Source organism: Artibeus jamaicensis, unplaced genomic scaffold, assembly GCF_021234435.1.
Source record: "Artibeus jamaicensis isolate MK-2021 breed Jamaican fruit bat unplaced genomic scaffold, CSHL_Jam_final scaffold_1689, whole genome shotgun sequence".
NCBI classification, from domain to species: domain Eukaryota; kingdom Metazoa; phylum Chordata; class Mammalia; order Chiroptera; family Phyllostomidae; genus Artibeus; species Artibeus jamaicensis.
In genome coordinates this window covers 3,765,081-3,828,627 of record NW_026522029.1, presented here as the reverse complement: position 1 = coordinate 3,828,627, position 63,547 = coordinate 3,765,081, and the positions used below count along the sequence as shown (strand labels likewise).

The window sequence follows — 63,547 nt, the reverse complement described above, 5'->3', positions numbered from 1 at the left end:
TACAGTTGAGTGGTTTCGTACGTGCTTCTACCTATCTGAGCTTCCCGGGGGGGACGTGAGCTTGTGTTCCGAAGGAGTTTGTCACGGAGGAGAGTTCGAACCCCCTCAGGCCCAGAGCCGGGGGAGTCTCGCCTCTGAGGACCAGAGACTGTCACTCAGGGAATTGGTCAGGGAAGGGACCTGGGCGTCTATCCCCTTATTTTACCTGCCCTCACTCCCAGTAAAATCTGGTCTGTGGCTGATAAGTCTAGTTCAGCTCACATGGTGCTGCATTTAGACAGCTTGGCATCATCGCCTCTCCAGAGCCCGAGTGGGAAGAGGTAAGACTTGATTTTTCCTCGCTGGTGCTCCTGAGTTGTAGCAGTAATGGACTATTTCTGTATTTCACTTGATGTTGAGCATCTCTCGCGATATTTTTTTTAAAGGAGACAAAACCCAAACACTGGCGATCATCCTTTATTTTTATGATAGATTCACTGCAGGCTTCAGTTAAATCAGATTCCCATGGGCCCTGGTGTATGACGTGACGAACCAAAGTCGATTTCCAAGCAGCTGTTTCCAACTCCTGTGTGGTGTGTCTAGCCAGGCTGGCGGTTGGGTGGGTCCCGGCCCCGTGCGGGGTGAGCGTCGTTGGCTGCTGGAGGGCCGCTTTCTCAGCAAGCCTGCTGGGGGCCGGGCCGGGCCTCCTTCGGGGTGTATTTGACAATCACATTTTCGTTGAAAGAATGACACACTTCTAGATTTAGAATCCAGCATCCACCCGAAAAGCTCAGTGACAAAATCTGTGTACTCGGTGGAGCTTTAACTGTGTGCATCAGTGTGGCCGGGGTCTTTCGTGTTCTCGCTTATTCATTGACGTGGCACTTTGTAACCAGGAGGGCCGATTTCACACGCCAGCCTGCTTGTATGACAAAGCGTGATTTCCTGTGCGAACTGCGGGATGGGCTCTGCTCAGACGTTCCCAACGTGCCAACGAATGAAGCCCCACCAGCAGCCATCTGCACGGGCGCGCTGACGTGTTCACAGGCTGCGCTGCGAACCCTCCCACTGTGGCGTCGGTAACTATGGCAGCGCGTCCGAGGGGCGTGCACCTGGCATCCGGGTCATTTTCTGTTGGAGCCCCCCCATCCCAATGAGCTGTAAAACACTTCACGTGTTACACTTTTTAATACTGTAAAACTTGGAAAATAAACAGAAAACCCAAGTGGTAATTTGTTTCTCTTTCTGATCAACAGTTTTACATGGTAGGAAACGTTTTTCACTCTTGCTCACTTGGATCCCCTCTTGAAGACAACTTGTCCTCAGACTAGATGAGGAAGTAGAATCGCCAGTGTAACAAAAACTACTGCTTGCAATCATTTCATGGTCAAGAGCATATTTTTAAATGGCTAGACTACCGAAAATTAAAATCTTGGGTTCTAACACCTGGAGGTGAAATGGGCCTTTTTGAGTAAATCAACAAGTGGAAAAAGATCTTAGAATCAAGAATGAGAGATGTGACCCTGGATTTGAGGGTTGAGGGGTTTGGGGAGTGTCTATATTAGATCGTCTGTGTGAGAGGCTAGGGAATTCAATTTAAATTAGTGACTTATTTTTAGATAGGTCTATTTAAAGGGAACTTGATTGTTTGACAAGGAAATGTTAGAGCTGGCCTTCTCCACCCAGTTGTCTTTTTACCTGAGCAGCTTGCTGCCTGCATCCTTATCTAAGCATCCTTATCTATCCAGTCCATGGACCGGAAGTAGACAAAGCAATTGACGTGAAGATATTCCCTGTGCAGATTATTGATAAGCTGTTTTCTCTGAGCCACCAGCCGTAGTGGGCAGAATTTATAGCCCTGAGAGCAAACTCTGCTACAGAAAAGACGGAAGCTCTGTGCAGGAATAAACAAGGATTCTTTTCTTTTTCATTTGTTGCCCGCAGTACAGCAGTAGAACTTTGGAAAGAGCTTTGATGTCAGATGATAAACTGTCAGATTATGGAAGTGAAGTGAGGGAATGAGGTTGGCGTCAGATTCAGCCGGGCCGAGACCAGGCCTACCAGCAGCGGCGTGGGAACGGCAGGGTCTCTCCTCCAGGGGAATCTTGGTGATTCCCTAGGGGCGTCAGAATGTCATGCAAGCATCTTCTAATTATACAGCCTCATGTTGACACGGACAGCCACCAGTTCCGTTTGACCTCTGGGTGTGTTGTCTGTATTTCCATCTCAATGTATTCCTGTGGTTCTGAATAGAATAGAATATGAATAGAATTCATACTACTTATCAGACAAAAGGAGGATGCATTTGTAGAAATGACATGAGGTGCTTTAAACCTTCCTGTTCCAGCTCTTGCTCAGCGCCCTGAGAGTCTGGGGTGTCTCTTACCTTGCTCTTAAGGTAAGACAGCCAGGGATTTGCTGGGAGGCACAGCTGGGGAGGGACAGGCATCCCGGTGGACGGAATAGCCAAGCCTGGAGGTGTTAAGCTGTCAGGTGGCTCCCGCCAACTTCGGGCTCTAAGAGCAGAGGGGCAGGTGGTGGGGAGGCGTCCTGACAGATGAGGCTGACGAGGCCAACCAGGGGCAGCTCACGCAGGCCTTGTGAAGGAAATTGGCTTTGACCCCACGACAAAGCTGGACCTGACCCCCTGGCTGCTTGCCAGTGGGGCTGACCTGACTTCTGCTGAAATACCAACTGGCTGCCACCATTCCAAGATGGACGCCCCGTGCACGCCGCTGGGAGCCAGCCCGCCCTGTGCTCCCAGTCCCTGGGCCCAGAGGTCAGCCACCAGCGTCAGCACTGCTCCAGCATTGCTTTCCTCGTGTGGAGGGGACACACCTCAAGGACTTCTGGGTTCGCAGGCCCCACCCTGCACGCTCCCCTCGAGCCTCCTACCCCGCAGCCCTAGACTCTGTTTGCCAGTTGAAAACCTTTGGCTCACTCTGTTGGCCTCTCAGTCTTTAAAAATATTATTTTTAACACCTCCCGGGACTAGCGAGTCATTGAAGAGCCATAAGCCTGTTCATTTCAGAAAGATGGCTTGATGGCAGTGTGCAGGCTGGGCTGGGGATGGCAGAGCCGCGGCGTCCGCAGGTGCCTGGTGAGAGGCTGTAAAAGCCTCAGGTGCACAGGAAGAGTGGGTGAGGAGGGCAGCGGGACCTGATCCCCACTGTATGTGAGCTGGGGGGCACGGAAGTGGCAGGAGGGTTTCTGGCTCGAACACGGTCGAGGGAGGGGCCTGTTGCCTGCTCTTCTGCTTCTGGGGAGAAGGGCCTTCCCCTCCGTGCTGCTGGCCCTTTGCCCAGCCCTCAGTTCTGTCCAGAGGTGGAGTCACCTGGTTCTGGGAAACAGCCGCTGGTCCATGCTTCTTAGGGTGATGTCCTTCCGATGAAGTTTGTGTTGGCGGGCAGGGGCCCAGTGTTTTTCTCCCCTCTCTCTATCCTTGGCCACTGGCAGGCGATGGCCTTGGTCCTCTCCACACATCCGATTCCCTTGGGTGGACTGCACTTGGAGGTGGGGAACTGGGAAACACATTCTCCTAAGCTCTCATTTACAAACGACTGCTTTCCTGTAGAAATGGTGATTTTCCAGACTGCTGACTGTTTGACCCAATCTCTCAGTTGGTTCAGATCTCAGTCACGGAAAGAGGGTTACTTTTTAAGGGCACCTCTTTATGGCCCCAAAGCTGTGTTGCTCTCAGGTGCCGATGGGACATCCAGATGAGGCTGTACCAAGGAGACCATTGGAGCGGGGGCCTTAGGACCCAGGAGAGGCCTGGCTGGAGACAGAGGCGCAGGAAGCCACAGACTGGATGAGATGACCCAGGGGTGTGCGAAGAGTGATGGTTCCCCCTCCTGGCTCAGGTCAGTCCCCAGGGACTCTGTTTAAAATGTGGGTGGCCAGGCCCCAGCACGGACTGGTGTTCAGGGCTGGTGACAGGCATCTGTGTTTTTCTAAAACAAGCTTATGCTTCTGATGCTTGCTGATCAGGGCTGAGAAAACCCAGCAAAAGGAAGTTCAAGGGCAGAGCCCCAGAACCCACCACCACTTAAGAGGGAGTTGTGTCAGGACTGCCCAACTTAATGCCCTAAGACTGGTGGCGTCAGCAGCAGCACAGAGCTCCCGGGCAATACCCACCAGGGTCTGGACGGTACACAGCCTTGTTGTAAAAATGAAGTTCATTTCACATGAGAGAATATTTTGCAGAAGTAGATTGAAAGTGATTGTGCATTCTTTTAAAAAAATATTTTATTTATTTTTTAGAGAGAAGGCAAGGGAAGGAGAAAGAGTGGGAGAGAAACATCAGTGTGTGGTTGCCTTTCATGTGCCCCCTACTGGGGACCTGGCCTGCAACCCAGGCATGTGCCCTGACTGGGAATCGAACTGGTGACCCTTTGCTTCACAGGCCCGTGCTCAGCCCACTGAGCTACACCAGCCAGAGCTTGATCGTACATTCTTGATAACACAATAAGTTATTTTTTCCTAATAGGATGACCTTGCAGTTCTAATGATCTGACATTTTCCAATACTGTTCAAATTGCTTATGGCCTCCAAAATGAAATGAGAAGGGGCCTCTTGGCTTAATCAGTAAAAAGGATTATGGGGAATTCACTTGATTTCACCTTTGGGCACCATCTGAGAAAAAATGGAATCCTCTGATCCCTCAATTTGTGGAATTTAATGTACTTTAAATCATTGATTTAAGCGTTAAACAGGGATCACATTTACACTCTCTTAAAGTTCTGTGACCGTGGGAAAATTGGGTGAGCCCTCTGGGCCTCACTCAGTTTCTTTATCTGTAAAAGGGGGACAATAACCAGGCCCATCTTCTAGGAACTCCACCAGCATGAAGTGAGATCGGATCAGTCACGTAAAGCAATAGCAGGGGGCTCCCGGCCCAGAACAGTCAGTAAAAAACCAGCTTAAACGGCTCCTTTCAGATGGTGGCAGTGTGACCCTCAGAGCTCCGACAGGAACACCACGACGCAGTCTCCCTCTGAGAACAAGGAGATTTTCCGGGGCTGGGAAACAGACCACTTTTATGACCGACCACATTCCTTGACTATTTGAAAGATTAGCTTCAAAGATGGCTTGGAAAACTTACCTCCCCAAGAGGTTACTCGAGGTGGGTGTGCTTGGGCCTGGCTGGATGGCAACGCAGCCCAGCTGGGGACGGGCCTGCCTCGCACTGTGAGGGGGAGAAGGGAAAGAAAAGAGGCCCTCACCACTGGTATCAAGCAGTTCTGGGGAATTAGAGGTATTCTGGTTAATCAATTATTCAGCCACCAATTCAATAAAGGAATATCTCCTTGGTGCTGGTGATACAAAAATAAATAAATGAATTCCTTGCCTTATGGCAAGGAATCACTAACAGTGTAGTGAAAAGATAGATATAGAAAGATGTGTTGCAATTTAAATAAGTACAAAGTGCCATGGCAACCAAGGGGAAGGAAGCCCCTGCAGGTCCCCGAGGCGGTTGGATAGATGGTGATATCACTCATCCAAACCGGAGTGCCCCTGGAAAGAGGAGGAGAGACCTAGGGGAGAAGGTAGTGCTCTCGGGTTTGGTTACATTGTTCAAAGCGCTTATGCAACATCCAAACCCAGATGTCCAGAAGCAGCTGAATGAATGGGTCTGAGTCTGGATTAGAGACCCAGAGGTGAGGGTCATCAGCACACAGGTGACAGCTGCTGGGCAGGGCCGATGCCGCCCTAGAAGAATGTGGGAGTCGAGGGATACTGTGAAACACTCACATTTAAAGGACGGGCTGAGGAAGGGAGGACAAAATGGAAAACCAAAGAAGCCTGGAGAACAGGAGCAAGATCAGAGAAAGCAACAGAGGGTTTTTCAAGATAGTCTTAATATTTTCAAAATAGGACTTTAATGAGTTAGTTAGCTAGTATTCCATAAAAGGACTGCCCCATTTGCAAAGAATTGGCAGTGTCTTACGTATGTTAAAAGACTGAGAAAATAAATTAACACATTATAATTCACACTGAACGCTAAAACTACCGAGCACAATGTAATTTTCAGAGAGTTCAGAAGGCACTTGGGTTGTTTTCTTTAGTGCCTCGGGGCACCGCTGTGACATCTGTTTATTGCTGTCCTGGTCAGCGGTGGGCGTGCTGATGGGCGGAGAGTTGGTCGGCATGTGGGTAGACCAATCTCTGCATCCACTCCAGCCGGGAAGGCAGAGAAGGGGTGTCCGGATCGGAGCCCAGGCTGGGAAGCCAGCTGACCCAATCAGGGACACAAGCGCATCCAAATATCTGGAGCCCTTTCATTCATTCCGTTCTCCCCACTCCCAGGTGTGCAGGTGAGACTTGCACCCAAAGGCAAGTCCAGAGAGCAAAGCAAGCTTCTACCCCAGTATCCTAACATCTAGAAATGACGATGACGTCTATGGGCATCAAAGTCTCCCCACAGCCATCCGAAAGCTTGCATCTGCATTCATAATGGTCTGGCCTGCACTTCAAAGAATCAGTTTAATAGAGACAAGAGAAGCTGATGGATAAACTCAGTTCCAAGGCTGAACTTCGGTGAGAGGGCTCCTAACCGAGGTCCCAGGCATGGGGCTTTGTGGATCCGCCGTGTGTCTTCCCTGGGCTCTGATGGCAGTAAGGTCACTCCACACCTGCGAGTTAGCAAGCCGTCAATTCTGTGGCTGTCAGAGTCAAGGGCGACAAGTAAACTTCAGCAGGGGTGTTGGGCGGTATTCTCCCTGGACTGCCAGATTCCAGCACTGCACTGACCACTGATGGTCAGACAAGGCACAGGGGCTTCTCCATGAAGGTCAGACAGTCAACCTGGGGACAGTTCCCCACTTGTCCCTGCTGAGTGGGGTGACTGGGTTTGGAAGGGCATTGGCTGAGGTGTGCCACCCCCGTGCGGAGTGGGTGGGCGGGGAGGTGCTGGGGAAGAGGGGGAGGCTGGCTGGGCTGTCGGTATGGAACTGGGCAGCTGTGGTTTCGTTCCCATCAAAACCAGGTGGAGTCGGGACTACTCATCATCTTCGTCACTGTCATCGGTATCCTCCTCATCAGAATCATCATCGTCATCGTCGTCATCTTCATCATCATCTTCAATGTCATCATCCTCAGTGTTTATCTTCCCAGAAAGCACGTCTTCGATCCAGTCTTCTAGCTCCTCAGCCGTGGGCAGGTCATCATCGTCTGGAATGTCCATCCAGACACTGTCAGCCTGCGGGGACAGGACAAAGGAGTGAGTGGAGGCGGGATGAGCAAGCCAGACCAGGGGGTTTCGGGGGGCTCTGCTGGGTGGGCCCTGGGTCACTCACGCTTATCAGAGCGTGTGCACATTGTTCCACGGGAATGCCGGGCTGCAGAATGGCACATGCAGTCTCCCGTGTGTGTAATATCAAGGGGTGTGTGTGTGTGTGTGTGTGTGTGATGTGTGCAAAGGCTGGGGGAGGGGAGTAGACAGGGAGGCGGGGCCGTGGAGCAGAGACTGACAGGTCCTGCAACCCCTCCCTCCTCACGATGCCGGTTCCCCCCCCACACCCCTCATTTGCACCTTGCACCCCACCCTGCAGAGCCCCTCCGGGTCACCAGCACTGCCTTGGCAGAGCCCACTCCCTACCCAAACCTGCCCACCCTCCTTGAAAGAGGCTGATACTGAGAGGAAGAGCTGGGGGTTGGGAGAGAGCCCCAGAACAGTAGTCCCCAGGGACATCGAAAGTATTTTTATGAATTGTAATTGTACTTGCATTGGTTTTTTTCCCCTCAGACTCTATACAAGATACCTGTATAACAATGCACATATTCCATTTTTTAAACAGCTTTGAAAGAAAATCCAGTGCTATTCATAAGTTGATACTGCTCGTAACATTTGGTTCTCGGTCTTCCGTATTGTTTTAACAATGCTTTGCATTGGTTTCCATACACAGTGTTGTGATATAGTCATGCACTTGACCAAGGGGTCGCCTGGCGTCCCCGCCGGGCACTGCCCAGTCACGGCACTACCGTGAGCTGTATTCCCGGTGCCGCACTCTGAGTCCCTGGGGCTGCTCTGCCTGCCGATTTGTGCTTCCTACTTATACGTTCTACTTCATACGTGTTAGATTTCTGGGAGGACGGTCATCGAACCACCACAGTGGCTCCCTCGGGGATGAGACCAGGGATGGAGTCAGGGCCGTGCAGGGTCGCTCTTGCTTTTCACCTTATGTCCTACTGTTCTGCTGTGAAATGTTTTAATTTGAGCAATTTTTAAAAGTACCGCTGTTAATGTTATTATTAATATAACAATAGTTCACGAAATATTAAGTGAAGAATTCCCCAGATGACTGCGCAGCCACCTAGAGGGTGAAGGGGCGTGGCTAACTGGCCCATCACAAGAGGCTGCGCCACAATTGGTTGTGGCTCTAGTGGGTCCCCTGTGACTGTCCCTTCCTGGCCACTCTTTGCCTCTCGTGTCTGTCCCCTTTCTGCGTTGTTACGGTCGAGTTGCCTCAGGTGTCTGGACTGAGGTCTGAAGTTCCTCATGCTCAGCCGGTGCACCTCCCCGCCCTTCCCACCCTTGGTGCAGTGGTGCCAGGATGGCGAGGAGAAGCCCACCATCCGCGTTGCTCTCTCCCTGACTTTCTGAGACCCCTGTCCTCTGTCTGCGGTCCTCACTGCTGGGAGTCAGGCTATCACCCCTTGTACAATGGCAGCTTCCAACATGGGTTCCCTCATGCAGAGAGACCTTGTTTCAGGGCATTGGAAGAAAATACAGGAGAGTTTACTTGGGTGGAAATTTCCAAATACACAATGGGCCAGGCTGGCCCCATGAGCGGAGACATGCACCCGTGGAAGGGAACCATGGAGCTGTGAGTTGGGACCAGCTCAGAGACGAGGCGGGGGCTGCTCTGGCAGTTTCCTGGGCTTGGGCAGGGCCCCGGGTCCTGCCCACTGCAGGAGGGACTGGACTCCTTGCCTGACCTCACCGGCAGGCTGCGGGGGCCTGAGCCGGCTTTCATGGGGCGTACTCACATCCGTCACATTCACCACCCCAATCTGCGGCTTGAATAGGTCAATGTTGAAAGTCTTTTCCCAGTAGGCAACAAGCTGTGGCAACAAAAAATAAAATTAGACTGTGGGAAGAGGGCATTCCCCGCTAAAATCACTGTTTGTGGTGAACCCACCTGCCATCCCATCATAGAAACTAGGTCACCACTGTTTGACAGGCTCCCAGACAGCTGTGGGCACTTAGGAAATTGAAGATTTGCCCCAGCCCTCAAGCCCTTTAAATAAGCATGGGGGAAAAAAGGATGTCCTAACAAAAACTATGAAAACGTGGAATATGAAAGCTTCTACAGCTGTAAGGGCGAGTATTTCAGAGGTGGTCCAAAGTCGGTCCCCAAATTGCTTGGGGCTTTTGTAGTTTAGAGGTGGTGGCAGGGCCATTTCCCCCCACCCCTCTTTCAATGTCCCATTTAAAAATCCCTTACGTCACACCCCTCTGCTTCGGGATTTGGCTGGGCAAACAGGGGCGTGTCCTAAGTTAGCGTGTGAGCAAGAGTAGCGCTTCCTCATCGGGCCAGGCGTGGGTTCTTCGGGGCCTGATCTCTGCCTGTGGTGGGACTAAAGGAGTACGGGCCGGGGGCTGAAAAATGGAGGCATTCAGTGCGGAAAGTCCCCCAAGCACACACGCAGCCTGATGGGGCCTGGGGATAGTCAGGAACCTGGAAATCAGAATAGTCTGAAGATTCCTCCTTTGCCAAAGCAAGGCAAACACACAGAACAGGGCAGGAGAACTGCAGACCATCGGCCAGTTTAATAGTCCAGACAAACTTGAAACAAATCAGGCAGCGGTCGAATTTATAACATGTAGTTCCTTATGAGGCCGTGACTTTGTTGTGATAGCCTGACATTGACCTCAGATGTCACGCCAGTCTCCGCCTTGGACTCGCTCATCCTGCATATTGGACTGGATTTCAGGACCCTTGCAATCTCTAAAAGGCCTCACTTTTGTCTGTTTAACCACAGCATGGCCAGTCGTGACCTGTGTACCAAATGAGAATTCCTGGAAGAAGCTGGAGTTACTATTTATAACCTCATGATAATTAAACCTGTCCTGATTGCCAACAGTTAGCTCACGCTCAAGTCTATGGACCGGTAGACAAGTTTGGCACCACGTAGGCCTGGGCTGGAACGTTGCATCCGTGGCTGACTGCTCTGACCTCTCCAGCTGTCATTGCTTTCATCTGCAAGACAGGGACCGCCACAGTCCCCACTTCACGGGGCTGCTGGCAGGATAAAAAGAGATGACAGAGAAACTGCCACAGTTCCAGGCATCCAGACCAGTCTGCTGGCTCCACTTGTGACCGCCATCACCGGGCTTGTGTGTCGGACAAATGCTGCCGGTTCTCTTTAAGTGTAACCAAGGCTCTCTGATCCCTGATCGCTGACGCCAGTGAGAGTTTAAGACTCTTACACATTCCAGTCCCCTGCTGGACTTCACGCTAGGACCCGGGAGGACACAACGAGACAGGCAGGGTCTCTCCCTCCAAGGAGCTGCTGCTTCTCTCCATGAAGTTCTTAACTCTACACAACATATTTGTGTCTGGCTTTCATTACTTAGTAACTCCGGTGGCCTCAGAACTACAGCCCGAGCTCTGGAAGTGAAATAGGCTGTCGCCAGTGGGTGGTAATGGATGAGGGCAGCTATGGGATTCACCTGAGTGGGTCCCAGAGAGGGACTTCTGGTCTCCAGGGAGTGAGAACACGAGATCTAACCATGTCAAGGGCAGCACCAGGCCCCAAGTTCAATGTTGCCCCTGTGGCCAAGATCTCCCACGCTGGATGGGGGCGGCCCCGGGGTTTCTCTAAGTGTCCCTCCCAGTTCACATCCTCCTTCGCATGACAGGATCTCAGACCAGACGCAATCAGGAGGCTGCGAAGGTGACCAAGGATGGGCCCCGGTCGGAGCCACTCACCAGAGGAAAGTCGTCCGGGTCGATCCATACGATGCTCAGGTCAGGGTTGTCGGTGTTGTCGCGGGCCACCTGCTTCAGGATCTCCAGGAACTCGTAGCCGTCTGCAGCGGAATGGAGAAGGGTGAGTGACGCCCTCGCGTGCCTGGCTTCCAGCGTGGAGAGCCGAGGCTGCGGTCTTTCCACGGGGTTCTTAAGCCATCGGGTGCGCACCCTCAATTACAGGATTACTCTACAAAATGAGTCAGACGAGAACTCCAGCCGCAGAGCAGCTTACTCAAAGACACCAATAGAGTTTTTGAGGAAAGAAATGAGAAGTTCACAGGGAAGTGGCTGATTCCCAAGGCGAGGCCGAGCTCCGACGGCTGACCTGCTTGTGACAGGTGACCACCCGGAGTCAGAAAGTTCAGGAACAGAGCAGAGGAACCTGCGCCCGGTCCTCAGGACCAAGTGCTCAGTGCCCTGTCTGGGCACCAACACTGCTTTCCCTCTGTTGCCCACAGCATTTGCTCTGTGCCGTAAACGAACATTCTTCCCAGATGTTTAGCAAGAGAAAGTGTACACAAAACCCTCAGCAAATCCCCCTCCCTGGCTCCCAGCTGGAAACAGAGTTTAGATTCAGGAAAGTGCCTGTGTGTCTGTCTGTACACATCCGTGGGCACCGATGCAGACCCGTGCCGTCCCAGGAGTCCACACACAGCAGTGCCAGCATATCGGGCAGTCCTAGAATACAGGACACCCGTGCTTTGTTCTAGAATGAAACTAAGGAGGGTGGAAAGACCCGGAAGCCCTCGGAGAACCTCCGTGCAGAAGCACCGAGCAGAGAAGCTGGGAGGCCCCACCGTCTTCTCTGTGCTTCTGAGGATCCCAGAGGACGCTGACAGGCCACACAGATCCAGGGACAGGGTGGAGGGGACCACGGGTGGCTTGGGAACAAAGCTAGAGGCCAGATGGAATGACAGACTTCTCCACAGGTGCCACTCTGAGTTGGTGATGATGACGGTGACTGACCAGATGTACACTTTTCCTGCCTGGGAACCAGCAAGACCCCCGGGGAGGGTGGGCAGGGGTGGGGCATGGTTCATTGTCAGACCCAGTTTTTGTCCCTCTGTGTGACATTTAGGCTCAGCTCTAGATAATAAAGTTATCGTTCTTGAACAGCTGCATCTGTGGCCCGAAATGCACACCTTCTATACAAGCCACTCACCAGCTGCCCAGGAATTCAGTGTGGCCACTGCCCTTTCTTTGTAAAGCTTTTCTTCTTTCATGTGTGTGGCGTGGCCCAGCCAGTCTGAGCCCTTCTCTGCAGCCTCTGCTGAACAAGCCTCTCCTCTCCCCAGGCCCCCCAGCCTTTGCTTGGCTAGTCCAGGCCTCCTGCTAAAGGTGTTTCTCAGCACTTCCTCATTTTCTACTATATTCCAGGCAAAATGCTCACTGTTCTTAGCAGCTCTGCCTGAGTGGGCGTCATCACTTCAAGGTCATTAATCCATCAGAGTCAGACTGGGCCCCCTTAGGCCTTGTTACCTGGAAAGCAGAGCTCCCACTAGCAGAGACGAGGATTGTTGTAGCTTGCAGCCCCTCCCTGCAGAGATGAGGGTGGCCTGGGTGGCCTTTCCATCTATGACAGAGATGTGAGGTCCACAGGGCCCTGTGCTTTAGAGTGGACTGTCTACCACTCTGGGGACTGGGGCGGAGGTGGGACCGGGAGTTCTCCCTCCTGCAGCCTGCAGGTGTGGCTGAGAAGGTCCATAGAGTGCCACTGGCTGCCACCATCCAGACACAATGGGACCCGTTCTTCTGGGTACATTGCTGTATCACCAGTCAGGGAATATGGTGCCACGGGGGTGACCTGTGGATTTATGCATCAGAATACACGGGCCTCAAGGGGGACTCCTCCAAAACACTGTCAGTGACTGCTCTCGCCAGCCAAGAAGAAAGGGGTGATGATAAAGGGGGTGACTTTGACCATAGTCTGGGGGATGAGAATCAAATTTAAAAGAGACCTTGACAGGTCAGACATTCACAAAGAGGAGGAAATTCCACAACACGGACCCAAATTCCAGTGAGAAGCACACCTGAGGTGCAAAAGGCCCCCAGGGAGGGGCAGGGAGGAGCTGGGGAGGCACACCTGTCCCCCAGGAAAAGCTCTCGATCAGAACTAACACCGAACACCCACAGGATGGCGCTGTAGTTTCCTGCTGGGAAAATCCCAGAATGGTGGGATTAATCATTAAAAAAAATACTACATACAAGAACCTTTCCTATTCTGCATTCTAGAGCAGGTTTGTAGATTCCAAACAAGATTGAAGGAATAAAAATTGGTTTCTGCAAGAAAAATCAAGTGGATTGGAGTTTTGACATACACAAGAGAAGGCAGAGTTGGGGCTTCCTGCCTGGTTTTAAGACTGCAAATGGTTTGGGGTCCAGAGAGGAGCGTGGAAATCTCAAAACAAACAAACAAACAAACAAACAAACAAACAAAAAACCATGCAAAGAGTAAATTAACAAATGAGGTTGACATTACAGCCAGAGAGGCTTCATCCAGAGCCAAGGGCAGCCCTTTGACCTTCAGAATGATGAGCTCTGTGATGAGCACAGTCCCTCCACGTCCGCGGAGATGTCCCAGGACAGAGCAGGGCCTGTGCTCAGGGAGGGAGCCCAGCCCGGGGCTCAGACCCTCGGACGCTGGGGGCGAACCACCTTGGTCGGCATACTGGTTCTGCCACTGAGAGTGTGACTTAGGGCAAATGATCTGCTCTATATGGTGGGGGCGGGGATAATAATGGCACCTAATGATGGTTGTGAGTTAAATGAGTTAGTGTCTCCGAGGCACTGAGACGGTGCCTGGCACACAGTTCGTTTTAGCCATTACTTTGAAATGATCTGGCCATTCACCGGTTCGTTCCGTGAGTTCATGTTAGTGCACCAGGGGTGGGTTGCATAGACTCGTGGCCCCCACAGGGGAGAGGACATGCCACAGGAAGTCACACCCCGAGAACGACCCCAAGAGAAGAGCAGGGGCTGCCCCTCCTGCCCCTCGGCTTCTGACTCTGTGACGAGAGGCTGGTGGCGTACAAGCCGGCGTGTCTGCGAGCCCGTGCCTCGTGTGGGTTAGAACACGGGCCGCGTTGTTTGCTTTAAAGTTGTTAAGCTGTCCGATCTGATATTTTAGGAGTATTCATTGAGCACTTCCTGGGTACTTTTGCATTTAACCTTCACATTCAGTCCTGATGGCGGTTAGGAGGGCTTTATTATTTCCGTCCTGAAGAGGATGAAATCGAGAGGACAGGGAGAGGGTGTGACTTGCCCGGTGTCACGTGCCAGCAAGTGGCAGAGGCAGGATTCTGACTCAGGTCCGTGGTCTGCCAACGCTAGAGACCTTTCCACCATCTGCTTCCCCCTGGGGTCTGGGGGAAGCTCCTACCAAAGCTCTGCCCTCTTCCTTCCTCCAGCTGGTGCTTGAGTGGCTTGAGGGGGTAGAAGCGTCAGGCCAGGGAGCTGGGGGCAGGGTCAAGGGCTGGGCCCCGCGGAGACAGCCAGGGTTGCACATGGGCTGGTGGGGGCTCCGCCTTCCCCTGGAGCAGCCGGACTGTCCCTTCCCCTCCCCCTGACCCGCGGCTGAGTCCCAGGCTCACACAGCCACAGCCCCTTAGGCCGGTCCACTTAGCACTGTCCCCAAGTGAGCCTGAGCCTCAGAGACGGACCTAAATAAAGAAGAGGGGGCTGTGACTCCTTCCTGCCACACGGCCTGTGCCCTGAGGTCCCACGACCCGGGCAGAGGGCTCCTGCTGACCCAGGTTTCCCACGGCAGGCTCAAGGCCTCTGGGAATCACGTCTCCGTGGGAGGAGAACCCTGCGATTACACTTTCCTCTTTCCCAGGCGGCGAGGGGCTGGTGGGAACGAGACTGCACCAGGCCCCGGGGACCAGTTCTAGGCCTGTCACGGCCATGTCAGGAGCCAGGGCTCCGTTCGGCAGAGACACGTGTGCCCGAGACCCAGCGATGTCCCAGGAGTAATGCCTGCCCTGCACTTGTCCTGGTGACTCTACCCTCGGGCAGCTGGCCATGCTCACCACAGAGGGCCCTCCCTGATGCCCCATCACGTGGTTATGGGACTCAGGGTCCTCCTCCCGGAGAGACACCTGGACTCAGGGAGCCGGGCTGTCAGGGCGGGGCCGCAGCTGCTCACGTGGCAGGTGACACAGGTACGTAGGTGGGGGCGGGCTTCACACAGCTCGGAGACTGTGCCTGGTGCGGGCGACCTTGCATAGGGGTCTTCGCCTCTCTGGGACTTCTGTTCCCTCTCTGAATGGAGAAAGCAGCTGCCCCCTTACCTCCTTGGTCACACGATGTGCTGTTCCCACGTGGGACACTTACGGACTGGACCGTAGAGGTTTTCTGTCTGTCCTTCCCTCTCTGCTCCATCAACCTTCTATTCATTTTAGATTTTCTTTTTCACTACTTTTATCCTTCATCCATGGGAAGGGTTCGTTTTTCATCAGGAAGGTATATCCTGAGTGTGCTCAAAGTATCCCGCCCAGGGCCAGGTGCTGGGACACAACGGTGGGTCAGGGCAGGTGACCGTCCTCAGGCCAGAGCCACTCAGTGAGCGTGGGATTCTCAAACAGCAGTGTCGTGACCCCCAGAACCTGGGCGCTTTGGGGAGCCTCAGAAGGACACAGTCGGGAGGTCCCTTGACATGGCAGTCACCCGGTCACCTGGTAGAAATGGGGGACATTGTGTGGGCTCTGTGGTCCGGAGAGGGCACTCGAGACATCCGGACACCCTCGGCTCCCTACCACGGCCCCCTTCTCCGCTGTCGGTCCTGGCCCGTGGGCCCCGGGGTCGGCGAAACAGTGGGATGGTTTCTGTGATGGAGGAGCAGAAGCTGGTGGCTACAGAGCCCGGGCTTGGGGCGGGGCTGCTGGGTTTGAATCCCAGCTCCGCCCGTTTTAGCCACGGGACCTGGGGAGGTTCTCCAACGCCCGTCTGTGCTGGAGGAAGATGATCACACCCACCACAAAGGGTCCTTGGGAAGATTACACATGCCGACCTTTGCTAAGCACTTGGAATGCCATTTAGCACTGAGCAAAGGTGCGCTTCGGCAAACCACGTTTCAATTTGGGAGCTCAAGTAAGTGGTCAGCGTTCCTGTGTGAGATGATTGGTCTCCAAACCACCTGACAAGCACCCAAGGTGGTTGACACTCAGTTGGAGCGGGGCTCGAAGACGACCATCGGAGCCTGTCACCGGTTGTGTCACCAGTTGTCCCGCCAGCACCTACGGCAGCCAGTCCTGCCTTCCAGCTTGTTCGTGCTAACACTCCCGGAGCCCTGGGGGGGTGGTATCCATCCAGCACGCACTCATGTAGAAACGCTACTTTGCGAGCCTTTCAAGTGTTATGAAGATGTCAGCCTGATGCAGACCCCTCTGGGGGTGGGAGTGGAGAGACGTCCGTTTGCAAACCCGTCAGACAGCAGCTCAGGCGGCACTCTGGGCACCGCAGGGGGGAGGAGGCTCTGGAGGAGGAGGCCAGGCAGCAGGCAGGGCGGGGGCCCCGGAGCCTCCTGCACCCTCGCAGCCAGGCCGGTCCTCAGCAGACGGAGGCGGGGAGGAGAGCTTGCTGCAGGGGGGGCTCGTTGCCCCAGGGCCTGTGGGACAGACCTGTCTGCAGGCGGTGAACACGGCCCTTTGCTGGGAAGGCCAGAAGGACGAGTGTTTGGAGGACCCAGTCACTCAGGTGACTTCTGTTGTTGCTGCTGTACAAGCGCAGACTCCAAGTCTGGGGACATCAGGGGGCGAGGAGGAGGAAGGGGGCCTTGTCTTCATAATTAGGCTCTCTTCTCGCTCCCCTCTGTCTTCTGCTCTCCCTCCCCCTCCCCCCTCCCCAAGCAGGTTGCAGTAGTGTCTGGTCTGAAGCAGGCTGGGGCAGCAGTGGCGGGGGTGGGGGGCGGGCAGGCAGTGTGGTCCAGTGGCCGGGATCCAGAGGAGCCGCCAAGAAATCCAAGCTTGAGTGTCTGCTCAGCCTCTGAACACGTGATCTCGGGTGTGCCGCTGAACTTCTCTGGGTCTCTCTGACCTTGGGGGCAGGGTGGGGGGCGGCAGTGAAGAACAGCAGAGAGGAAGGCGGGCAGGCTGGCTGTCACTTAGATGACATCGGGGGGTATTACAAAGCCTGTGCCAGGGCCTGGCGGGTGTGGGCGTGGCTGGGAAGCCAGACAGTCCTCAGGTTGATTCCGGTTCCACCGCGTCCCAACCAGTCTTCCACTCCGGCCTCAGCTTGCTCTGGTGTGAAATGGGAATGAAACTAGCACCTCCCACATGAGGTTGGCATGTCGCGTAAACACACAATAAGTGATCGTCATCCTCGTCTTCCTCACCATCATGCATATGTCATGGAGCGGCTTTAGGGACCCGTGAGATCCTCTCTGCGAGGCTCAGGGCACACTTCCTCAAGTCGGGCCGTTCTTCAGGAAGAGCCGCGTTGCTACCGTTCTAAGTGTAGAACCCTTCTTTGGAGAGTGGGCAGGGGTTTGGGTGGAGCAACAGGCACTTTGTAGCAGGAGCAAAGGTAGAGGGGGACCCCCTGGCTGGGCAGCAGTAAGATGCCCCGTCCGAAGCCAGGCCGCCCCGCCCTGGGTCACACACCAGTGACCCGTGAGTGAGGACTGACTTGCCACAGAGTCAGGGAAGCCTGACAGAAAAGCCTTTCCCTTTCTCAGCCCTGAGCAGGCCAGGCCCGCCCTCCATGAAAAAAGGTGCTTCCAGGCCCTCCCTCCCCCCCTCCCTCCCCCTCCCCCACAAGCACTTTTCTCCCAGCTTCCCAGTGACAAGCCCTAGCTTGGGAAAAGGCTCGGCTTCAGGCCCAGGGATATTTGTGCAGGGAGGAGGTGGAAACAGTTTCAGGAGCTTGATTCATGCGCGGCAATCTCGGTGGAACAGGTTCCTGCAACTTCTCGGAGGCCTCTTTGTTCCATTGTTCCCAAGAGCCAGACGGGCCTCCCCACAGCCGGGAAGGGGGCCGGCGGGGCGGGAGCAGAGCCCCCTGGAGTCCGGCCAGTGGGCGGTGGCCTCTCTGCTCACACACCAGGGATGTGCTTCTGTTTGCTTGTAGCTTCTCAACCTGGGGCACCTGGCCTCCTTTGCTCTTTTCTCCTCCTGGGCGGAGGCGGGGCCAGGATCTGTGGAAGGAAGCTGGGACCTTGCTGGCTCTTTTTTTTTCTTTTTGGGGGACAAGGACTAGATTATCTTTGAAGAGTTTCTCCAACCAGAAACTGGAAAACTGGATGGAGAGACTGGAACATCAATGGACATCCAAAAATTCTAATACGAAAAAGGGGCTGGGAGGAGGAAGCTGTCAGAGAATTCGGAGCACAGATTTGGTTGTGACATTGTGCGGTGGAATATTATTTAACCCTAAAAAGGAACAAAGTACAGATGCATGTCACATGAAGGATGAACCTTGAAAATGTTACACTACGTGAAAGGTGCCTGGCCCCGAAAGGCCGCATGTGACAGGATCCCATTTAAACATCCAGAACTGTCTGATCCACAGAGACAGAAATTGGCAGAGTGGTTGCCAGGGGCTGGGGGAGGGGCGGGAAGAGACTGGCCATGCCCACAGAATTTCCTTCTGAGGGCCAAGATGTTCTGGAATGAGATGGTGGTGATATTTGCATAGCTCTGTGTATGTACTAAAATGCACTGAACTGCACACTTTGAAAGGGGACTATTAGGGTATGTGGGCTGTATCTCAATTTTTTTAACTGTACAATAAACACACTTGGAGTTTGGGTCTGTAGGAAACAGAGGCAGCTGACTGTGTACGGACGACAACAAAGAGAAGTGGTCCCACAGGCACGAGCCAGCCTTGGGCTCCGTCAGGCATCTGCCTGTCTCATCATCTGCCTGGCGGGTATTTATTGAGCACCTACTGTGTGTCAAGGCATGTGCCAGACAATCTGTTCCTCCTTTGGGAAACCCGGCTAACTCCTGGGCTCTCCGGGGCAGTTTCTTTTCCATGAGCCTCTGCTTCCCCTCTGTCCCTGGGAATGTACCAGAGGCCTGGGTCCCGGGCACACACCACAGAACTCCTCAGTCCCCGGAGCCATGGTTCCCAGACCCGATGGCACCTGAGAACTTGCCCAGCGCTCCGTGAAACGACAGGTTCCTGAAGGTTCCGCGTCAGTCAGCCTACGGCAGTGTGGGCACCTATCCGGTGATGGAGCCCCTGCCTAGGTGCCTCAGAGCCCGAGGCCTGGCTGCTTAGCTGTCAGAAATGAAGTCCCCTGCCTTCGCCAGCTGCATTCTGGATTGTTCCAGGCCTCCCAAAACATACCTCTCCACCTCGCCTTTCCCTTCGGTGACCCCTGGTCTCACAGAACACTGCCCGGGAGACTCAGCATTTCCCCTCCTGCAAAATTAATTTTTCCTGCACTTCACTCTCCACTGATGTTACAAAGAGTGAAACCAGGAAAAAGTTGTCCAAGCTCCAAAATAAAACAAAGCTATTCATCCATTTGTAGGGTCATTTGACACTTTAAAAATCAGCTGCTTTTTTGGCCCGGTTCTCGTTATGTGGGGAAATATTTTCCATTACGTTTCCTGGGCATGGACAGTATTTGAGAGACCAAGGGCGCCTGCACTGTTATTTTAAGGTAGGACTGTTATCTACATAGGCTACAGACGTAAAGTTTTACTGTGAACAGTTCACACACACACACGCCCGTAAAGCTAGGCTGTGCTTTCACTCTCCCAGGTCAGTCCTAGTCTGGGCGGCACAGACGAGTCCATGGGCAGGAAGGAAAGGGGTTCATGCCCAGCTGGCAACCACCAGGGGGTGCCCGGTGTCTTTCGGTTGCATTGTAGGCGGGAAGTGAGGGGAAGAGACAAGGTGAGGACTGACCAAGGTGAGGGCTGACCAAGGTGAGAAGCCAGTTCTTGCTGAAGGTACCAGAGAGCAGATGTGGAGGGTGGGAGTCGGCGGGGGGGGGGGTCCTACCTGGGTCGCTCTTCTCTGCAAAGGCCACGATGTGGATCCCATTCAAGTCATCTTCCTGCGGGAGAACAGAACCAAAGATTACACTCCCAGGTGGAGAGATAGGAGGGGATGAAAATGAGATGGGGAGGGTGGCTGAGGGAGAGGGGACCCAGAGGCGCAGGGGGACACAGAGACTCAGGGGAACAGAGGCACCAGGTCACAGAGACTCAGGGGGACAGAGCAGTGCACACATGGAGGAGGGGAATACTGACAAGCAGCTGGGAGGGGGCGTGGTGTTCGATGGATGGGTGTGTGAAGCGGGAAAACAGCAGCTGCACACAAGATGTAGCACTGAATGGGCCTCACTCCCGTGGTCTGGCGGATCCCGGAGGGCAGCAGGAAGAGGCAAAAGGGGAAGAACGTGAGTCTGGGTCACCAAGAGCACAGAGGGCAACAAGCACTCTGAACGCAGCTTAGTGAGTGTGAGTCTGTTTCAAGAAGTCCCCGCCAGCTCATGTAGTCGGTGGCAGACCAGGTTATGGAAATGTCTGGGTGCTGCTGACCGATCCTGAGGCTGACCCCAGACAGGCAGCAGACAGGAAATCCTTGAGGCAACTTAGAATCTGCGTCTGTATTGTTCACACAAGTGTCACGTGCTTCTTCCCTATTAAGGCACCGCTTAGTGAAGGACCTGTGTGGTCGGCGGGGGGCACTTTGCTGTCTCTGTCACTCCTGGGGTGTTCGTGGGGGGTTCCTCTTGGCTCTGGAACCAGAGCTTGTGGAAGTGACACAGGCCTCTGATGCATGCCTGAGTGAGGGCAGCTACAGAAGAGTCTGGAAAAGGGGGGCGGGGGAAGGCTGAGGGTGCGAAGGTGACAAGTCGGTACAGCCGTGCAGGTCAGGACGCAGCAGAGTCTAGAGAGAGCATTTCCGATCTACGGGACAAGCCAGTGGCATTCCATGTTCCTACGTCCTGGGCAGAAAGAACCTCAGGGCTCGTGTCTCCTTTGCATCGATTATTTCTGCAGAAGAGCGAGCGAGAGCTCGAAGGCACTTCCTTTATAAGAAATGTGATCTGCCCTGGCTGGTGTGGCTCAGTGGATTGAATGCCAGCCTCCGAACCAAAGAGTCACTGGTTCGATTCCCAGTCAAGGCACATGCCTGGGTTGTGGACCAGGTCCCAAGTTGGGGACGTGTGAGAGGCAACCTGATCGATGTATCTCTCACACATTGATGTTTCACTCCCTCTCTCCCTTCCTTCCCCTCTCTCTCTAAAAAAGAAAGAAAGAAAGAAGAGCTGTGATCCCCGCAATGCTTGGACAGAAAGCTGTGCGAGAATGAGGCCCGGGGGTAACTCTGAGTGGGCACTGATCATCACTGACACAGGGCGAGGGGCTCACTGGGCGCCCTGGACGTCACATCAGAATCATCCCACAGAGAAAATACCCATCATCACAGCCCCCCCATGGCCACGTTTCCATTTCCATTGATTTTAACGCTGGTGCAATCCTATCTAAATGCTAATTCTTTTCCTTGGAGTTCAGAATGGACAAAACCTCCGAAAATTCTGAGCGAGAGTAAATGGAAAATATCATTATTAAAAACAAGCGAGTGGGCACTGCTGTGGTCAGATCCCCCGGGGAATTGAATTTTTGCAGATCTGTATGTGTGCGTGCAGGTTTATTACACAAATCTGACAGCAGCCAGAGGAGGGGCGGGGGGAGGTCTCGCTGTTTTACATTTGCTGCCGTCACCAGGCAGGACGCCCTGATCAGTTCTCATTAGGCAGCCCCGTGTTCCTGGCTGCTGATGCCAGGAAGCAGCTTCACTTCTGCCTGCCCTTCCAGAATGCATTTGGAAATAGGTTTTAGAATTAAGAATCTGTATTTATTTGCTAAGAGACTGCTCATAATGTGGCTGTCCCTCCGTGGGCCTCAGATTGTCCCCGGACAGAGAGCTGTGTGACCACGGGAAGGGGCTTCTGTCCCTGTGGGCGCAGAGGGTCAGCACGCAGGCCTGTGCTGAACGCCTGCATGGAGGCCGGCGGGGGCTCTGTGCCGGGTGTGTTCAGGAATAAGCTCACAGAGCAAGACCCTGTGGGCAAGCCTGTAGGTCAGGGTTACTCTGGGGGCACCCCAGGTGCACAGGCGAGGAAGAGCCCAGGGCCATCTGCAGGACAGACCGTCCCGGGGCCCTCCTCCCAACCCCACACCCAATCACCCGTTTGGCCTTCTCGTCACATTGTCTTGGAAACCATCTCTCTACTTGCATAAATCTTCCCTACTTACCCAGATGGCAAGCTCACTGAAGGAAGGGATTACACCTTCCTATAACGATGATGATTAAAATGGTTTATTCCTACCTGCCATTTGCCTTTGAGTCAGTACTTTGTAAGTCCATTATTTCTAAATCTTTAATGAAAGTCTTATTCCTGTTTAAGGCTTAAAAAATTGAAGTGACTTACCTGAAGCCACAGAGCCGGTCTGTGACTTACCTGGGGTTCGAGCCAGCTCTGTCTGGTCCCACCCAAAGCCTGTGCTCTGCCTAGCTCACTGGAGGAGCCCAGACTAAGCCAGTGAGGCACAGAGATTTCCCTGAGCTGAAGGCATTTGAATTCCTGGAAACTCTCATTTGCCTAAATACAGAGTCTCTCAAAAGAACTCACTTGTCAGGAAAGCCTTTCCTGGGGTGCACCTCGAATCTTCTCTCGAACCGACATTGTCGCAAATAATCATATCTCTCATCTCTTCTCCGAAGGACCCATTTCTCTTTCCAAAAAGCCTTTGGTTCTCCCAGAAGGGTCCCGCCCCCTGTTTAGACTGTATATAAGCCCCTCCTTGAGTGGCATTTTGGTGAACTCTGGTGCATAAATAGGTAATTAAATCTTTTTCCCCCTCATACTAATCTGTCTTTGTCCCTTCAATCTGCAGGCCTCTCACCCTGAGCCTGACAGGGCAGAGGAGCAGCGTGTGCTCCCTAACATCTCCGACAGCACAGGACGAGATCCATGCGCCCGCCGCCGTCCCCTCTCCGGGGTTTGCAGGTGTTGCAACCTCAGGCCGGCGGCTCTTACTTCAGCCGGAAAAGGCTGAGACGGGGTCTTTATAATATATTATGTGACCGAACATCAGATCCCCCCCAGTCCCCCAAATGGACGTCTGGGAGTTAACTTTGGTGAGTACCCTTCTCTGGATTCCCCAGCACTGGGCGCGTCCCTGTCATAGCAGGGAGCACCCTGGACAGGTGTCACATGTTTGGAGACTGTTTCATCGACTCAACCCTGGACTCCTAAAGACAGGACAGCGACGCTCACTTTTGTAATCTCCGTGCTCAGCACAGACAACAGGCTCTTGCTCGTGCCTCCTGAATTTAAAAAGGAGTATGGTGATAAAAATCTTCCATATGTGTTGAAGAAAATTAGCAAATATTAGAGAGAGCAAGGAGAAATGAATCCCCCACCAAGCGGATGGATTACCACTGCTCAGGTTTTGTGGTTTTCTTCCAATATCTGCTGAAGTTTGTTCTCATATTGGATGAAGAGATGCAGAGAAGACAGCAGATTCCCTGGTGTGACGGAGTGTCCTAGGGGCCCATCTGGGGGGTCCCTGGCTCCCTCGTGGAAACACTTTGTTATTGTAACAGAGAGAGGGTTCTTCTAGAAGGAACTGCTGATTCCCATCCCTGCGGGCTTTGGCCCAGAACTCCGGCTGACCATGGGCCAGGGTGGAGGGCCGGTGGAAGGGGCAGTCTCCAAGGGGAAGGACAGGTCAGCCCTGGGTCCGGGCCACCCTGCCCGACTTTGACATGCTTCGACTATTCTAAATAAATAAATAGCTACCTGATTTACACAAGCAGATATCACTAGGCACCGATTTCTGTAGTAATAATAAATTATGTGTTTCTATGGTTTGCTGCTTTAAAATCCTGCACCATGGAGGAGAGAAAAAAGTCAATAGCTGCTTTAGCCCCACCCAGTTTTCCTAGCTTATTACAATATTTTGCAGTGTCCGGGGAAGTGGGTGTTGAAGCTAAACACATCTAAGGTCATTAACTGGTCACTTTCCCCAACGTCTGTGGTTCAAGTTTCTGTGGCCAAGTGGCCCATGGACGTGCTCTTTGTTTGAGACAGCGCTCACCTGGGTGGGTGGGGAAGGGGTGCAGCGGGGGGGGGGGGGAGACTCCCCAGGGAGCCTTCTGACAGATAGACTTCCGCTTCTCCTCTTAGGGTGGGGAGGTAATGCTGCAGAACCCGCACTGCCCCACCCCCTCCCGAGGTGGAGGCCGGGATGAGGGCCTGGCTGGGGTCCCTGTCACGTGGGGATGCTGTGATGCGGGAGAGGAGTAAAGCAGTCGAGGGCTCGTTTCTCTACACAGGTGCCAACCACAAGGCCGTGGGCCGAATCCGGCTTCCACCTTGTTTCTACCTGGTGGCAGCACTGAGCACCTTGCCCCTAGTTAAGGAGTAGTTACATGTATACAGTCCTAAAATTATATTTGGCCTTATGAAGGCAACCTGGAGGCTGATGTGGCCCCCAGTGAAAATGAGCTTGACACCCCTCCAGTCTCCCAGCTTAAATTTAACACACAGCCCTTCCTCATTAGAAAGCAATTAAACACATAATGTAGAAAATGTGAGCCATCCTTGTTATTGCATTTTACCTTGTAGCAAAAGGCTGTGACTTATCTCACTCATTAAGTGAGAAGACAGCAGAGAGTGAGTTCCAACGAGGCCGGACAGCAGACTATCTTTCTGAACATCCAGCTGTGATGCGGTACGAGGGTGTTTCTGCAGGTGGTGCGGGGATTCGGGGGTTCGGGGGTTCTGTGCTTGTGGTAGGGGGAGGGGATCCGGTGGGTGGGGGCGGGCGTGGGCGCCACACGGCTGTGTCAGTGAGGGAGGGCCTGAGAAAAGTGGGCTCGACAATTCCGTGGTCTCTCCCTTCTAGGAGCCTAGATAATCGAGATATTTATTAGGGGTGAAGGAAATCAGATAAGACCCACGGATAAAGGCCCAGCAGAGCAGGAATGGTTGCTCTCCATTTAAAATGGCACCTTGTTGTCATGAAGGACCAAGGAAAACCAATGACCAAGGACACCATGCCAGTGTGTGACCAAGGGCTGGATCCTGCGCCAGGAAAAAAATTTTTTCTTGTGCTATAAGGGACATTAGTGGGACAACTCGTCAGTTTGAATAAGGTCCATAGATAAAATAATTGTATTGATTTCCTGATTTTGATAAGTATACTGTGGTTATGTGAAAGTCCTGTTTTAGAAAACATCGGAAAGACGTAAAGGTAAAAAGGAATTGTGTCTACTACTTGCTCTCGAACGGTTCAGGAAAGAAATCTATCATTTATTTATCTGTCCATCAAGAGACAAAGCGAAGGTGATAAAATGTTAACACTTGGGGAATCTGGGTAAAAAGATCGTGGAATTCTTTACATTATTTTTTATAAGCCTGAAATTATTTTAAGTAAAAATATTTTTCAAGGGATATTATTTTTAGAGCACTGTCGTACCATTTAGAAGCAATAACCAAACACTTTAAACGTCACGTTTTTGAAAGCACGAAACATCGGGAGAACCCGTTTCGGGTTTCTGCTGTGCAGCGGTGCGGGCGTGGCCGCCCTGCGCCCCGGCTCACTACCCTCCACGTCTGACGCAATGTTTGTTCTGTGTTCAGACATCTAAATATGACGTTACATGCCAGCCAGACAGAGAGTGCCGAGTTTCTCTGTGGGTCCGTCCCTTCACCTACCACTTTAAACTCTGAACTAAAGAATAAATAAACAAACAAATAGCTGCTTCCACGTTAGTCCCTTTCCCCTCCCACCCACACCCCCACTGCACAGTGGTGCCTTGTGGGGACACGGCCCATTCTAGGGGGCCATACTGGAGAGAACAGGAGATTTGGCTCCTGATGATTTAAATCTAAGTTCTAGAGCTTATTAGTTATGTATTCTTGACTAATCAACTTACTCCATATAATCACTTTCCTTATGTCACATGGGGTTAAAATAATTCCTGTTTTTCATCACGTTCTAGAACTGCTGAAGGGGACACAAAATGCTTTGGGAAATGCCCTGTGGACTGTGGTTGTTACTGCGTACAGAATTTTGTGTACAGCTAAGGTGAGTGGGAGGTTGTGCCTCCAGGGTTCTTTTTCTAATGCTAGTTGACCTGCCTGACATGTTGTTTATGACCTTGACCTAGAGGATATTCTGGCTCAGTGTTTTCTGGCACCTTGAGCTGGTATTTATAAAAACAGCTCCCATTCATTTATTAAGCACCTACCATGTTTTAGGTTCTTCCCACCCTTCACCTTGAGCCCTGATTATAGAGGCAGAAACTAAAGCCCAGACAGACCACATGGCTTAATGTAGGATGCACAGCTACTAGGTGTCAGATTCTAGACTTGAACCCAAGTCTCTATGTCTTCATAGTCTGAGCTTCTTCCACTAGTTACTCTCAGCCCCCGGTGGCCGGTATTCACCATGGAAAATGAACTCAGAGGTAGAGTAATCTTGCCTAGTGGTTAACACTAGAGAGGCATAAGTTGGATCCACAATATCTGGATTTTACTTGAGCGTGCTGTTCACATTTCAAACACTCTACTACCTAGACATCCACTCCAGCCAAGTGAAGCTTGGTTTGAGTTTTGAGATCAGAGGGGCATTCTACCAGTCTCTATAAGGCAGAAGGAGGTTGCCACTTTCTTACCCACGTCTCAAACATATCTTCTGGGCGCAGGCGACGTAGGGTGGGTCTGAAAAAAGAAAAAGATGAGCTTCCTCGAGTAGAGGTTACCACAGCGGACATGGAGCCACTGTGGCGGACCCTGCTGTGTCGCACAGAGAGCTGGCCACAGGCTCTCAGCCTGTTCATGCATCGGTTTGACCCGAGGATTCCACAGCTCATCATAAACAATGGGGCAGAGGGCGCAGGGTCAGCTCATTCCCAGGGAAGGAAGCCATCTCCCTCCTCCCAGAGAGCCCAGAGGAGACCCAGAGCAAGGAGACCTGGGAGAGAAAACAGGAAGTGTTGGTTTTGTTTTGTCATCAGAGTCGTCCATTAAAGGGACGTTTGGAAGAGCAGGTGGAATCTACATCTTGCCCATGGTTTCATTTCTTTCTAAATGTTGGCAAACAGTTCTAGGCATGTTCATATCTGCTCCTCCAAGTACTGCCTCGCTGTAGAGACCAGGACTGACTGGTGGATGAAATCCTGGTCCAGCAAACATACACGAGTACGTGTTGGGGGAAGGGGTGAGGCGGTGAACTCAGCTCCATGTTCCGTGTTCCATATTGTGTCCCCCTCAGGAGCAGGGCTCGGCAAACTGCAGCTGGTGGGCCATGTCCAGCCAGTGCCTCCTGTGTTTATAAATAAACTTCCCAGGGAGACACGGCCACACTCAGTTGTTTGGCTATTGTTTACGGCTGCTTTCACACAAGAGCAGTGGAGTTGAGTGTTGCAGCGGAGCCTTTCTGGCCCACAGAGCCTGAAATATTTATTCTCTGGCCCTTTATAGAAGAAGTTTACTCATCCGTGCTGAAGCTGGGCGGTGTCAAACATTCCTCTCCCAGAAAATGTGTATAGAATGTTCACCTGAGGGTTAAGTAGCTGAACTATTCTCAGTCCAGTCCCCTACTGTGCAAAACGAGGGTGATGATAATTATCTGGTTATGTTACATAAAATAGCTCTCATAAGCACCTACCATGGTACTTGGCATATAAGAGACTGTTCCTAAATCTTCTGTTGCTATTGTTGTAGAATTTTACTGAAATCTTAATCTGACTTACAGGGGATTTGCTGACTGAGGGGAGGTGGTTTAAGCCTGTCTGCAAGTGTAGAACCGTATTTAGAAAATGTAGCTGCTGTAGCTCAGTGGATTGAGCATGGGCTGCGGACCAAATGTTTGCTGGTTCACAATTCCCAGTCAGGGCACATGCCCGGGTTGCAGACCAGGTCCTTAGTGGGGGCCATGTGAGAGGCAACCACATATTGATATTTCTCTCCCTCTCTTCCCCTCTCTCTAAACATAAAATAAATAAAACCTTAAAAATTTTAAAAAGAAAATGTAGCAACATCCCTACCACTGATCCATGACCAGCAAGGCCATTCCACTGAGTTCAGTCCTTCTGGGGTGCTAACTGCAGGGTGTTGCTCTTGGGGTCTGAGATGTGAGGACTGAGGGTGCTTCTCCTTGTTCTGGACGCTGCCTCCCCTCCCCCGCGTGCCATCTCGGGTACCTTTGGTGATCCTTTACAAACTCCACGAGCTCTTCCTCCGTGTAAGGCTTGTCAGGGATGGCGACGGGCTCATCCATAAACGGCTCGTAGAAGTCAACCTCATTCATCTTCAAGGACAATTTCTTTGCCACCTGTAGCAATTAGAAATAGGACAATAGGTGCCTTGAATGCTAGTCTGGAGTGGCAGCGGGCGGTCTGTCTCTAAGGTGTTCGTGTGTTCCCTGCAAGGACTTGAGAGTGTACGTACAGTTCTAACTTAAATGTCACAGTGACAGGAGCTCATCCCCTATGGCCTGGCTGGACTGATCAAAGGACAGATAGGGAGAAAGAAACCCCTCTTGCCAAGGAGGTCCAAGCAGGGGCCGGGGCAGACGGAACAAAAAACAGGGAATCTAATCCTACGATCACCACCATGCCGCCATATTTGTCAGGCCGGAGCAGGAAGCAAAGGCCAACCCAGACGCTCCATGTCCTAGGATGCATGGATTTAATTGAATCAATTTTAATAGCACAGGCAATTGATGGGAACTATTGAAAGCATGTAGGTACTCAAAACCAGAGGCCAACTGATTAATCCTTGATCAGCTCATGAACTCGACTTGTTATTTAGGTTGAAGCCTGGCCCTTGGGCTGTCTTTCAGTTAGACATCAAGCCTGGGCTGACATGATGGTTTCTCGGGCTCGGGGAACTGCCCACAGCCATCCTGGTTTGTCTAGAGTGGAGGGTTTTCCCTGGATTCAGACTCTCAGCGCTAAAACCCAGTAGGACCCAGCAAGCAAGGCCGTGCTGTTCTCCCCTGTACCAGGCCAAAAGCTCGGGGAGCCCGAAGCAGCCCGGAGGCCATCTCCTCTCTTGAGTCAAGCAGCCACACTGTCTTGTCAGGGCAGAATGGCTGCTGTGTTCGCCCGCAGACCTGCTGAACTCAGAACTCTTGCTGTGAAATGACTCGAGAGGCCTGGAATGTGCCACGCTCCGGAGAAAACCAAATGCCATTCTTCTCTAGCTCAGGGCCGTGGCCCCAGAAAGCCAGGGATAAACAGTGGTTCCCTTGAAACTGAAGAGGAGGGGCCCGGGTGCAGACGCCCTGCGGGGAACGTGGACAAGCTCAGGGGCCCGGGGCAGCCGGGACTAACTGCACAGGGGTGCGGGGACTGGGTGCTGCGCGAGCTGTTACACAGGAGGCCCATTCTGAGGAAACACTGACATCCCCATGGATTCTGTCATTGATTGCTATTAATTCAGGTCACTGTATTTCAAAAGACATTTCTTATGGTATTCAACACAGAAACTAGCGTTCGACTCAGAGGGAAAACGGGTCAGGTTAAGAGCGACAGTTGGTCAAAGGAGATTTTATGGTCATGCTATTTCGTTTTAAGGGACAGGGAGATATGGAGCTTTTCCTTACATTTTTCCTCCCCCATGGGGCAGGGGGTGGTACGGGTGATAGATGACGCCAGGAGGGGCAGGGCAATAGCAACTGTGCGCCCAGCGTCCAGGTTCACCCATAGTTGTTGGCAAAGCTGGGTGCATCCCCAAAGGGGCTTGAACATGACCCTAGATTCTGGTTCTGTGAGTTCACTTACTGCTTCTTTTAAAACCCAGGGCACCGCTTACAAGAAGTGGGAAGCTATCCGATGAGCAAAAAGGTAATGATAGTGAGCACGTAGCGTGCTTGCTACGTGCAGGGCGCCGTTACCAAGTGCTTTAGGTTGGCTCCTCTCTGAATCTTCACTTTGACAGTAGCAGGTAGAAGCTGCCATTGTCCTCATTTTACAAATGGCGAGCCCGAGGCACCATCTGAGTAGGCAATTTGTCAAGATCGTCTGCCCACAGGGCACAGAGCCAGAGTTCAAACCCAATTTGCCTGGACACCAACTTCCCTGTCATCAGAAAGTCACTTCCTCCTTGACACTGCAGCAAATGATGTCTGTCCCCGTAGCTGTTCCACCAGTGCTGCACACGGTCAGTGCAATGTCTCCTGTTCCTCCCTCATCACCTCACCCCACCAAGGTCTGCTAGGGTCCAGCTCCCTGTAGGTGAGAAGGTGCTCACTCGAAGCTTGGGGTGCCCCACGTGTGTGCCTGTGCCTGTGTGTTATGCGTGTGTTGCAGGGGGTCTCTGGTGCTTGGAGGTCAGGGTCCAGTGTGCAGTGGGAAGCCCATGGGAGGACTGGGACGTTTTTAGTCTAATTCTGGGGACTGCTGAGTGAGCTTTTCCAGAGGCCTGTGTACTCCATCCCCACTGCCACCATGGGGTGCCCTCATCTGGTGTCTCAGAGAATCCCTTTCCTCATTCTTTTATTTGTATTTTGGGTGGTAAGGACTGAAGGAGATTTGATTGATTGAGGCATTGATTCATTTATCTGTTCAATAAATATTTAATGGTGCTGACTGTATCCCAGGCACTCTTCTGGGACTAGACCTGGCTCGTGGGTGGGAACAATGGTATGAGAATGAATTTTACTACTGAAAGCCTAAGAGGTCCATATAATGAGTTCTTTTGTGCCTTTTCAAAAACTCGTTGGAATACATTTTGCCAAAGGCAAGAAAACTACAAAGCACCATGGCCAGTTTTTGACGTTTGCAAATGTATGAATTTCGATATAGATGTTTCTCTAAGGCATTAGCAAGCCATTTCAGTTGATGCAAATGAAACCAGTTCAGTGAATTGAGGCCTTTTCAATATCTATCTTCTCTGTCAACTCTGTTTGGATAATCCCTGCTTCTTTCTGTCCTAATGTGGTTCAAAAACTGATTTTGTGTCTCACTGTTCACTCCAAGAATGGAACAGGTCTCGTGGGGATAATTAGAACTGACATATTTCAGGCCGTAAGCTGCAGCAGAGCGACCATCCTCAGCCCTCTGACCCTGTCTTGCTCCTTCGGGGGCTTGATTTCAGATCGGGATCCATAGATTGGTTCTGGTCCCAAACCAATGTGCCTGGTAAAATCCCCTGGTTTTCAAAATATGCTTTTTGAAAATGCATATTCCTGGGCCCTGTCAAAATCCTAAAAAAACCCCTCCAAATTTCCAGGGCTAGAGCCCAGGAATCCACAGTTTTAAAGCTTCCTGGGAAATACCCATGTGGGTGGTGTTGGGAAACTACTAGTTCCCAAACCAACATCAGCAGCCCCAGCATCTCCCCCTCTTTAGGTTTCTCCAACTCATACATAGCAGCAACCCCCTTATCCATGGTTTCAGTTATCCACGATCAACCACAGTCTGAAAATATTAACAGGAAAAGCCCAGAAATAAACAGTCCATCGGGTTAAATTGTGTGTCGTCCTGAGTGACACGGTGGGTGCAACCACGCCTTCCGGGCCCCACCTCTCCACTGGGCACCGTCCCCCACACCCGTAGTTGACGGGCACAAGCTTTTAAGTCCCAAACGCCAGTGAGTCCTTGCAGCGGGACAGCTCTGCCCTCTGTGTTTCTCACAGAGGGAGAGACCGTTTGTCCTCCTCCTTTTAGATAGTAGGAAGTCCCACTAGGCCATGTGCATGGTCATGCTTATGACTCAGTGTCTTATAGAGCTTTTAGTAAAGAGTCTTCTGAGTTTTTATAGCCCGCCTCACCTTCTTCATGGGCCACAGACATGAAGCCATAAGGTCCGGCTGGGAGGCACATCTGAGAACTGACCCCACCCTGAACTTGGCCGGCACTGCACCACCCTTCTAAGAACCGAGGCTTTGTTGCTTGGCCACACTTGTCTGCCTGACTCTCTTTCCTGGGGTGAGTTCCTACCCAGCACTGGTCACTCCTGACCGATCGGAACCAGCCGTCAGTGATGGACTCAGTTTCAGCTTTTCTGTCCCTCCCCTTCTCTACTAATATCCCTTTGCAAGGTCTGTCCTCTGGGGCCTGAAGGACTGGCTTTATTAGCAACGGTCCTCACAGCTAGCTGACAGTCACCGCAGGCTCACTGTGTGCCCGGTGCATTTTACATGCACTGGTTCTTTTTCTGGGCTAGAGTCGTGCAGGGCACTGACTTTGGAGTCGGGCTGACCCACAATTACCTCGGGCTTCAGTACCCACTAAATGACCATGAGCGAATCGCAATCTCTCGGTGCCTCAGTATCAACCTCTGTAGACTGTAAACACAACCCCCTGTCTTACAGGGGTGTTGAGAAGATGAAATGAGAAAACCTCTATAAAATTCTTAGCACAAAGCCTGGCATATACGCATAAAAATTACTTAATGAGTGATAATTATTACTCTTTTTGCTATTCTTGCTCAAGATCTCTCCCAACTCTAATCCCACCAATTAGGGTGAACTTTCTCCAAGTTTAGATGACATCATTTAGATTATGGACCTCTCTTCTGCATTATAAGCTTGTAAACTGGGGTGATAGCCGTAGAAGTGGTTCAATACATGTATGAATGGAATGCAGTCTCTTAGCACCGTTCCTTTCCCAGCTTCAGCATCTACAGATTTCCTCGTTTTTCACAAAGTACTTGCTTTTCACAGAGTACTTCCAGTATTCAGAGTGTGCGTATTGGGTGTGTGTTAATGTGTGTACGTGAGTGTGGGTATGTGTGACATTTGTGTATTATACAGTGTGTATGTTGCCTGCATATGTATTATGTGTATGTGGTGTGTGTTTTAAGTGTGTTATGCATGTGTGTTGTGTGGTTGTGAGCGTGTGAGTGTGCACCTTGATTCTCAAGGGTAGGGACAGGGTCTTTTACTTAACCATGCAGTCCAGAGGGAAGGACGTGGATTGGGGCACAGATTGTCCTAAACTGGGATCTCAGCTCCACCATTAATTCACTGGAGACCTTGGATACTACTTAACCTTTCTAAATTCCTTTTTCTCATGTGGAAAGTTGGGGGTGGGTTCACTTTCGAAGTTGTTTAAAGAGTTAGAGGTTGTATTAGTGAGATATATCAACTGTGTCCCCCACACAGAAGGCCCTGGGCAAAGGGCAGCCATTTAGTGGCGCCTGGAGCCAGGACACTGTGCTCCAAGTCCAGCAGACCCCAAGTGAATTACCCCTTGATTCAAGGTCCCTCTATCTCTGCCATTGTTTGGCTTATAAAGGCACCTTCCTTCCATACCTGGGGAATGAAGAGCAATTGAATCACAGAGAAGTACATCAGTGGCTCCGCCTGAAGACGAAGCAGCCAGGGCTCCAGAGGCCCACGCCCTTCCCCATTGCATCCCCCATCCCAGCCCAGAGGAGGAAAAGTGCGCAACCAGGGAGGGGGAGGGGGGCTGCAAGAAAAGGACGCTCAGCGATTAGTGTCCCACACACTCTGGGCCCACACACTCGCCATTCTTAGTGCCAAAAATGACCCCAAGTGGTTGGTATGTCGCTTTTCATTGGATGTTTTCAGAAATACCCCTACTATCTTCTGCATTAAACATCTTCACACGCATCTCTCATCCGGTAGTGATTTACCGCCATAGTTCTAACACTTCGGGGAAAGTGTGAATGGGTGGAGGGTAGTTAGTGTTGCTAAAAGAAAAGAGGGTGGTGGAAAGTTCCAACTGGAATACCTCCCGAGTATGGAAGTGCTCCAATTGGGGTTTCATAGGTACTCACCCCTTTGTCAAAGGTCGCGAAAAATTTGATGTACGGCTGAAAGTGTTCAGCTGCCTCTTCAAAAGCCTTGTAATCTAAGAGGAGAGAGATAGAAGGGAGAGACGTTTTCCAGAAGCACACAGCAGACGTTTCTCTTTAAACAATGCAGAGAGAGCGGGAAGCCAATTAATCCTGATCAGATCACTATTAAGTAGATCTTATTCAGATAGATAATTCCTTGGTATTACTTAAACCCTCAGTTTCCCGAAGGAGTTTTAACTGACTGGCATTCAATCCCCCAAAAGAACTCTTTGCCACACTTTTGCATGTTTTATGAAATTGGTAGATGGAAAGGAGACAACCTAGAGAGAACAAGGGCAAGGAAAGAAATTGCCCAGCTCCAGACCAAAAGAAAAAGTTCTCTGGCTCAGACTTGCTACTGGTGACAAATGTGCCCTTGAGGCAGTGCACCCCGCTGTATGAACGAGCACGATGTGAGGAGAAATCCTTCTCATCGTGCCAAGCAACTCAGTCAAAAATGACATCACAGAAGTACTTTCAACTGCTTAGCAGGAGTACTCTCTATGGTGAATCCTGGTTTTTCTCTCCCTCCTTTCAGGTTTTCTTGTTTTATTCTGATCCCTTACAATGAATAAAGACTGCGGGGGACTCCGGTCCTAAACTGGAGTCCACACTGGCGAAGAGGCTCAAGGGCACCAGGGTGTGGCCGTGCTGTATCTGACCACGCCCAGCCTGGGTAGGGAGGTTGGTTTTCTAGCCTTGGATGGCAGGGTGATGATAATGGTGCTGTGGTGCGCGGCTGGTGGTTGCTCTGCAAAAGTTCCATAATCCAGAGAGTCAGTGATCCTGTGATTCATTCTTAATGAGATTAACTTTTTCCATTTCATGGAATTCTATACCCTTTCATTATCAGAGGCATAAGTTTTTGCTAGAATTCCAGGAGCCTGCAGACTTTTCTAATATTCAATCAGAAACATTTCAAGAGTCATGCTGGCTCAGACAACTCCAGGATGAGTAAGACAAGGACAGTGAGCAAAGGCTCACAGCCCTGCAAGGGTTACGGACCCTCACAGAGCAGTGTGGCAGCTGCCACACAGAGGCAAACGCGTAAGTGCAGCTGAGAGAGGGGTTGGAAAATGTACAAGACACCTGTACATACTGATCCACAGTCACACACACTTGTCCTCACACAAGTGATTATGTTGTCACAACACGTGGAGAACAGGCTGACAGTTGGGGTAGAGGGTTGAGCACAGGGAAGAAGATGGGTGGGAGACTAGGAGGATGAATAGAGGGAAGTGGGAGAGCACAGAAAGGGAAGGGGTTAGAGCCATAGTTAAGCCACTTATATCTAAGGCAGAGTAGGCTCCATCAGAATTCTCTTGTGGCTGATGAACCTCCCTCCGCCTCCTGAACTCCTACTCTGATAGAAAGCCTGGCCTAGACCTGTGTTAGGAGAACCCCTACTTCTCTTGGGAAGCCAGTCTGTATCTTTATTGCAATGGAAAAGGGTGCGGCAAGGTAATCAATCCCAGGTTGGTGCTTCAAGCTTGGGTTGAAGCCTCCACCTCTGCAAACAGCAGCTGTCTTCAGGGAACGTGGTCTGGTTTTCTACTCTGATCTCATGAGAAGCATCCCAGAGAGTGGTCAGCATCCATCCGGAAATGTGAAAACTGAAGTAAAGTCAAACTCCCTGGCCAGCCACCTTCCCCCAACTCTCTCTTAAGGAGGGTGAATAGAGGCTTTTATGTAGCAAATGAGGAGACCATCCCATTGGGTCACGGGGGAGAGAAAATTGGTGGGTTGCTGAGATGATGAAGGAGGCCAGCTGGCAGATGGGGTAGAGACACGGCTTCACAGATCATTTCAAAATATTGCGGAGTTCCCAGGAATAGCCCAAAGCAGCCCTTATTTGCATTTCCCTCCCGTACTAATGCTACTGGAATCCTGACCCCACATATCCCCCTCCCCCCCCCACGGGTTGTGCTGATGCTGTGAGAGGTTCCTGGGCCCACCCAAAACCTGGCCGCAAAGCTTTCAAAGGAACACACCCAAGGGTGTGGTGCGCGATCTCCGGCTGCCTTGGTGGTCAGCTGGGCTGGCCAGCAATTTTCCACATTGTACTGCAGCTGTCAGGCCCAGCCCCAGCCCAGTTTTCCTCTCATGCTGTCCCAGTGACTGAGAAGCTCTCCGGCTGGTGACCGCGGGAGCTCTGGTGTCAGGGAGACAGCCCACCATGTGCCCTGTTTTAGGGGAGAATTCCACTGGTGGGTGGGCAGGTAGAAACGTGGAGGGAGGGCTTTTCTCTCTTCTGTAAAGCAGTCCACTACCCCTGGCCCCTTCAAGGCCAGAGAACACGGCCCCGCCTTAGTGCCCTTTCAGCTCCCCAGCCTGTTTTGCGTAAGTGACTCAAGTGTCCCATTGCACAGGAAGTTTCTCTGCTACCCTGCACAAGACCTGCTGGTGGCCCCTCCTCTTTATGGATAATCTGACCTCCCTGGTTGGGAATCTAGCCTTTGGACTGACAGGCTGGGGTTGATGGGCTACTTACATTCTGAGTCCTCGCTCTTAAAAAAGCCAATGAGTTTGATCTGGTCCTCAATGCGTTCAAAGGCTTGGACCTCCAGTTTGTTGCTGATGACCTCCACTGGGTCTTCAATGAGCTGAAATGCCACACACACACACATACAAAATCGGTCCCTTCCCACGAATCAGGCACACAGGCAGAGGGCTTTGCAGGGAAGTTGTGGACTTTGGATGGTGCCTCAGCACCCACCCCACCCTCCCCCAGTGAGTACAGCAGCAGCACCTTTTAAGGAACTGATCTTAACTCATCTATCAAGGGGTAGACTGGTTGGTCTGGGGCAGTTCTATTCCTCTTGCCAGTTATTGACTTAGGAATGGCATGAAACCCAATTCTGGTCAATGAATCTCCAGGGCAGATTTGCTGAAAGCTTCAGGAAAGTCCTGCTTTCACTTTAAGGCAACAGTGGGAAGCCAGATCCACCCTCCACCCCATTTCTCATTAAATATTAATGAGGAAATGGGACGTATGTGCTCCTGCCACTGGCTGCCTTAGAACCAACTTGAGAATAGTCATCTGGGGGACGAAGCCCACACCCTGATGCATTATCTGTAACTTACAGAAAAAAATGGGACTAGAGTCCTAATTTGATCAAGTCTAAAACTTGCCCTCACCCTGGACTTCTGTTTGTGAGGGTCAGTCATGTTGCTTAGTGGTTAAGGCGGCTTGAGTCTGGTTTCCACCAGGAACTTCTGAAAGCCTTGGCCTTGCCAGAGTTGTTCAGTTGCTGCCCTCCGCTTTGTCAGGGCTAAAGGTTACGGGTCAATGAAAGGGCCAAGGACAATCTATGGGCACTTTTTCGTAGGAGGTGACCTTCCATTCACTCCGACTTTTGCTCTCAGTTTTTGAGGTTTGGGAGAAAAGGCGAGAGACCACTACGCATGGGCTGGTAGCTAAAGAATCACCAGTAAGGATGGGTGTTCTTAATCTATACAGCACTCTGCTCAAAACAGCTTGAACCTGACCTCACAGCTGTTATTGAAAGCGTGAGTTTATGGATAAAATATTTTTGTAGTGTTTGTTCCTCTATTTGCCCGAGCATGCGTACCTCCACGGCTGAGAGGAGGGATGATATTGGGGCTCATTAATCCCGCCCCTTTTTTAGTCCACTCTGAGGGTAACTCAGGGTAACTCAGCGGATGGTTACTTCTCTCCCTACAGATCCTCAGGTGACTATCCCCCTCTTCCTCAGACTCCCCATCTCTTGTTCAGAGCACTGGAGCAAAGCCAAGGGGATTTCAGGGGATGTGGGTGTATAACTTATAAGAGAAATAACATGTTACTACTACACAATTCTGATCACAAATAAGACAGTGACTTTAGGTCCAGCTTCCCAGGGGAAGTAAATAGCCCTGTGATGCAGGCACTCCTTAGTTTTTCATGAAGCCTGAGAAATCTGTCTTAGACCAGGAGGGGTTACCCAGCCTCTGTGTTCTTATTTGAAGGTCTGACTTCCCCTACATTTGAACCCAAGCAACTCCATGCAGGGCCACTGTGCACAGACGCTTACGTCCAGGAGAAACTCCACCAGGACGTCAGCTGCGAACTCGCCATCAAACTCAATTGTGCGATCACCCTTCAGAATGTACAGGCTTCCTTCTTCAGTGAAACCTGGAAGAAAGCGAGAGTTCCCAGGACAATATGATTCTGATGCAGGAAACACCGTCCCATTGGCCAGGCTCCAGATGAGTGGAACTGTGCTCCTTTGAGTTCTGCTCTCTTAACCCCTGTAATGACCTTTGCTCCTCGCCCACAGCTGATACGAAAGGGTGTGTAACCGAAAAGTCACAGGGCATGATTCTCCAGCAGGGGAGCCCAACCTTTTGGTGTCTCTCAGCCACACTGGAAGAATAAAAGTTGTCTCGGACCACACATTAAATGTGGTTGTCTCCACCATCTTGGTCAGTACTTCAGGTTTCAGCTTAGGGACCATTTTTCCCCCGGGAAGGCCACTTCACTCTCTCCCACCATGATGGATCTTCTCTGAGCTTCACATATGGGCACTCACAACAACAGTGAGCTCTCTAATGGTAGGGCCATTGCTGTCAGGCATCACCCAGAGCCTGGGTATGCTGGACACCCCAGACACCCCCTAAATGTTTGTGGCCAGGCTGAACAGCTTGCTTTTCTAGAGGAGCTGAATTCTGCACGTCCTCTGTCCCCAGCGAACTGAGAATGCTGCAGGGCAGGGTGAGACTCTTCTTTCTACCCTCCATTACTCTTGGCATAAGGCCGTGTGCTTGGACAAACACTTGCTGGAAGACCTCCCCTGAGAGAGGCCAAATAGCTGAGGCTGGCATTTAGTCCAACTTCAGGTCTCCTTAGTTGCTTAGATTAATGGTTTGCAAACTCTCTGTGAGCTGGAGAATGCTTTCTCTGAATAAACTCCTTTGCAAATCTCTAGGGAACGGAGGCTGCTAGCCCCCTGCCTGCTGGGTCCCAGGGCGCATCCGAAGATCCCCAGGCACACCATGGAGCACCACTTCTAAATCCAAATGAGCAATGCATCCCGTATCCTTGAACGTGGCAATGACTGATCACAAGAGTACCGTGGGGAATATCAGCCAGCATCCTGCTGTTGGATTTTGTTCTAAGTGAAACCAGTTAGGAGGTTATTGCCCTGGTTCAGGCAAGTAGAAGAGAGGCTGGATATGAAGGAGCAGGTTCATATAACACCATTGTCCTGGAAACTCCGAGGACCACGTGGTCGAGAACAAACCTCCAATAATTCCTCCAGGCTGAGCTTGGAGAAAGGCTTCTTCAGACTTTTCAAGCCCCATCATGTCCTCCATTGGGAGAATATTTACCGGGCCAGTCTTACAAATACTTGCCCAACTTGTCTTCCCTAAATTTTTATTTTTATTGTCATTCAATTTTTTAGAAATTTTTATAGAGAGGAAGGGAGGGAAAAAGAGAGGGAGAGAAACATTGACTGGTTGTCTTCCGTGTATGCACGGTTCGGGGACTGAACCCACAGCCCAGACAATGTGCCCCAACAGGGACTTGAACTGGGGACCTTTCCGTTTGTGGGACGACACCCAACCCACGGAGCCACACCAGTCAGGGCTCCCCTAAGTTTTTAGATCTCTGGAACACTAGTGTTTTCCTCGAACTAAATTCACCGGAAATCCAGCTTCTCAGTAACAATGGGAAGGAAGAAGACTTGGGAATCAACAGGTGCTGGGGAGGCGAAAGAATTCATTAAACAGCTTTTGATGAAGCAAAGAGTTTAACCTACTTTGCTTTCCTGCTCGAGAGGAAAAATATTCCTTAATTTGTCTCTAGAGAAAGAGATACCACAGACATGCTTAATAATTCATTATCATTTCAAAGTGAGTTCTTCCTTGTGTCTGACTTAAACACCATCTCCTTCAATTTAAATGTAAAAAAAAAAAAAAATGAAAGAAAAAAAACCCCGCAAGGCTGGTCTTCTTGAAAATACAAAACAGTTGTTTGTAATTTTCAGAGATAATGAACTTTTCATGGACCTGAAGGTATTTATTGAACCACCACTAACCTATTTTGTTTTCCCTGTGCTTACTACTCCAAATCCAATTAACCTTTCTTCAAAAGTGCTGTTTTACAACCTCCTGCTATGGCCATTGTTTGCTGGTCATGCAGAAAAAGCAAAACGGGCAGTACACGTGTGGCGTGTTCGAAAACCGGAAAAGCTACCTGCTTTCTCTCTCGTTGGGATTAGAGGTGTAAGAATCTTAAAGCGCACTGAGCTTCTGCGTGATGTATTGACACAAGAGATTTCAACTCATGCTGTGTAGTCATTTAAGCATCCCTCATCTAAACTCTCCCTCTCGTCCTTGGTGATGAATGCCCAGCTGCGGTTTAGCCTTTCATTTAGAAACCAACAGGTAAGGCAACACCAGGTGATAAAAGGAGAGATTTGCTCTCCCCTCTGAAAGACCACGATGGTAGAGAGAGAGAGAAGCTGGCCTTTTAACTCTAGGATCTAAAAATAAAGGTTTAAATCTTAAAAGCCAGTTTCCCCGGGAAGAAACTCTTCCCCTCGTCGTTGTACCTGATACAAAAATGTATCTGATGATTAATGTAAAACCATTCAATCCAGGCCAGTACTGACTTTAATGAAACTCTTTCACAACTCAAGACGAGGGTGTACAAGTGCATCGTAATGAAAAGAAACATAAAACCCAGTTCTCATACAAGAATAAATGAAACTATACTCTTCTTGCAAGACACTTCGTTCTTCCTGATAGAGCTAAAGAAATCACACTCACCCAGTTTCTTGGCAAGCTTGGCCTCTTTCTTGGAATCGACCATTGCAAAGCCTATGTCTTTATGCTCCAGGATTTGGGCCACAAGCTGAAGGGAAAGACAAGGAGAGTAAGTGAGCCCAAGGCAGAGAGAGGTGGACGACATCACAGGGCCCTATTTTAAGGTTCTCAGTGTTTTCATCCTCGTGGGAGAAGGCTGGTTCAGCAGAGTGCTCAACTGAGGAGAGAAACCGAGGACCAGACCTATGATGCGAAGTTTGGAAGAATGCACCCACTCCCACACACCCTTCTGTGCCCGCAGGCTGGTCGAAATTTGAATCTGGAGAAAAGAGAGAAAGGAAGCAGAGCCTTGACTGGTGTGGTTCAGGTGGCTGAGCGTCGTCCTGCAAGCTGAAGGGTTGACGGTTTGATTCCCAGTCAGGGCACATGCGTAGGTTGTGGGTTGGGTCCCCGGTCAGGGCATGAGCAACACTGATGTTTCTCTTGCTCTCTTCTCCCCTCCCATCCCCTCTCTCTAGAATCAATAAATGGAAAAAAAAAAAAGCTGTTTTAAAAGAAAAGAAGCAGAGTACTTGAATGCTCATAAATACCTGACAAGGGAACCTGAGCCCTTCCCCAGCCATGAAATGAACCTGGAGAGGGGTGAGGACACAAGAGGACACCAGATGGGCTGAAGGACCTTAGAATAAAGGAGACCTGTGTCCCTAATATCTAAGCATAGTTCTCAAGTCTCCCCACTTGGGGAGTAGGAATGTCTGTTGGGAGTATCTGGCAAATAGACCCGAGATGGGTTCTGAAGGTTTCCTGCAGCTCATGGAGAGGAAGAACTGGTACCTGGCTGGGATAGCTGAGTGGATTGAGCGCAGGCCTGCAAACCTGGGTTGCAGGCCAGTTCCCAGCAGGGGACGCACAAGAGGCAACCATACATTGATATTTCTCTCCCTCTCTCCTTCCCTTCCCCTCTAAAGATAAATAAATAAAATCTTTTTTAAAAAAAGCTGGTAGAACCTGGGGGCGAAGAGGATGTGGCAGCAATCGAGGTGAGCACATGGCCGAAAACTATTCTGAGTGGCCACCAACACAGATGACCCCAAACACAAGCTCGGGGGAGCTCCTGAAACTTACATGCAAGGAAGTAGGGAGACCCCCGAATTCCTGCCATCTGGCTGAAGGGGGCTTGAAAAAGAGATAGAATGACGAAGCTACCGGAGACATCGTGAAATGTTAATATGACTTTTTTCTTCAGTTAAACTTTAAAAAAAAGAGCACTGTAGATTAACATGCAGTTTTAAGAAATAATACAGAGAGATCAGGAACTTTCCAGGTGGTCTAGCCATAGGCAAGAATTTTGTAACAATGATGCTACCAGGCAGGGACTGGGAATATCAGGGGGGCCGGTTTGTAAATCATGTGAGTGTCTAATTGTGCTGTACACCTGAAACTAATACAAAATTATGTTGAATGTAAACTGTAATTAAAAATAAAATTAAAAAAATAAAATATAATATAAAGAAAGAATAGGGAAAAAAATGCCTGGATGGAAATTTTTAATAGGAACTGCTTCCAGGCCTGGAAACTGGGGAGGAGAAGGAAGATAAGGACTATCACTCTTTTCTGCTAAAATGTTGTTTTTGATTTTTGCTTTCGTGTCCATTTTTATTTTCTTTTAATTCTTTCAAATAAAAGAGTTGCAATTGCATTTGTCAAATCACAGTTGCTTTGAAACCACAGGTTGGCCAGCAGTATAAGAGTTTAGGAAAAATCAAGAGAAACTTGCCATGAGAATCAGTTGGTCATATCAGAAATTTCCAATAGAGAACATTTTATTATTATTTGTAAATTATGTGCTATGCATCTTCTATATCAGTAAAATCTACAAGAAACTTATGTACATATAAAAATAAATAACACAGCCAGATCTCACATACATTTTACCCAGTTTCCCCCAAATAGTAATGTCTTGCAAAACCATGCTTCACTTATTTAAGTCTCCTTCCATCTCTGTCATCAGTATTGTATGGTTTTTAGCAGATAAATCTTATGCATGTTTTATGACTTTTCTACCTCAGTGTTTACATTTTTGAGTGGTTGTAAATAGTATTGCATTTTAAATTTTGGTGTCCCTGTATTTACTGCCAATAGATAGATATATAATTGGCTTTTGTATGTTTATCTTGCATCTGGCAACCCCACTAAACTGTTATTAATTCTAAGAGTTTTGCGGGGGTAGATCCCTTGGGATTTTCCATGCAGGCATTCGGTCAACTGCATTTAGGAACACTTAATTTCTCTCCTTCCAATATAGGTATGGCTTCTTACTTCCTTGTGTTTTGTCCTTGCACTGGGAGGAATGTCCAGCTCTGTGTTGAATGAAAGGGGTCAGAGCAAACGCCTGGGCCTTCTTCTCAATTTTAGTGGTTTGTCTGTTTTTTCCTTTCATTTCTATCGGGTTTTGCTTCACATTTTGCAGTTTTGCTCTTTGGTTCATATACCCTTAGGATTTCTTGTTTTCCTGGTGGGCCGACCTGGATCTACTTGGCTCTACAACTTGGGCCCTAAACACCCCCCTTTCTCTTCTATGGTTGCTTCTCCCATTTCCTCCTTTATTTCTGTGTCTCCACTTCACTCAGCATCTGTGGTTTCTCTCTTGGATTTCCTCTGCTGTTATAACGTCTCCAGGGCTTTCTTTGCCTATTTATTCTTCCTTCCGTGACCTTCTCATATGTTCCCATTCTCCTTCTTTCTCTGTAGCTCCTAACCACTCCTGTTCCTCTACGGCTAAGGCTGTCCTGTGTTGTGGCCCTGGGGGCTGGGGATGGAGGGCCAGGTAATGAATGGCATCCCCCACCCCTCATGCAGTTTTCTCTCCTTTCTTGGATGTTGCCTGGGACCCGAGGAAGCGTAGGATGAAAGACATCATCATCTGTGTTTATCTTATGACTCATCGTGAGCCTTCCTGAACTGTTCAAACAAGCCAGTCCATTCAGCAAAAGTCATTTGGCTTCAGTCTATTGCATTCAATTTGTTAAACAAGGTCATTTTTGAAACAGTTTTCTGGTTTTCAGGGTCAGCCACTGTTCTATTTCATGCTGTCAAAACTTTACCTTACATGTATCTATGTCTATTACTCAGAGTTAATGATGATAAGGCCTAATGTCTTTGTGATGCTGATATGTTCACCACTCCTAGAGCATGAGCCTCTGATGGTGGTTCTTAAACTTCAGTGCGCACGAGAATCACTGGCCACGCTGGTTACAGCAAGGCTTCCTGGGCTTCGTCATGAGCAAACAGAGAATAGCTCTGGCCTGGGGCTCAGGAAGCTACCTTTTCATAGACCACGAGCCACACCCCACGACTCTGATACAGCAGATTTCATTCCTCACTCTGGAAAACGCCATTATAACTTGCCAGTTTATTTTAAAGTGATGCGGCAGAACATTTTCCAACGGTGGCCTCTGGGCCTTTGCTTGGCCTTGCAGGCTCCTCTACCTTAGGCATAGAAGAGAAATATTAACATTGCCAAGAATATAAGAAATTAACTCTGAGAATGAAACAGAATTTAACACTGATCTCTCCTAGGCTTATCGCACCACATTTTGTTGGTTTTCAGTCGATGCAAACGTGTGCCTCCCCTAGGTGTGTCCATCTTGGCCTTTTAATTCCCCCCATTGCCGTGTATGTGTGAGTGGAAGGGGAGGCGCTACCTTGGGCAAACTCAGCTCCTCCTTTCTTGTTTCACTAAGCCTAGTCCCAGGCATGGTGCATCCCGAGACCATGCCCGCAGAGACCCGCTCGCCTCCTCCTAGGTGCACTAGAGCACAACCCCCGCGGTGCCTCATCACTCTCGCCTCCCACCGTGATTAGGCTCAAAGCCTGCCCACTTGAGCTCTGTCATCACTTCCATCAGCCCTAGCAAGCACCTTTCATGAGCCTAAGCCAAGGGCGACCAGGGCTGGCTGTAACCCAAGAGACCATTAGATTGGTGGGGGAAGGCGGGGGTGGGAAGGTGGCTTTGGTGAAAGCCCAGGGCCTTCTGGGCTGACTCTGGACTGACCCATTCTCCCCAGGACCAAGAACCACTGCTGGGCCGGTGGAGCAGGCCAGGCACTGTGTCTGCCTCTCACACGTGGCTGGATATCACCTCTACCTTTGCTCTGGTCCCAGATCTCTAGCTGACATGTTCCTTTCTCCACTCTGCCACAGCCCAGTCCCACTGCTCACTCAAGTGCTGCCAGCCTTGGCCACCCTCGGCTGCCAAGCCCAGCTCCAGGGTCGTATTTCACTCCAGCCTCCTTTCTGTGAATTCCAATAGCCTATTGCAGAGACACAGCGCTCCGACGCTGACTTCACAATCGTGAGAGTTGTGCACGCGTCTCCTCTGGGTCATCAATCTCCTCTCCCTATGGAGGAGGACCCCGTATCCAGCCTCTGTCGTGTCTCGTATTGTTCTTTAGAGACACTCAGACTTTATATGAAAGGGTGGACTAGCCCAAGCATATCACAAATTCAAGGGACATTTGAGCCCAAGAGAAAGATGCCATTGTTGCCAATTACTGTGATTTGGTGTGACAAACACGAAGAGGAGAAAAGATGAGAGACCGTGTTGCCTAAACTCTGGAAAACTGCATCACTCTTCAGACCCGACTGCAGTTTTCTCTTATCAACTAAAAATCTTTCCTCTGCGGGTTTTGCTGGTTTGGTTGGCTGGTTCCTTCTCAGGGGGTCTCCCCTCTCATCCACCCTGAGAGGGGGGCTGCCTCTCACTGGTTGCTCCATGTAGCCCCTGGGCATCGCATAGTCTACATTCTTTCCAGAAACGTTAGGATTTGCTTTGGCCATTGCTGATTCCTTTGAGTACAAAAATAACTTTATGGAAGAGTTCTATTAAGTAATAAGCATCAGTCAGTAGTAAAAAAGTTGACATTCATAGTATGTATGCCCTTTCTCTCTCTTTCTTCATATCGCATCGTTCAGGTATATATTGTACCCCGATACCTCTGCAGTGATGGGGTCAAACTAGACCTCATCTTTAAATAACTAAGTGACCAGGGATGGTAAATCCTGGTGATTAAGAATACAGGGCTTGGAGTCAGAGACGTGGATTACGGACTTGGTTGCCACCGCCGTGACTCCGCTGTAAAACATGGACAATAACAATATCTATTTCATCATGCCGCTGGGAAGGTCGCATGAAATAAAGTGCACCAAGTGTTTGACACAGTGCTTGTCATGCAGTGAGTGCTTAATCAATGTTACCATTTCCTCTTAATGCCACGACAGCTGGGTAGGGTTCCGGACCCTGGGCTGACTCAAAAATACCAAAGCCTGATGTACTGAAATAGAAAGAGAACATAACTGTTCATTGAGGATCTACTATGATCAAGGTGTGTGCTAAACAAAAGTGTGTCGGCATCATGGGCCTTGTGACTTTGTTAAGGAAGAAGCTAATGAAAATTAAGTGGGTGCTTAAGAACTAGAAAATAAAGGCTATGGAGAGAGAGAGAGAATTCCTGGGCAGGGATGTCAATCACGCAGATTTAATTTCCATGCCCTGTGTGGTGTGGCCTGGCTTCCTCAGCCTCACCTGGGGCCACTCTGCCTCTTTAGGCAGAATACCCTTGTCAGGGGTGCTCCCGAGCCCTAGGCCAGTCCCCCTGCAGCTGCCTGTAGGGGATGCATGTTCTGACCCACACAAAGGCCTAAACAAGTGCTGCTGTGACCTTTGCCCTTCCCTCTCTCTGGGGCCCCTTCCCTCCATTCTCCACCAACTCCTGTTATCCTTGAAGTCTACTCATAGATGTCAGCTCAAAAGGCATTCAGTGACTCGTGGTCTGAAGTGGGTGCCCTTTTTAGACATCTCTGGCTTTCTGTGAGAAATCAGAAGAGATGAGCTCACATCACCCACTACTTTGCATCAAATAAATAAGTTTCTGAAATAAATGAACGAGTGAATGAGGGCACTGCTGGACCTTGACCGGGGGGAGTGTGCCAGTAGGCAGAGGAGAGCCGCCGGTCGTCCTGGAAAAAGAAACGGCCCAGGCAAAGGCTGGGGTGCCGGCAGGGGGAGGTCGGAGGGCGGCTAACTTTCCTGGGCAGAGGGCTTCTTTCGGGGACGCTCAGAGGAGTCGTGTGTCCAAGGCACGTACGTGAGAAAGAGTGTGAAGAACTGCATGTTAGCACTAGCGGGCCTGATCTGGGAGATGTCCAAAGAGAAGAGCGATATGGCTGTGAGTCTGGGCGGGGATCTGAGGGCACAGACCAGGCAGAGAGAAAGGAGAGTGAAGAAGGAGGGAGACCAGCTGGGAGGCTGATGCCAGAGTTAAGTGGGGGGGGGTCTCTGATGGAGGCGGTAGTGGTCGATGGAGAAGGTGCAGCTTGTGAGGTGATGTTACTAATGGAGAGTCAGGCAGACCTGGTATCTCACCTGTGGCTTTGGAGAGAGAAGGGAGGGGAACCAAAGGGGAGGGGGAGGCAAGATGACTGCGGAATCTCCAGTGGGGCAGCAGAGTGAAGGACCATACAGCGGTGGGGGGAGGGCACACCAGACCCTGGGACGGTTCTCAGCCCAGATTGACACGCAATGAGTTCATGGCCACGGAAGTCCATCCAAGAGCTGGAGGTGCCGGCCTACATGTAGCTCAGGGGGGAGGTCCCAAATGGAGCTGTGAAGGGCAGAGGTGCAGGGGTGATGCAGGGGTGACATTTCCAGGGATCGGCCGCCTCGTAGGGGGAGAGTGAGAAGAGGCAGAGAGGACTGTGGGAGAAGCAGGAGGAGGGCAGGAACAGTGTCGTGACTCCAAAGTCACGGGAAGAGAGGACCTTGAGAAGGAGTAGGTGGCCAGATGGAACGTTGCAGGGAGTCACCAGGGTGGGACCCCCACGTGGGCTCTCCTTTCAGGACCCGTAAGTCACCTGAGACCTTTTAGTGAGGAACTGGGACAGAGCCGGAGCCCTGGGCATTAGGCAGGTGAGTGGGTGGCAAGGACACGTTGGAGCAGGTGTGGATCACCTGTTCCAGAAGTTTGCCCATGAAAGGAGGGGAAGCTAATTCAGAAGCACCCGAGGACAAGCTCCCTGGGCCCAGAGGACAGCAGCGCAGTGTGCCAGGGGCCTCTATGTCTGCCTATGCCCCCCAAGTCCGTGCCTTTGCAGCACTTCCGAGCCTCTATCCAGGGGCAGATGGGAAGAAAGCTGCCTTTGTGCCCCTTCCCGAGAGCTGTCTTCACAGGCAAGGAGGACACATTTGCTTCGCGGTCAGAGGGAAGGTCGGGGAGGCGGGTGGGAGGTAAAAGGAGGAGTGACTCAATGTGGGGACTCTGAGCGCCCTCCTGCAGGGCCCCGAATCTGAAAAATAACATCTGAGGACTGAGGAGCCTGGGGAAAATGTCACAGGTCCTTGCTCCGAGGGAATGTCCCTCAGGCCAGGCATTAAAAATACCCTGGCTGCTCTCCTGCTCTGTCCATGGAAGCTAAGAGCCAGCGGCTGTTCTCACCCACTGTCCCTGATACCATCTGGCCACACGTCAAACAATTCAACAACTGTGTGTCCTCCCGAAACCCCGGAGAGCTGACGCTTATCTCCCGGTAATCTCCCGTTGCTTTCCACCCGGCTGAGGCCAGCTCTATGTATAGCTGGGGGCAAGCACGTGGTGTGTGCCCATGCAGGGGGCAGAGAGGGGGTGGAGCAGCTATTTTGTGAGGTTCAGGTGAAATCCCGGGGCCTCTGCAGGCTGGACTTGGTGGCCTCCTAAACAGCCTTGGGGGTGAGGGAGATTGTTGCCTGCTTTATTTTGGGCTGTCACCTCGGTCAAATCAAAACTGAAGCCCCAGGGGCCAATGCTGCGTGTGCTTTCCACTCTGCTGGGTAGAGACACCGTAACGACAACGGCAGTGGGTGTCGCCTACCTGCCAGGTACGGCTCCAACACCTGATAGGAATGATCGTGTGGAATCTTCCCAAAACCCACATGAAATGGGTTTGCAGCTGAGGAAGTGGAGGCACAGAGAGGTCAGCCAACTTGCTCAGGACCACACAGCACTGAAGTGAACCAGCGGGGACCCCAAACACAGCATTCTGGCACTGGGGCCCACGCTCTCATCCGTCACATTCGTGCTCCTACACCAGAGCCGCACAGGTCACAGCCTCCCCAACTTCAACTTTCTGATATGAAAAATAAGACCGAAACCTGCAGGAGGAACATGGGTATAGGCGCTTACTGGCGTGTGTTCCCTATAAATTGGATACAAGCAGCCCCACTCCACCAGCCTTCTGTTTGGACCCTGAGCCGCGTCAGCATCACCCGGAGCGAAGCCCAGTGCAAACGCAGACGCCAGGTCCGCCCCAGAGTTTCTGAGTCAGCAGGTCTGGGAGCGGACCCAGGAATCTGTATTTCTGACAAGGTCCTGGGTGATGCCGGCCCCACACGGAGAATCTTGCTCCATGACCAGCTCCAACACACAGTCAGTCTCACTGTGGAGCGCGTACTGCTGGCCACACCGACCAAAAGAGGGAGGCCGCCTCGGAGGCCAGGACTTTTCTTTTCATACTAAAAGTATTGTCCAAGCGGGGTTGTTTGAAAACGGAGTTGAAAGACGTTGGGCTGGGCGTGAGAGCAGCCCCTCCCCGCCCTGCCCCAGAACCAGCCCACGAGGTTCTCACTCAGGCCTGGAGCCAGGGACAGATCATCCCTTTCAAAACTAAGCCTTCTGTGGGTCGATACTTCTCATAAAAAGAAGGTAGAGAGAGGGCTTCGGTGGCTGGAGAGGCCCCCCGACTGTGAAGGAAGGACTGCGAGCAGAGGCCTTTGGTTTTCCTCCCCACCACACACACAGAGCCCTGCCGCTTGGCTGAACTCCGGGAAACGTCTGACTCCTGTTTATTTTGATGACATCTGCTAATGACAACAAATACTACAGAGAGCTAAGCAGAGAGCTGGAGTTGTCACAGACACAGTGACAGTCCTTTGCCGAGCACCAAACGTGCCGGTCATTTTACATGCCACCTCTTTCCCCTCGGTAAGAATCCTGGGACGAGGGCAGTGTGGTTTGTTTCACCCAGGAAGGCCCTCAGCCTTGAGAAGTTAAGTCACTGGCCTGTGGTCAGATGTCCAGTTCAATGACTTGTCTGTGCAAGGACTCAAACACAGGTGGCTCTAACTTCAAAACCTGTGTTTTTGACAATGTCGGGCGACATTGTCAGCTGCTGCTATGCAGTGTATTCACTTTTTTTTTACCCAATGGTATATTCATTGAATTGAGACAGAGAGAGAGAGAGAGAAGAGAGAGAGAAGCATTGCTGTGAGGGAGAAACATCTATCAATTGCCTCCTGTGTGCACCCCAACTGGGGATTAAACCTGCAACCTGGGGTGTGCCCTGACCCGGAATCGAACCCTCAACCTTTTGGTGAATGAAACAGACGATGCTCCAACCAACTGAGCCATTCAACCAGAGAATATTCACTTTTTTTTTTTTTGCGTAGGGGGGTTACTGTCATTTACTTCATAAATAAACGGGCGACACTCTGGTCCCATTCACGTCCCTACACTGGAGTCTCACAGGCACCTGGGCCCAAATGCTGGCTCTGCTACTTGTCACATTCGCTGGGTGTCCTGAGCCCGCGTGGCTGTGTGTCACCGTAAGGTAGAAGCAGGTGAGTGTGTGAGGGAGCACCTGTCGGTCCAGCTCCCTGCCCAGCACACAGCAGATGGTGAGGACAGGCCTGCCTGGCCTGGGGCACCGAGCAGCCGGTGCGCGGACGGGCGCTCAGAGGCCTGGCTGGCTCTGCACAAGGCAAGATGGCGCACTGGCCGTCTTCCTGCGTGGCCGTCCAAACAGACACGGCTCATGAGGACAGAACCACACCCAGTGTACAGACGAGGGGGCCTCCGAAGCTTCGTTGTTCAGACTCGGCACTTTGGGGGCTGGCTTTCTTGGTGGAACAAGTCATTTTAGACGCTAAGCCTGGGCTGCTTATTACACAAAGATCCTCCACACCAAATAATGAAGCTCACATTGCAAAAGAGCAGGGCTGCTGCTTTGAAAGAAGAGTCTGGTGACTCAGATAGATTTTCTTCCTTTTTATTTTACGGCTTTACATTATAATCATGGTATCTCCTGTCTTTAATTAAAAATTTATAGCTTGTGATGGTTGCCAGAGGGGAGGGGGTTGGAGGGCTGGGTGGAAGAGGTGAAGAAGTAGAAATTGGTGGTTACGAGCAGTCCAGAGGATGTAAAGTACAGCACAGGGCACATAGTTAATAATATCGTAATAACTGTGCGGTGCCAGGAGGGTGCTGGAAGTGCTGGGTGGACCACATTGTCATGTAACGATTGTCTAGCCACTAAGCCAAACACCTGGAACTAGTACAAAATAGTACTGGATGCGAACTGGAACCTGTAAATAAAGTTAAAACTTTATAACTTTGAGAGGAGATCTCCCCCAGGGATATGATGACTAGACACCCTATTTGAGCTCGAGTTCTGAGGGCTTTTGGAGGGACAGGAGTGGGAGAAGAGGGGCCCACTGGTCTGAAACCTTCTGAGTCAACAGTGTGTCCGCCACTTTGTAAAATGTTTCCCCATTAATTCTGTATGGGGAAGGGAGAATTTACCTGTAATCAGTTCGATCCACTCTCTCATCACTTTACCATCTCACCCACACACCTGTTTTGTTGCTGAGAGGTGCACAGCAAACTCTCACCAAAGAGTTTGGGGGGCCCTTGGACTTGAAGGAGATCGCAGTTGAAGAGTGAGCATGCGCACACACCTCCCAAGAGAATGCTGGCTCTGGGTGAGGATTCGTTCCCAAAGCCAAGCCAAAATAAGCCTGACCTCATCGGATTTTTCAGAGTGTGGCAGGTGCAAGTACAGAGAAGGCCATCTTTGGGCAGTGGACAGCGGGAAGAAATGCCTGAATCTCGTGTGTGTTGCTATTATCTGCCCAGAGTTCCCACATCGTTCCAGCTGTAGATTTGCTTGAGTCTGGCAATTTCATTTTGCCTTCTTCTCTTGTGGGGTTGGAAATGCAACCTCTGGGACGTCTGCCAGGGCTGAATAGGTTTGAAGGCACGGTCAGCCCTGCAGTGCCCAGAGGCTTCTGCCCACACCATGTGCATAGAGGACTGAGAGTCCTGTGGTTTTAAAAAAAGCATCCTAAACCATATTTCAGTAGGATTAAGTGAGGATGGCGAACAGGCCCTTGAATCTCACAGATTCAATCTATTTTTTTTTTTTACTATTCAATTCTTTTTAAAATTGATTTAATTTTAAAAGAAATTAAGAGATGCATCTCCTACATTTGCCATATAGGAGATGTATCCATCATTCCTTGCCTTTTTTTATCCTTTCATCCATCCATCCATCCATCCATCCATCCACCCACCCACCCACCCATCCAGCAAACATTGATTTAATACCAAGTAGGTGCTAAGCACTAGTCTCTTTACTCATGCTGGTCATTTTGGTTCAACGCATAGACAAGTTGTACCATTAAATACTGCTCAAGTGCAGGTGAAAATCCAGAGCACAAACTAAAAACACCTGTCCCCTTGTGAGCTGGCAGCACTTATGAACATGAAGCAATCCCACTCAGCTGTTCCCTGGTGCAGTGGCAGGAACATGACAGATAGATGTGGGTGTAAGTCCTGTTTCATGTCTGCAACTTTCTAGCTTTGTGACTTTGAGTGATTTCTGCTTAATTTTCCAAGATCCTTTCTGTGAATGTAATGTGAGAATATATTGTAAGAATTCAGTAATAGATGTAAAGCACCGTATTAGGTGTGGTCTAGGGTAAGGTTGTAATTAGTGCTGTTTCCCTTCTCTTCCTTCTGTTCATTCAACATACATTCCACAAACACCACTAAGTGCCCACTGAGTCAGACACTGGTTTTGGTGCTGGGGGACAGCAACGGAGAGAATAAAGTACTTTCCTCTGTGGATTTTTCGTTCTGTAGGGTGCCGGACGCTATGCAATGGGACAGACAGAGTCCAATACAGGGGATGAAAGGAGTGATTGGGGAGTGTGATTTATATAGGTGGTCAGGGCGAATACTATTTTGATAAGGTGACATGCCTCATGGAGCTAAAGGAAGTGAGTTCTTATCAATACAAGAACATCTCTCAGATGTCAGGGGCTATGTTATCGGCACTTTGTAAGTAAGCAGTACCTGAAGAGTTGAGGACTAGATGAAATAATGAATTTTTCTATGTGGGTGTTCCCAAGACTTAGTTTGACCTGGTACAGCAGTCACCAGTTTGCACTAAGTTTTCCCATGGTTCCCTGTTAAATGTTCACATCTTAGCATTGCATATTCATGTACCTCTGGAGTGCTCAGATTCTCATTTCTTTGGGGGAAAATGCAACGAGACACAGCAACCAAATGGATGCTTTCCCTCTCTTTCTGAAGGTCATTCCTGGACCCTGAAGAAAGACTACTTAGAAAGCCATCTTCCGATTTCTTAGAAAACCTCACAATCTGACTTGAAAATTCTGAAGTAGGGGAAGGCTTCGCCTGGGCCCAGGTCACCCCAGTGTAAGGAGGTCTGAAGTATGAATCACTTACTGTGTGAGGGGACAGTGGGAGCCCTGGGAGGCCTGGCTGGGTCCCAGAGCAAACCCGAATCCTTGCAGCCCGGGGACCCACTGAACACCCCAGCAGTTCTCCAAAACAGAGGTGCTCTGACCGTGCAGTGTCCTCCGGGGGAGCCAACAGCCAACAGACTGAAGGTCAAGCAAGTGCAACATGATTCTGGTCATCCGGCCCAGGAGACAGGCACAGTTCTCTGCAAACTTAAACATGGTTGTGAATCACCTAGGGATCCCATTTACACGCAACAAGCACCCAGGTGAGGCCCTTGACATTGCTCTGCGGTCTACATTTTGAGGTCTTCCGATAGGCTTGAGTGGGCCACAAACTTGGCTGAATGCTTGAATCACCCGTGGGGCTTTTAAAAACTGTAGCGTCTGGGTACCATCCCTTACCTCATGACCAATTAAACGAGTATCTGGAGGACGAGGCCCAGCACTCTAAAAAACTCCTTAGCTGATTCCAACATGCAGCCAAGGTTGAGAACTGCTGCGATTGGCCAGGAACATGTTCTGAAATTCCACTGACAGGTGAAGGGAATTAGCGTTTGAAAAGCACTGGTTATATTTCAGACACTCAGGCATTCTGTGATGATTAATTTCCTCCATAGGAGCCAGCATAACAAAATAATAATACCTGGTACTTGCACAGCTTCTTAGAATTTTACAAGAAATTCTTATTCGCCTGCTTTCATATCATTCTTTTAATTCACCCACTGAGATAGAAACCATATATGATTGACTCTATAAATGAGTAAATCAGGGGCATATTTGTGACCTGCCATGGGTTAAATAAGACATCACATATAAGAGAAGTTCAGGCACTCTGACCCCAGGCATTTGCCTGTCCCAAGCACTGCTCCCTCATCTGAGGCTGGGTATACCAGATGGCCAGACTCATCAAGTGCACACAAGAGTCATGCCAATTGTACTGGGTACATTGCAGGGTTTGAGGAGGTTGCATCACTCCCAGCCAAAGATATTTTCACTAATATACAAAAAAGACTGTGAATATAGACGGGCTCTCAGTCTATGGGGGGCTGTGGATGACTGAGAGCAATGGCATCAAGAGACGTACCTGAACAGCAGCAGAACCCAGAGGCCTATTGTGCACAGGATCCTGATTTTTGGTTCTGCCATAACTGATGGAACATGCCTCCCCCACCCCCAGAGGGCCTAATGGATAATCTGTGCTGGAATCACCGTATAGAAATTATGGGAAAGTGATATGCTGGCCAGGCCTGGAGCACTGGTCATCACAATAATCCTCCCTGCTGGGAGACAGGCCACTTCCAATAATCTTTACAGGACAACCCTGTCATTTAATGTCCAAGAGGGCCTGAGAGGGAGCTTCTGGGAAGGTCCTGTGTAAGTGGCAGCAGCTTTTGTGTGGGGAGCTAAGGCCCCTGAGGAAGGGACACTAAGGTGCCGCCCCTGACCTCCCATCCTAGCTGAACCCTGCTGAAAATCAACGGGAGCTGCAGGCTGACCTGGACGGCCCATGCAGCCACCTGGACGATGTGGCCATTTCTGTGCCAAGACCCCAGCTTGCCTGCCAGTGCAAGGGATCTAGTTCACCCTAAACAAATGAACCAATTTTTACTGTTCACAATACGAAAAGCACTGCTCATTCATCATCCATTCATTGGCTCTTTCATTCATTTTTTAATGCAAAGATTACTGAGTCCACTCTGATCAATGGATATTTGATGAAGCAGTATTTCTAGTCCGGGATTCACAATGCTAATTTTCATGCACTTAAACACTCACTAACATGCCTGAGAGGACCTTCCATAGTTTCTTCCAATCCAATAAAGGTAGACAGTAGTCCCTCCTTATCCATGGGGGGTGCATCCCAAGACTGCCCATGAATGCCTGAAACTGTGGACAGTAGCAAACTCCATATATACTATTTTTTCTGTTCATACATGCCTTTGATAAAGTCTAACTTACTAAGTAGGCACAGTAAGAGATGAACGATAATGAGTAATAACATAGAACAGTTATAACACCACACTATAGTGAGGTATGTGAATGGCTTTGGCATCATTCCTAAGTAATGTCAGGGTGACTTGAGCACAAACACCGTGACACCATGACAATCAATCCGAACATGGAGCTGCCTAAGTGACAACAGGCAGGCAGTGTGCACAGTGTGGAGACACTGGCTGGTGTGGAATTTCATCACACACTACTCAGGAGGGTGAGCAATTTACAATTTATGAATCGTCCATTTCTGGAATTTTCCATTTAATATTTTTGGACTGTAGCTGACCCTGGCTAACTGAAACTGCAGAAAGTGGGTTGTGTTTGTTACAGGTTGGCCTATAGTTACCCCCACAAAACACATCTGTGCAGTGAACAGCCTCAGCTCTGAACACGAATGTGCCCGGAGACCCTGGAACCGGGCCCGTGCCTGCCTCCTTTATCCTGCCTTCTACAGACGTGTATGAGGCCACGGAATTGTGTCCACATAAGCACGAAGCTCACCAGGAAAGAGCTTTCGTCCTTCCTTTCTTCCTTTCTGGGTTGGACTGCTGGTTTCTGAGAAGCGAGAGGTGTAGAAGGAAGGAAAGGGGACTTGGACTCTGGGATAAGACCAGTGTGAGGGCAGGAGGGGAAGAGGGAGAAGTACCGTATTTTTCATACTATAAGACTCCCCTCCCACCCCACCATGTGGGAGGAATAATGGTTGTTAATGCTGCTGTTGAGCTCTGTTTACATTTACACTGGTGGAATATTATATTATTTATGTTATTACATATTTTACCACCTTTTTTGCTTCAAAATTCTTTTCCCTACTTTCCTCCTCTAAAACCTGGGTGCTTCTTATGGTCTGAAAATGGTAAGTGACTCCCGTCACTTGGCTTAGTGTCTGGCAGAACAACGACATCGTCCCCGTGTGCTCAGGAACCCCCAGTGTGATGCAAACCTGAACTCTTATACCCAGGTGTCCTCGGCAACCCTGTCCCACGGCCTGTCCATTCATTTAGTTGTGTTTCTGACTCACGAGCAGTTTTTTGATCTTTGTCCATATGAACTTGATTTCATTTTTGTCACTTCCCCTAGCACCACATTTGCTTTGGGTTCAGGTGGCCCCCAGGAGGCTTCCAATCTAGAAGAAGATATTCCAACGTGTATATCTCCATGGAGAAAGAGTAAGCTGGGAGATAGAGTGGACGCATTTTTCAAAGGGACAGAGGTCATCCTGGGACTGAACATGGGAAAGGGGCTGATTAATTAACGGTGTTGATAAGGTCCCTGGATATGTCAGGCGTAGACTCAGCAAAGCCTTAGAGATCAAAGGGAGAGCTGAGCGTGGGGACATCCAGAGCCCATGACCAGGGGCAAGTCACTCCACTCCTCTGGGGCTCAGCTGGCTATGAACAAGCACTGTGGGGTCACATCATGCACCCTGAGCATCTGACGGTGCCTGGTGTCCTCCATCTATAAAATAATGGGGTTCGGCTGGGCTGGGTCTCACCTCCAGCCTGGCCAGGAGAGCACCGGGTACCTTCAGTGTTCAGGAGCTGTGCCCTGGCATAGCTACCTCACGGAGTCTTCACACCGCCACCCTGTCTCCACTTTACAAGTGATGAACCTGAACGTGGACAGGCTTCATCCTTGGGGGTTGCACCCAGGTCTGCCTGATTCCAAAGATCGGAGCCTGCCACCTCTCAACGAGGTGATTGTGACGTTGCAGGACTTTTCGGCAGTATTTATAGAACATGCCAGAAGCAGTGCTTTGCACCTCAGGTTTGAGGGGGAAGCAGAGGGGGCACCGAGAGAGAAAGGAGGAACCGAGCTCATTGCCCGTATCTTCTCCCTCTCGGGTCCCTGAGCCCTGCGGTGCCGACAACAATGTGGCCGCAGTGGCGTTGACTAAATCTGCTATCTCGGCCGAAGCTGAAGGGGGTACAGCATACAAAGCCAGATGACTGTGTCGGCACCTCAGCAGAAAAAGGATGCACGGGGGGAAAGTGTAAAGGGCAAATAATTTCAGGAAAAAATCCTGTCTGGCTAGAAATCAAAGAATGTTCATCAAAACGGCAATGAAAATCTAAATAGACAAAGTCTTTTCAAATCCTGAAAAATGTCATTATCCGAAAATAGAGAAATTATTTAAAAAGCATGTGAAATCATACAGTGGAATAGTATGCTTGTGTTGACAATATGTTTGTAAAGAATGTAAAACTGTGTAATGACATAGGAACACTCACGATATAGTGAAATGGAAATGAGAAAACGATGCCCTGGCTGGTGTGGCTCAGTGGATTGAGAGTCAGCCTGTGAAGCAAAGGGTCGCTGGTTTGATTCCCAGTCAGGGCACGTGCCTGGGTTTAGGGCCAGGTTCCTAGTAGGGGACACTTGAGAGGCAACCACACATTGATGTTTCTCTCCCTCTCTTCCTCTCTCTAAAGAATAAATAAAATCTTTAAAAAAAGAAAGAAAGAAAATGAGAAAACAAAGCTGCACAAATGGTATAAACCCAGTTAAAAAATGTGTGTTTATGAGTAGAAAAAAAATACCAGAATGGAATCTATCCAAACATTAACAATGTTTATTTCTGGGGGGCAATTTCTATAGCTTTCTTTTTTCTTTTTCTACATATTCTAACATTTCTAGATGAGTGTATGCTAATTTGGAGACGAGGAGTGCCCAATCGGGAATCAGGGTTACCAGCTTGGTAGGTCCTGACCCTGCAAGGCCACATCTACGAAATGAGGGGCCCCCAAAAAATCTAGATGGTTCCCTGGGTCCTTTTGATCCGAAACATTTCAATCATCCACTCCATCAGGGTTTACAGAATGTCCGTATAGAACGGACTTTCCATGCCCCGCCACTTGGGGCGCTCCAGAGCTAGATCCGGCCAAACTGGAAAGCGAAGTGGAGTTTGGGGCCTCCTGGTGCCACGTGACTGGTCCTCTCTCTGCCGAAGCTTCGAAGCTTCGGTGCCTCCTCTGCTCCCCCTTCCCCGCTTCCCCTCGTCAGGCCCTGCTCTCCCACGGAACTCACCCTTGGTCAGAGAGGGGTCGAAATGACTGGCAGCCTCTTAGAGGACAGCCCCCTACAGGGGATCGACAAAGTAGGGGTAAACTCTTCCCTTGAACACTTGAGGCTTTCAGAGTTCGTTTTAGGAAAAAGCTAACAGGTGGGAAAATACTGGGAGCTGTCAGATTTTTTTAGCTCTTGGGGATCCTTGCCCCACCCTTGCTTACCTGCCTGGTGGATTGCACTCGTTTGCACAATCCAGTTCTGTGTGACAGCTCCCTCATTTCCTGGGGGTGTGGCGGGGGTGGGCATGGGAGGTTCCCTCTCCCCTCTGCACTCCCGGAGGACCCTGGAGGTCGCTCTGCTGTGACAATGGCCGCATCTCTGTGTGACTTCTCGTTTGCTCGTCTCCCGCATCAGCCTGTGAGCCACCTGAGTGTCCCGTGTTCCCTGTATCACAGCGTCCACCCTGAGGCCCAGCCAGAGAAAGTGTGACAGATGCAGGACTCACTGAAGGACATTTCAAGGCCCCGAGAGCAGCAGTACCCTCCTGGCCCTGTAGGGGGCCTGCTTCTGGGTGTCTTTACAACCCTCCCTTAGAGCTGCGATTTTCAGCTGGTGTGCGGTGGGGATTTCTAAAACATGCAGTCCCCGACTGCTCAGTCAGGGGCACTGACCTCTCCTCCCTCAGACTGTCTCGCAAAAAAACGACAGCAACCAACACAACAATAGCCATCAGTGTGAATGAATCAAAATTGTACCTATTTTTTGTCAGATCGGCAAAAAACCGTATTTTGGGGTGTGCTGAGGAATTTTAGTAATGAGTTTATGTGTGCCACGAGACGGAGAAGGTTGAAAATTGCTGCCTTCGAGAAGCAGACAAAATATACGTAACCAACCATAGAATCTCAGGACTTTTATCAGCAGGGGATAGCCCTTACGTGACAAGCCATGAGTTTGAATCCCTAACCCCCTGGCCTGACCCGACCCCTACAAGTCCTCAGATTTTTAAAGCTGGGGGGGGGGGGCAGGTCGCCACAGGAGAGGGAAACTGATTCCACTGGTTTGGGTCAAACATTTTTAGTGAAATAGAACAGACTATGATAAGGAGTAGTTTACAACATTTTTGTTTCATTTGTACACGTATGTGTTAGTGTGAGTTATGATTAAAGAAAAAACATCCATAGCCTCCTTCTCACACTCCTTGGAGGAAGGGAACCCGCCCCCCCCCCCCCCACCCCCCCACCCCCCCACCCCCATCGCTGTCTGCTTGTGGCTGCTGAGATACCCCTGCCTCCTCCTCCCTTCGCGTCCCTCCCGCCCATCTCTGGAACTGGCAGAGGCACCGATGCTGCTGCCGGCAAGCCCTCCAACATCACCGCCTCCCTCGGGCTGAAGTGCCTGAGAGGTGACGTGCTCCGGCATGAGCTTCCAAATCAGATTTCCCTTAGTGCAGGTTTGGGGTCCGGTGAGTTAAGAGGACAAAATAGTTGCTTGCCCATGAAGGACACTGAGAGGCTCATGTCCATCCCCTTCCCACCCATGGGTCTCCTGGAGCCATTTTTGTCCTGGGTGCTGAGAAGCAGCCTATACCTGACAGGCGCCTTGCCAAAGGCTTGCCCCCACCCAGCCTCCTCCCTGGTCTGGGCATTTGCATCAGCAGTAGCTTCAGGGTTCTTTGCTGCTCAGCCCTGCGGTTGATGCAGCCACATTTCCAGCAGACTCTGCAAACGCTGCTGAACAGGGTACCAGCAGCTCCTTGCACCCGTCTCATTGATTCCAGCAGCAGCGCGGTGGAGGGGCCGGGCCTGCTTCCCCTGCACTAGTTGAGTGCCCTTGGGCAACTTAGCCTCTCTGTCGGTGCCTCAGTTTCCCCATATGTAAAGTGGGAAGAGTAACCATACCTATGCCACAGAAATACTGTAAGGATGAAACCAGCTCACATGTGCAAAGTGCTTGAAGTAGTCGCTGCACAGAGTAAGCGTTCAAAATGTTCATTAATTCTATCTAAGGATCTCATAGATGTGCACGGTGATTATTATCATGTAAATGGGATGTAATACAAAGTCCAATCTCCCGACCCCAAGTTCTGTGTTCTTTTCCCTCTAAGGGCACCCACTGCGACCTCAGGTGCCACCGAGGCCTCCACCCCTCTGCCCAACCTCCCCGCCCCTCGTCTGTCTCCGCGGGGCACTGGCTTTTTATTTTATTTTATTTCTGAGTTCTAGGCTAACCAGACTGTGACGAGCACATAAATAGACTCCTTATGCCTCCAATTAAGTTTTTCATAAAAATATCCCTCAGTAACTGAGTAGGGTGGTTTGAGATGGAGACGGCGATGTGAGTGAGGACTTTACGAGCGGCCCGGCTGGATGGCCTGGTTTTTCCAGCCTGCGATTTTCCCACGTCCGCACTGCGAAGACCTGAGACGCCCCTGCTTTCTCTTGCTGGCAACTCACAGAGGGAACGGAACTTCGGGATTTCAAATGCACCCCCACGAGCAGCCCGAGGGAAATCGGGTGGTGGTGACGGCATTTTAAAGACACTTAACTTTCTGTTGACTGGAGCGCCCCCGCTGTCCACACAGCCGAACACAAACCCTCTGAAACCCAGGTGTTTGCCCGGTGACCGGAGACATTAGGGTTCTGAAGTGTCTTTAAATCGTTAGAGACGTTTTGATGTGCTTGGGGTGGTTTTCCTGGATTTTATCAGTCTTTTTTTTTTTTTTTTGAGAATTCAAATCCATGTTGGCTTTATGTGTTAAATCTGTTCATCAAAGTGTTTGATTAAATGGAGCTTTCTGATGGTTCATAAACCACTGTGGTTCTCAAATAGTCTTTTCCATAGATTTGTGCCTGGACTGAGCTGGGCTTGGGGACTGATGAGGGACCCAGGTGACTGCTGGGATTCTCGGCACTCGTGGTGCTCCTGAGTGTGAGTGACCTGAGACTGTCCGGGGGTGGGGGGGGGCACGGGAAGAGTTCTGGGGCCCTCACCCAGTTTCGAGAACGGGCCCCAGTGCCAGGTGTACACACAGGCCACGTAACGCCAATAAAATAAGAACTGACTTCAGCCCTGCACTCACACCGAGAGCTTTCCGAGGAAAACAACAATTCCCGTTACTGAGTGTGCAGCTGAGGTCTTCCCACACCACACTGGTAATGCTGACTAAAACCACACCACCGGGAAGGAGGGTCACTCAGTGACCGGGACAGGCAAGGTCGCACGCCCCCTGTCTGCCCGGGACCCTGGACAGAGCGCAAAGAGTGGGTTGTCAGCACGAAACCCACCAAGGCCCCTGGGAGCTTCGCATCAGCCAGTCTTTTTAACAACAGTTTTAATTCTCTCCAAAAGATAGTGGCTGGGGCATTGCCCTTGAAAAACCCAGAGGACCAGCACGCAACAGACTTTAGGTCAGACGGGTGTCCTCGTCCCCGTTCTCAGCATCTCGGCCCACGCTTGTTCACACGCCCCGGTTTGTGACAAGAACATCTCCAGATGCACCGGAGACTGGGATGCAGCGGGGTTTCAAGGTAGGGGCTCTGCACCCCGCCGCCCCCATCCCCCCACTGGCCAGCTCGAGCTCACCGGCACGGTGGTGCGCGCCCCCCGCGTACCTCCAGCACGATCTCTTTCAGCTGGAACTGTTTCTGAGCCACCTTATCTGCAGACACCGGCTCATGGTAATAGAGGCAGAGGAGGTCGTACTTCTTCAGGACCTGCTTCAGGTTCTTCTCTGTGAGGCTCGCCACGCGGTCCTTGCCATCGTACGTGGGGAAGTTCAGCCCCTCCTCTGCCCCGCAGCAGGACAGCAGGCAGACCCCCACGACAAACAGGCAAGTCCTCTTCATCTGGGAAAAGTTTGGCTTTCCTTGCCCAGAAGTACGGAGTGCAGGCAGAAGGAGGCAGAACTCTCAGGAGAGTCCGAGTTTGTCTCTCCTGACCTTCCTGGGCCCCGGGACAGACTCTGCACCTCCTCGGCTCCAGCCCCTGTAGTCGTGGGCTCAGCAAGAAGAGAGTGCAGGCGCACACACACACACACACACACACACACACGCACGCACGTACACACACACGCAGGCGCACATGCACACGTGTGGACTGAGAGGCAGGCTGGGCGGCCAAGCCCCAGATACCTCGCATAGCTCTGCCCGGGCCCTGTCCCATCAGGAACTCCATTTTTAGGATGCACTTGTTTCAGGCTAAAAATAAATCCTGCGATGAATAAAAAAGCTCTCCGTGCCACAGCAGAGGGATTCGCTGATACGGTCTGGTGGAGGGGTGGGGAGGGCAGAGCAGACGCGGGGTGAGGGGAGCGGAGGGCGATTACAGGGGAAGTAAGCAGGCCGGAAGGTCCCAGACCAGAGATGAACTTGGAGGGAGGAACTGGGAGGAGAGGAGGGCACGGTGGCACCGGCAAGTGAGGGGAGAAGGCAGAACCTGCACGGGGCCGTTCGGACATTATTGAACCACCTGGTTACCCAGGGAGTTGATCCAGCCCGTGCTGGGGACGGCTCGTCCGTCCCCTGCCCACTCCCTGCTGACGCAGCAGGAAGGAGCCCTGCAGTGGACTTCACGTCCTGCCCGCACTGCCTCCTGTCCTCTCTTCTTAGAAACCCAGCCCTGGCTGGCCCCTCGCTGTGCCCACATGGCCCTGCCAGTCACTGGGTGGAGGCCGCCGGTCACCCTTCCCCACCAGCCCTCCACAGCGAAGGGCCCCGGGGGCGCCGCAGCACAGTTCTTCCCTGCGCCCTGCACTGCTGAGCTCCGCCGGCACCAGGAGGACCCGTCCCCATTTAAATATTAAATAACAGCTCAACAGTCTTCCTCAGGAATCTTCTCAGGTTTTCGGCCGTCATGTTTTTCTTTTTCCATTAATCTCCAACATATCACTTTTGCCCCTTGACTCTTAATTAGACATGGAGTGATGCAGAGGGTCTAGCAGCCAGGCAGATGAGAGTTCACTCCCCCACTCTGCCTTTTTTTAAAGGTTTATTTTATCTTCATGAGAGAGACAGAGAGACAGAGAGGGAGAGAGAGAGATCGCCTCCATGTGGGCCCCAACTAGGCATCGAACCTGTAACCTACATATGTGCCCTGACTGGGAATCGAACCGGTGACCTTCTGGTTACAGGACAATGCTCCAACCAACCAACCAACCAAGCCACTCTGGCCAGGGCCCACTCTGCCTTTCAATAGCTGAGTGAACTTTGCACGGCCCCTCCCCCTCTCTGAGTCTCAGCTGCTCCCAAGTTCAGTGGGGATAATTACACCCACATTGTAGGGTTTGGCCCACGTAGATGGAAAAGCGTGATACAAAGCAGGTGCTCAAACCAAACAGCTGTTCTACTTATTTTATTCTCACTGGAGACGCTGGGGCGTGGGTTATTATAACAAGTACTTGTTAGTGTCTGGTAGTAATGGCCGTGAACCCTTCCGTGTCCATTTTCT

At 50.8% G+C, this 63,547-nt stretch overlaps 1 protein-coding gene across 1 annotated transcript; it reads right to left on the bottom strand.

Annotated features, from left to right (window-relative positions):
- Positions 1 to 5,838: 5,838 nt before the first annotated feature.
- CASQ2 (calsequestrin 2) lies at positions 5,839 to 62,144 on the bottom strand. Its single transcript, XM_037135068.2, has 11 exons — positions 61,714 to 62,144; positions 40,525 to 40,609; positions 37,785 to 37,885; positions 36,242 to 36,353; positions 33,691 to 33,764; positions 28,143 to 28,273; positions 26,613 to 26,658; positions 19,914 to 19,968; positions 10,917 to 11,017; positions 8,971 to 9,045; positions 5,839 to 7,180 (listed from the first exon to the last, which is right to left on the bottom strand). The coding sequence occupies exons 1-11, from the start codon at positions 61,945 to 61,947 to the stop codon at positions 6,980 to 6,982; spliced, it is 1,215 nt and encodes a 404-aa protein (XP_036990963.2). The 5' UTR covers positions 61,948 to 62,144; the 3' UTR covers positions 5,839 to 6,979.
- Between the last annotated feature and the right edge of the window lie 1,403 nt (positions 62,145 to 63,547).

Excerpts from the sequence above, each read along its gene's own strand:
- CASQ2 (XM_037135068.2), bottom strand. The coding sequence starts at position 61,947 with ATGAAGAGGACTTGCCTGTTTGTCGTGGGGGTCTGCCTGCTGTCCTGC. Across the intron at positions 19,969-26,612 it reads AAGATATGTTTGAGACGTGG|GAAGATGACTTGAATGGGAT; the intron begins GTAAGAAAGTGG and ends GTTCTCCCGCAG. Across the intron at positions 11,018-19,913 it reads TGCAGAGAAGAGCGACCCAG|ACGGCTACGAGTTCCTGGAG; the intron begins GTAGGACCCCCC and ends ATTCCGCTGCAG.